Source organism: Diceros bicornis, chromosome 8, assembly GCF_020826845.1.
Source record: "Diceros bicornis minor isolate mBicDic1 chromosome 8, mDicBic1.mat.cur, whole genome shotgun sequence".
NCBI classification, from domain to species: Eukaryota; Metazoa; Chordata; class Mammalia; order Perissodactyla; family Rhinocerotidae; genus Diceros; species Diceros bicornis.
Genome location: NC_080747.1, coordinates 34,508,362 through 34,569,309, shown reverse-complemented (window position 1 = coordinate 34,569,309; position 60,948 = coordinate 34,508,362). Strand labels below are relative to the sequence as shown.

General features: G+C 37.6%; 1 protein-coding gene across 1 annotated transcript; it reads right to left on the bottom strand.

Annotated features, from left to right (window-relative positions):
• Positions 1–8,449: 8,449 nt before the first annotated feature.
• Positions 8,450–32,796, bottom strand: TMEM33 (transmembrane protein 33). The gene is made up of 8 exons (XM_058546973.1): positions 32,687–32,796; positions 32,423–32,494; positions 29,536–29,630; positions 28,865–29,052; positions 25,062–25,129; positions 23,838–23,971; positions 19,451–19,534; positions 8,450–14,429 (listed from the first exon to the last, which is right to left on the bottom strand). The coding sequence occupies exons 2-8, from the start codon at positions 32,465–32,467 to the stop codon at positions 14,300–14,302; spliced, it is 744 nt and encodes a 247-aa protein (XP_058402956.1). The 5' UTR covers positions 32,468–32,494; positions 32,687–32,796; the 3' UTR covers positions 8,450–14,299.
• Between the last annotated feature and the right edge of the window lie 28,152 nt (positions 32,797–60,948).

Here is a 60,948-nt window from a genome sequence, read left to right as displayed (position 1 = left end):
CATCTCAGAGTCCACCTCAGAAAGACAGTAGTCCCATTTCTTTCTTGGCTCCTTACCTCTCCACTGTCTCCTTCCCTCTATCCATCCCTTCTTCCAAATCTTTTCCTGCCCCCTGTCTCCCATTAGGTTCCCATCTCTACCTTGGACTGGCAATAAAGGATCATTCAGGTTCCATCTATCTTGGGAGGAGGCTTTGGGTTTTTCAGATTCTAGAATGAAACCCTCTAAACCAACGTTTCTCTTGTTAATGCTGACCAGTTCTCAAATCTCAAAGCCTAACTTTGGACTGATTCTTTTCTAGTAATATGGTTGACTAGACACCCCAAATAATCTTTCAGCTAAAATCAACCTAAAAAAATCATGTTAAATAGGAAAAAAAATACCCTCCCCACACACACCTTAAAAGCAACCCGAAGTTGGAAAAATGTAAAGAATTTTCAGAATGAGTGAATACACACGGGTAATCTATTCTAGCTCCTCATAAACTTGAGGTAAGGGGTGGGATCCAGTACTGGACACTGGAAGACAAGAGATGAAGAGGGACCACTCAGTGTGGGGAATCTAATAGATGTTTGCATAATAAACCACTGCATTTATTTTATTTATTTTTAATGATGTTTTTATTTATTTATTTATTTATTTAGTAAGGAAGATCAGCCCTGAGCTAACATCCATGCTAATCCTCCACTCTTTGCTGAGGAAGACTGGCTCTGAGCTAACATCTATTGCCAATCCTCCTCCTTTTTTCCCCAAAGCCCCAGTAGATAGTTGTTATGTCATAGTTGCACATCCTTCTAGTTGCTGTATGTGGGACGTGGCCTCAGCATGGCCGGAGAAGCGGTGTGTCGGTCTGCGCCTGGGATCCGAACCCGGGCCGCCAGCAGCAGAGTGCGCACACTTAACCGCTAAGCCACGGGGCCGGCCCTAAACCACTGCATTTAAAGTCTAAAGAGACAGCCAGGAAAGTTGCCTTTTTTTACCTTGGTGCCAGCCGAAGGGAAGAAGATTCTCCCTAAGAATTCATAACCACAAGCCACTATTCATAATGTTTGTGCCCAAATTTACACTTCCTATATTAAAAAAAAAAAATCCAGGGCCGGCCCGAGGCTTAGCGGTTGAGTGCTCCCGCTCTGCTGCTGGCGGCCTGGGTTCGGATCCCGGGTGCACACCGACGCACCGCTTCTCCGGCCTTGCTGGGGCTGCATCCCGCGTGCGGCAGCTGGAAGGATGTGCAACGGTGGCATGCAACTATCTACTGGGGCTTTGGGGAAGATAAGGAGGAGGACTGGCAATGGATGTGGGCTCAGGGTCGGTCTTCCTCAGCAAAAAGGGGAGGATTAGCATGGATGTTAGCTCAGGGCTGATCTTCCTCACAAAAAAAATAAATAAATAAAACATCATTTAAAAAAAAAATTCTAGAGCTAGAATTTAAGTGGTCTCAGTTTGGTAGTGTCCCAAGGCACCTTGCAGAAGCAAATTTAAATTCTTTTAACCCAAAACTTTGTTAAGTAAGCATGTTCAAATTGCTAAAGTTTAATAGAGAAAAAAAAAAAAGCAAGTGTGTATACATTCCAAAATGGTAGAGGGGGAAAAACGGGGTAGGAAAAAATAAAAAAAAAACCACCAAGCAAGAAAGGAAGTAAAAAGGAACAGAAAAGCCAGGACAAATAGCACAAAATAAGACACTAGAAATAAACCCAGATATATCAGTAATAACAGTAAGTATACGCGGATGAAACTATCCAGTTAAAAAACAAAGTTATTGAGCCAGCCCTGATGGCCAAGTAGTTAAAGTTTGGCACACTCCACTTGGGCAGCCCAGGTCTGGTTCCTGGGTGCAGAACCACACCACTCATCTGTCAGTAGCCATTGCTGTGGCGGCAGCTCACACAGAAGAACTAGAAGGACTTACAACTAGAATGTACAACTATGCACTGGGTCTTTGGGGAGGGGGAAAAAAAAAAGGAGGAAGCTTGGCAACAGATGTTCGCTCAGGGCGAATCTTTTCCTGCAAAAAAAAAAAAAGGTCATCAAACTATTAAAAAAAAATTAGCTATACATTATTGTCAGTCAGGGAAGCAGAGCATTGTGTTATGAGACAAGGGATTTATATTGAAAGTAGACTTTATACAATTGTGGGAGGAGATGAACATCTGGAATGGGGAGATGGATAATCAGACAAAGATACCAACTAGTGCTCCTAAGCACTGCTGTGAGTGTTGAAGATTGTAGGGAAAAACTGAGAAACCAAGCATATCTCATCCGGTTGCGAAGTGGGAACACAACAGGAATCTGTGGAGAGTTCTATGGGAAGCTATTGCCACTCTGCAGCTACCACCTCTGTGGGTCCACAGCCAGGCATCTGAGGGGCTCACTGGGCAGCGTCAGGAGGAAGAGCTGGGTGAAGCCCAAAGAGCAAGAACACGCTGGACCCTGCCGGGCACCTCTTGCAGTTTATTCATCACCTGGTCTTCAAACTTTCAAAGTAAAGGCCAGTCCTTCACTTCTGCCTGTCAATTCTCACACAAATTTGTCTTTGGGCCAACTCTAACCCAGAAAAGTGAATTCTGGGAAAATGTAGTTCCCAGCTTGACCAAACTGACAGTATAACAAACCAGAACAGCTGTTTGTAAGAGACACACCTAAAGCGTAAAGGACAAGAATGGGAAAAGACACATGACGCAAAAATGAAGCAAAAGAATAATACAGGTGCACCTATATTAAACAAGGGTACCTATATTAAAATCAAACAAAATAGACTTTCATGCAAAAATTATTTTCTAGAGTCAGAAGGTCATTATATAATGATAAAGTGTTCAACTGGAAGATAAAATTCTGAAGTTGCAAACACCTAATAATATAGCCTTAAAATACATAAGGCAAAAATTGAGAGGATTACAAGGAGAAACTGACAAATCTGTTATCACAGGGAGAGACTTTGACATACTTTCTGAGATTTAATAGTAAAAGCAGATGAGAAATAATAACGAATATACAAGATTTGAACAACAGTAAACAAGTGTAAAGGAAAAATAGTGCTGTGAGAGAGGATGGGGGACATATACTTTAGATTGAAGCCTGAGGCTTTGCCAGGTAAATGCAACAGGACAGCGGGGCAAGTGTTGAGGATACTGCCACAAGACAGGTTCAAGAGATGTCCTGAGGTACTTGGAGAAAAAAGGAAATAAAGACAGGACAAAGGTGAGGAAGAGGGAAAAAGTAGGAGTGTCTGTGGAATGATGGTTCCCCCACAGGCCTTCCAAGGATGCTGGGGGGTGCTTTTCACCTAAGCTGAGCTCTAGACCTTGGGGAGTTCTTTCACCTGGATTTGTCTTTCTCTACCTCAGAGAAGAGGGGAATGGTGCCTGGGAGCCATTCAACTAAGCCTCAGGCCACATGGCCCTGAGGATCTCCCCCTACTTGAGAGGAGCCCATTCTCCTTTCCCTTCCCTCCTCACTCTGGTCAAAATTGAGAATTGTTGGCAAGAGAGTATGAATAAGATTGAAGCACTGCAGGGCTCAAACTTAGGTATTTTCTCTCCCAAAAGGCATCTGGGTCAGGGACAAGATCTGTGACATGGATGGAGCATAGGGTAGAGAGATGGGGAAGAATCTTTAAGCCTGTTTTAGTCACCAAAGGAATGAGTTCTTGGGGTTAATGTAATCCAGCCCAATTTACCAGGATGGGAAGTCAAAGAGGGTCTGGGTCAGAGCCCTTCACTGTTAAACAGTGTGCAGTGGCCCAGGACAAGACCACAAGCTGGTGGCTTATAGCTAAATTGGGTCCACAGAGTGAGACTGGCAGTGTTTAAAACTGTTTGAATTTGAATTTGAATGCCTTTAGGGGAACCATGTATTTTCCTGTTCAGTTCAGTCTTCCTGATAGTCTTGTCACTAGCCAATTCATCTATTCTTGCCAGGGCCCCTAAATACTTTGGTGGGTGTGGCATTATCCTTTCAGTTTATTTTCTTTGGGTAATAGTAAATACCTAGTTGAAAACTTGGGATCCTGGCCATCAGTTTCTTTTTAAGAGCCTTCATCAACATTCAACAGCAACAATAAAAAATAAAAACAAACAAAAAATCTTCAAAAGATTCTACGTGACTTTGCACTGTGATTTATAACTAGATTTACTGAGTTGTTAATTACAACCCAAATTTGTTTTATATTTTTCAAATGGCTTTTTGTATATTCCACTTAATAGTGAGAATAAAACATGAAAATATAGTGAATGGGCTAAATAGTCTATAAAAAACAGATTATACAGAAATAACACTAAAATAATTAACCAGTGTTAAGTTTTACTGATGTCTGTGAATGATAATGCATAATTTTGAGGAAAAAAAATTGAATATTTGGTGTACACCGTTATGCAATACTTTTTTTCTTGGCATAGTAGTTAGGAGCTCCATTTATAAGAGAACCATTATTGATAACCAAAAAAATGTTCATTTACAGGAGAAGAGTATCTCCTCTTTTCCTTGCTCAAAACTTTGAAGACGTGTCTAAGATGACTTTCTGAGGCTGGGCAAACAGCAAATGTACGGAGGCATCTCCTAAGTAGTGAATCATTCATTTTACAAATTTTAAAAAAAGAAAGACCTAATCATATGAATACCCAAATTATGCTGTTATCTTAAAAAACATCCATGGGCTGCTATTTCCTATGACTGTCACTTAGACTATAAAAATGCACATTCAGTGAACATGGTCTATGTGAGGGTTGTACTCTATGATTTCCTTCACAAATGATCAGTCAGGAATTCCCAGCTTTCTCAGTCTTAAAACAGAGACAAAACAAAAAACAAAAAACAAAAAAACTCTCTACTTGTCTCATAAATATAATGAAAAAATTCATTATCTTACTTAGACATCTTGAAAACTATTAACCAATGATAATGGTCTAAAAACTCTTCATAACATTAAAAGGTTGAAATCACGAGTAAGAAGCCCTTTATAACCTTGATTGGTGTGTAACATAAAAACCAACTGGAAATAAAATCAAGAGTCAAGCTGTTTCTCCCCCTGGCCTCCCTCCCACAGTTTGTTACTATATGCAAAATGAGAGCCACTAGAATTATTTTTCAGAAAACTTGCCACCAGGGGGCAGTTTGCTTGTAATTAAAATAAGATTCTAATATTTTAAAATTTGAGAATCTAATAACTACCAGTATATAGAAAACAAATTTAGAATGAGTTTATAAACCTGCTTGTATTATTTGGTTATTGTATTTTAATGTCAAAGGGTTAAAAGATATTATTATTGAGCATATTAGTACTATATAATTATGTACAGTTAACTATAGCTGTCACAAAACCATTTCAGAGCAAGTAAAATGGACATAAAAACCCAAACAGAGTTGTAATAAGCCTTACAGGCCCTTTGACCTTACCACACTATTAAAAGTCAAAGAAAAAAAATCCTCTGGTAGGTTCTAATTATTAGGGTAAATGTTTAATTACTCACTTTGAAAAAATTCTTTATTCTCAGCAATATATCCATGTAACTAAAAATATAAAAGAGCTCAGATTAAAATATTTTTCTAAAAACTGTTCCAATATTTTTGTAAGAAATGTTCTGCTTTTATTTTGAAATAGAGGATTGTCCTCAGGAAAGGGAAATATAAAGTTCATATAAAAAAAACAAATTCAAGGGGCTGGCCTGGTGGCGTAGTGGTTAAGTTTTTGTGCTCTGCCTCGGCAGCCCGGGAATGGCGGGTTTGGATCCTGGGCATGGACCTAGCACTGCTTATCATGCCATGCTGTGGCAGGTGTCCCACATATAAAGTAGAGGAAGATGGGCACAGATGTTAGCTCAGGGCTAATCTTCCTCACCAAACAAAAAAACCCCACCAGATTAAAAATAAGCCCAGGGGCTGGCCCGGTGGCACAACCCTTAAGTGCGGGAGCTCCGCTTCCAAGGCCTGAGAGTTCGCGGGTTCCAATCCCGGGCGTGCACTGATGCACCACTTGGCAAGCCATGCTGTGGCGGCGTCCCATATAAAATAGAGGAAGGTGGGCACAGATGTTAGCCCAGGGCCAGTCTTCCTCGGCAAAAAGAGGAGGATTGGCATGGATGTTAGCTCAGGGCTGATCTTCCTCACAAGAAAAAAAACAAAAAAAAAAAAGCCCAATAGTACAATTAGCCCAAAAAGGAAGTGTAGCCTTTTAGATAAAGGGGTAAAAGGGTAATTTCTAAACACTTCAAAAGATGAACTATAATGCTTTAGATATTATATGAATCTGACAAATTCATAGTATTATGGACCATTATTTCAGATGGGAGAAATCTGTATACAACTGTATTTTTGTGAGTTAATGACAAAAAGACATATCCATTTCATTCTCAATCACTGCAAGCTTCATTTGTCTTGAAGGTTTTTGGTTTGTTACTTCAATGAAATGGCCTATTGCTCTAGGAACTCTAGGTAATAATGGTTATAGAGCTACAAATTTAAAGAATTTAATGAAAAAATACTACAGACTACTAGGTATTTTTTTTAAGGATATAAATTTAAAAATAAAATAGGGAAGGGCCAGCCCCGTGGCTTAGCGGTTAAGTGCGCGCGCTCCGCTCCTGGCGGCCCGGGTTCGGATCCCGGGTGCACACCAACGCACCGCTTCTCCGGCCATGCTGGGGCCGCGTCCCACATACAGCAACTGGAAGGATGTGCAGCTATGACATACAACTATCTACTGGGGCTTTGGGGGGGGAAATAAATAAAAATAAAATCTTTAAAAAAAAAATAAAATAGGGAATAAAGTGCCCTAAATCTCACAATTTAATTATTTGGAAATACATTTTTAAAGGCTATTTAATGAGAACAATGATTCTAATATTAAATCCCTCTTAATCTAGTGGCATAGCCCCAAATTACCTACCTCTTCTTTGGTTAACAGCACTCCCTTCCTTTGAAGAACTGACCTGCCTCCACTGTTTCTGGTAAGACCGCCAATCAAAGTCCCACACTCCCATGTTTTCAAGGAAAAATCATTGGATACACTATCTGCTTTAGGAGGAAGAGAGCAGAGTAGGAAGGCAAAATCTTCTATCACTTCACCAAGAGGTGGTGGTCTCTGTGTCTTTTTCTGAGGGCAGCAATATAGGGAAAGAAGTCTTCCTTTTACTGAAAAATACTAGAATTTCTCCCTCCCTTCACATTATGCCTGTTATAAATCATGTAAGCCTTTTTCATATCAGGGCATTATTCTTAGTCAATCACTTCTAGTCATCCAGTCTACAAGACCTGTTATTTATTGTTAAATTTTTTATATTGATCTTAAAGAGGGTCCTTACCTTTTAGATATATATAATGAAAAATTTTAAGTGATATAAAATTATTTAAACCAGGAAAAGAGAAAGTCAACAGAGGTGAGGATAAAGCAGGGTTGGCCATGATGGAGGATTATGAGGCCTGGGTGCTGATAATACAGAGGTTCATTTTACCATTCTGTTTTTATGTATGCTCAAAACTCACCATAATAAAATAAATTTTAAAAAGAATTTTGTTGACAGATCACCTGTTTAGACTGATAACTTTCAAGGATCTCAGTTGACCACTTCTTTGAGGAGTCTCTCTGTTCAATCAGCCTTGAGGAATGAGATGACCTTTCCCTTCCCAAAGCACAGAACTATTTTATAAACAGCTCCATATATTCCCAGCCGCTAAAGGAAAGAGCATTATGAATCAACAGTATGTATGTCCCTAAAACCTTACACCATTAAATCTTTAGGAAATCAATTTTTCTAATACTCTTTTTATTTATTGGGCTACCAAACACTTTTCCCCTTAGGTGGACAACTCATTTACTAATTCAATATTTATTCACCTCTCAGAATTGCTTTATACAACTGATTTCCATTATGCCCCTTTGATTATAATCTCTAAATGGACAAACATTTGTTTAACTTGCTTGTACAGTGTTTTGCTTAGTATTAGTTGTTAAAATTGCCACAGAAAATATCTGCCAGGTAACTCTAAACACCTAGACGGGAAATATATTCCTCTATGTTACCCTGTATGGATTTATCACTTCAGATACATTGTATACTGTGAATCATTTTAGGGTTATAAATAATTCATCCACTAGGCTGCAAATTTCACTAAACAAAAAAGTACAGAAGTAAGCAAACAGCTGAGAGATCCAGTATCATTGTTTTTTTTCTTCCGGTTTCACCGTAGGCCACATTTTGTTTCCCAGTTTCATATTAGACCACAAAATGACACCACTTCTATTATTTGTGAAGAGCTGAGGTCAACAGAAGTGTTCCAATTCATCTGATTCTAACACTAAGGCAATGAAGCGCAATGGGAAGCTGAATTCTAACTGTAAATGTCTTTTTGCAACATATTTTCAAATCTGCTTAAATCCAGAGATTTTTATTACACAATTTGATTTTTATTACAATTTCATTTTTACATCAATAAAGTCTTAGATACAACAATATAGATGAAAGAACAATTTAATTTGTACTGAAATAAATATTAGATATACAAAGCACGTACAGTGAAAAGGGTCACAATAAATTACAAGTGGAGACATTATTTTGCTCAATCACCAAAGAAAGCCCGTGACACTTTCAATTTCACACCATCAAATTTATCATTCTTGCTGATTTAAGCAGAACACAAAACAAATATGGATCCCAGGGCTTACTTTCACAGGTACCAGCATAGATAATTTACTACAGTGATCCAATTTGGCAATCAGTAGGGACCAGTAAATCGCTGCATAAAAGAACGAGCGAATGAGGTCCTTTTTCCTTAGTGTCAGCAGGCTATGATTATTATGTTTATTAGATTTTCTTGAAAAGACTTCACATTTTCTCAAATATTCAGGAGAAATATATTTTCCCTCTGAGCCCTACATTAGCATTTACGTACTTTGGTCTTGAAAACAGGGAATGATAAATTTTTCAACTTATTTTATAAATTTATACAGTCTGGATAGTATTGGCTGAAGAGTATAACTCCCCAACCTGTACAATATTGGATATTAAAAACGGATTCAAGAGAAATTACTAAGAAATGCTGACATTCTGTATATACAAATTTTTTAGTTCAATATATCCCATTATATAGAGCACCAGAAGAAATGCATTTATAAATCAAGCAGTTTTTTCTGACTCTTTCTAATCTTTGCAACCCTTTTCCATTTGTTCCAATACACACACTTCACTAACGTTACCTGCCCAAGACTTTGCCCATTTGGTCTTAATTTACAAATATATATGTAAGCAAAAATTCATGTCAAAAGCAATTGTTCTATTTTAAAGTTACGAAAGAAAATAGTCAAAGTTTGGAATTAAACTTTCATGAACCAAGAAAAAAAAGGTCTGTTTACAAGTACTGAGCATGGGGCTGGCCCGGTGGCGTGGTGATTGGGTTTGTGTACTCTGCTTCAGCGGCCCAGGGTTCGAGGGTTTGGATCCCAGGCGCGGACCTCGGCACCGCTTATCAAGCCATGCTGTGGCAGGCATCCCACATGTAAAATGAAAATGGGCATGGATGTTGGCTCAGGGCCAATCTTCCTCAGCAAAGGAGGAGGATTGGTGACAGATGTTGGCTCAGGGCTAGTAATCCTCACCAAAATTCAAAAATATATATATTAAAAAAACAAAAAGTACTGAGCATATCAAAAAAGTAGCTTCAGAGGGCTATGAAGGAAAAAGTAAAATGATTCTTGGGCATGCTTTTGTCCTGAAATATGAGCTAATTTTTAGATTCCAGCAAAGACATCCATCAATAATTTTTTTCCTATCTTTTTCTAAGAAAAAGAATCTGCTTTAGATTAAAAAAATACTGTACTTCATCTCTTATCAAATCAACTCAAACTCAATGCAGGTCAGTTTTCCTATCTGCACTGCACAAGAGAAAGACTACTCTAGGGTTAACCCCTTACACAAGAACGTGTTCCTTCTAAGAACCCACCTGAAGACCACATTAGAAGATACACATGTCCTAGAATAATCACTACCAGGAAACCTCCCCAAATTTTAGCAGCTCTTTTCTTATCCTTAACGCCAGATCCAGTAACAACTTTCCACCCAGAATACTTTAAGAGGACTGCTCATCAAAAACTCTGGGAATAACTCCTGGATTTATAAACGGGTGCCTTTGGTAAACCATCTGTTGAGCTATACTATCATATAGCTCTGTAAAATTGTCCTAATCCTAGAGAAATTCCAATGAGGTGTTATGAGAAACTAGTTGTCTCTGCAACTCAAATTGGATTTACAAACCTAGGTACCATTCCTGATATAATATCCAAAGATTTCAATATGCTTTTATTCTGTGAGAAGTATAAATTTTAAGAGAAACTGGCTATAACTTGTGTACCTACAAAATGACCATGAAAAAATTTTAAGTACCATTTTTCTACACACCTGAAAATGAAGGAGAAAGAACAATTTTATAATTGATGTGTTCAAGTGATTTAGGCACTTAATAACGAAAAAAAAAAAACAGACCATAATCTGAATGATGCTACTCCCAATTGTGGCCTATTTTACAGTTTACCTAGAAAGCAGATATTAACAGGGTACTTCTTCCAACTTTTGAACATTTCGGTATTTAAAAAATCTACTCATAGTAAATGCTTACTAAATATTTGTTGAATATTGAATAATTGCATATTAAAAAGGGTTATGGAATTCAGATCCTTAGTTTCATGGCTGACTCAGCACTTACAGTGGCATTTAACCTTCCAATATGGCATGTGAACCAACTGGGGGGCTACTTGAGGAAAGAGTGCCACCTACTGATCATAAACATAACTGTCCGTGGTTATTTTCTCCTTGAGGTTTTCACTTTACAGAATAAGTATCAAAAGTAGTCTAGGGCTCAGCCCCGGGGCATAGCGGTTAAGTCTGGCATGCTCCGCTTCGGTGGCCCCAGGGTTTGCAGGTTCGGATTCTGGGCTCGGACCTACACCACTCAGCAAGACATGCTGTGGCAGCAACCCACATACAAAATAGAGGAAGACTGGCCCAGATGTTAGCTCAGGGCTAATCTTCCTCAAGCAAAAAAAGAGGAAGATTGGCAACAGATGTTAGCTCAGAGTGAATCCTTCTCACCAAAAAAAATAAAAGGTAGTCTAAATTTGGGTGATAGCTTTGAGGGTAGCAGACCCTAAGGGGATTTGGGCAGGGGTGGTGGGGGAGAAGTTTCAGAATAACTATAGTAATCAAAATAAATTCCTTAGCATTAGATATGGAATCTCTCAAAATTAATTTCATTCATTCTGCTATCAAACCTTCAAAAAACCTAAGTCTCAGTTCCACTTGTCTTATTACATATACACTCATTTTCCTTTCCAGGATGAATAATATTCATGCCCTAAACTTACAAACCTAATCTGATTTTTTGATTCTGATTTTTAGGAAGAAAGGAAGTTTTTTGATAGCTTTACAATTCTTAGTTATACAACAGACCTTATAAATTTTTCATAACTTCTGGTTTAATATTAGCATGCTTTGATCTTCCCTGTAAGGAAGGTTCCTAAATATTAAATTTAAATTTTAAAAAAATTAGCTTTCTTTCTTGCTTATGTCCAGGAACATCTACCTTGGTGAAAATTTAAATATGAATTGTTATTTAAACAATTTCTCTTTGGATTGATGGTAAATGGAGTTTAAATTCATGATATAAAAGGTATATAAAAGGAATACAGAATTCTTGTTAGAATTAAGTAGGTTTTGTATGAGGCTTCCACCTGTCCAAGAAGGTTTACTATCTAAAAGTGCTAGAGTGCTAGAGAACAGCACTACACCACTTCCTAAAGAATTAAGACGTTCTGGATGTTAAGTCAACTTTTTTTAAACCTGTAAGTAAAAATAAGTTCAGCTCTGCAGCCGTAATTTCTCCTACTGCATTCATTCTTTATACTGCTAATGTATTTCCTTAATTGTAATTTGATAGGTGTACATGTTACACTATAATTTCAGATGCCAAATCAGCTGGTTGTACAAATTCATATCACGGAATTTCTAACTACAAGTTCATGCAAACAAAACATCTAGTAATGCTCAAATTGTAAAATTTACTTTTTCATGAGTTTAGGAGTATTTTATTTATAAATCAATCCTTCCTTTAAAGAACAGTCAAATGTGAGCATATCAGAATTATAGTCCTGCTATGTTATAAAAAGCTTTGACTTTTAAAACTCTGTTCTAAATTATAATAGTTTTAATGTTAAAATTCTTTTTGTTAAAACCAAATAATTATTTTCCTTAGGAAAATCTTTTTGACCAACAGAAATTTTCAAAAGAAAGAGGAAAAACTCAAAACTCATACTTACAAGGTCATTAAAAGTAAAAGAACATCATGGTAAAAACAGAAGACGCAAAAAGAAAATTAATAAATGGAAAAACTGGTGAAACCTGAATAAGTTCTGTACTTTAGAATAGTATTGTTTCAGGGTTAATTTCTTAGTTTTGAGGAATGTTGTATAGTTATGAAGGATATTAACCTAAGAGGAAGCTTAGTTAAAGAGTATACAGGAAGTCTCTGTACGATTTGTTATTCTTCTATAAATCTAAAATTATCTCAAGATTTAAAAAATTACAGAAAACAAAATAAACTAGTAACTTAAAAATAAATGCCTTCAGCTGCCAAAATTTATTGACATAATTCAAGACAATTTTTAAAAACATTAGAAATTAATAATATACTGTTTACTTAACATTATAGTCACTTTATTGCTCTAGAAAATTTAGTTCTTAAAACCATCAGATTACATATATAGTGATAATGAGGCTAGCCACAGACACACACACACAGACACACAGACACACACAAAATCAACTGCATATTATGAGGCTGCTTTTCTAACTTAGTAGATAAATATTACAAAAATACAAAAATAGCTGATTACAGTTGAACTATCAAGTAGTTATCACATTTCTATAGATCGGAAAGTTGAACAAAAAGAAAACTGACGTTACTGATAAATTACTAATGAATGTATTTGAGAAAATCCAAATTACATGCAGACAGAAGAAAATTGGTTACAAAAACCATTATTACATTATTTTGTACTAAAATTTTGGCAATGTTTTAAACATTTCCAATCATGCAACAGTAATAAAGATCAGAATGAATTTTATAAAGGAGTTGATGGAAGCTCAATGAACAGGATTTAACATATTATACAACTCAAGTCACAGTTGCATAATATATCCAATTCCCCCAAATTTATTTACGAAATGGAAATATACACTATTCCCCCACAACTCCTCCTCCAGCCCTATTCCCAATTACCTTACCTATAAACCTTTCCATTTAACCTTTTAAATCAGATTTAATGGGTAAGTATGTAATCTACAGGATAATCTTCATTATTATTTCAGAACAGATACCAAGTATAGTCATATGCTCAATCTTCAGTTACATTCCTTTCAAAAGGCATCTGAACTGCTGCAACTGTCTATAAAAATTCAAGCCTAAGAAACCAAGAAAATTGGCAGTCAATAATCTGGTCTAGGTAATTCTATAAACTATAATAATATTAATAAAACCCATGTGTCCACATTTGTAAAACACGGATTTCCTATTTGAGAAATGTTACTCACTGGCTCTCTGAAAAGAAAGCTGTATGACTATTGCTTTCTGATGTAAAACGGTTAGGTGACCCCAGACATTTACCCAAGTGGCTAACAAGCTTAAAGTTGAGCCTTTTTAAAAAATATTCAAAGCCACAGAAATAATTATGGAAATAAAATTTTGGAAGGTCATAGCCTAAGATACATGCAGAATTCCTCCTATAATGGTACATCCAAAATAAATCTGTCCTAACAAAGCAACAAAAGATCAAATAACAATAAAATACAGAGGAAAGTGCTTCTGTTAAAATTATCAACCAAAATTACTGAATGGCAAAAGAATACTGCCTCAAAATATACTGAATTCACATACGTTAATATTACCATAATGAACTCATGCCAGATATAAACTCAAGTTACCAATTAAGTTGAAACAAATTTTAGAGCTATTTTTGCAAGAGAAATAAATGTACTTCATGATAAAGGCACAGTAGCATCTAAAAACAATTTGATACATTTATCACTAGATACAAATTTCCTTAACCATTAACAACACAGCACAGTAAAATTTTCTTGGAAACTTTTTGAAAGGCTTGATTTAACATGCCAGGAAGATGATTATTTTTCCACTGAGATGCATTTATGTAGATTATGTAAATTGGACTGAGGTCAGTTTTACACCTAGAATTAACAAACCCTAGCAGAAGTACCAGCTGCTAATAATGCTTATATATATAACCTAGCTGGATGTTAAACTATGCAACTGTTGGTGCCAGTCTGCTTATAAAGGCAATGCTCTGGAGACAAAGTCTTCTTACAAACAGTGGGCAAGCAGGTTTCATTATTATATGTTCAACAACAATCCTCAGTTCATTAAACAAGGTCCTGCAAGATAAAATAGTTTTCTTTCAGAAACACAAGAAAAGAGCAACATAATGCAAAGCAAATGCTGATGAAGGAATTTCCCATAGCCATTAAAGAATTTTTTTTTAAAATAATTTTATTTATTTATTTATTTATTTCCCCCAAAGCCCCAGTAGAGAGTTGTATGTCATAGATGCACATCCTTCTAGTTGCTGTACGTGGGACGCGGCCTCAGCATGGCCGGAGAAGCGGTGCGTCGGTGCGCGCCCGGGATCTGAACCCGGGCTGCCAGCAGCGGAGCACGCGCACTTAACCGCTAAGCCATGGCGCCGGCCAGCCATTAAAGAATTTGAGGAAGTAAAAGAAATAACTAGAATGTACTGCAGGGAATACACAAAATAAAATTCTCAAAATCAACACCTGTACCTTTTGGGGGGAAAAGTTCATTTAACAAAATCTCTGAGGGCTGAGATTACGGATGATTTATATCTTCTTTACAGTAGAATTACATCATTTTCTCATTTAATTTAGGCAAATTCAACTAGTTCTAAAAAAGACAGCAATAAAGTGAAAATTATATAATATGGGTAATCCCACCTACTATTTCCTTAAATGAACATATTGCCTCTTAGGGCTTTCCTCATCTGTAAAATAGGAATATGTACTTCACAGAGTCGTAGTAAAGTTTAAATGAGACAACATGCAAGATACTCAATACTAATGCCCTCCAGAATCTGGTCTAAATCAAATTTTCTGCTTTAACTTCTGCCACTCTCTGCCATGACCCCTATGTTCCAGTGATGTTGCATGTTTGTGCCTAAAACAGGTTGTAGACTTTGACTTTGCCTTAACTGTGCTCATTTCCTACAGGGTACTCTACATTACATACATTGTACAGGCTAGCAGACCCAAAATCATGTACACTGTACTGTAATTTATAAGTGATTTGAAAGAACAGCAAGGGTAATTTTAACTATTCACAATTTTCACCTTATGTGCTGATTAATCCTGCATAAAGACAAAACTCCTGTTCTACATTTCTGTATTATTTTTATGGTTAGAAAAAAGTAATAATCTACTGTTTTAAAAAAGGATGTAATAAGCTCTCACACAAAGACAAGAAGGAAATTTAGAAAGATGCACATTTATCCAAAAACCTGTCCTTCTTGTAGCTCCTATCCCTGTGACAGCCCCGATACTCACAACTCTCTTAGGTTGCCAGGCCAGAAACCTAGAGGTCTTCTTTACCTCATTCTTCTTCCCCAAGTCCTAAGCTCCTACCCTAGTGGATGTCTTTCAAATTTATCTCCTTTTTCCTTTACTACTGAATTAGTTCAGGCTCTGGACTACTCTAACAGTCTCCAAATTGGTCTATCTTTTTCTCCTCTTGGTGAGCCTGCAATCTATCTTCTGGAATGATATTTCTAAACCAGATGTCATCACATTCTCAACCCTTCTATGTTAACAAACTTCAGATAAAATCCAGACCCTTTCATGATCTAGTGCCTGTCTACCTTTCTGGGCACAGATCTTTATTAATTCCCTATATACTTTCTCAACTCATGCAACATGTAACTACCGGTATGCAAGCACTTTCAGGCACCCATGTACCAGAACTCAAACTTGAAAAGGCCTGGCTTATATTACCACCTCCTCAGTGAATTCTCATCTGTCTCCCTCTGTTCTCTGTGCTTCCACAGCACCTTCATCGTCATATTGACTTATACAGCTGTCTAATTCACTCAGCTCTAGGTATTTCAACCCTACATCAACTTGTTCTCATCAACATACAATCACTGTCTTCTGAATAAAGCTAAAAGGCATCTTGAAAATACTCTATTCAGGGCCGGTCCCATGGCTTAGCGGTTAAGAGCATGCGCTCCGCAACTGGCAGCCCGGGTTCAGATCCCCGGCGCGCACCGACGCACCCCTTCTCTGGCCATGCTGAGGCCGCGTCCCACATACAGCAACTAGAAGGATGTGCAACTATGACATACAACTATCTACTGGGGCTTTGGGGGAAAAAAAGGAGCATTGGAAATGGATGTTAACTCAGAGCCGGTCTTCCTCAGCAAAAAGAGGAGGATTAGCATGGATGTTAGCTCAGGGCTGATATTCCTCACAAAAAAAAAAAAAAAAAAGAAAATACTCTATTCAAAGCCCCTCAGGTTACAGATGAGACCCAAAGTCACATGGCTAGTTCTCTTATTCCTGACTCTATCACTGGCATAATCTAGACCAAGTCACAGAGATCCTTTAGAGCAATACTGACAATAGAACTGGCGCTGATGATGAAGATGTCTATCTGTGCTGTCCACTACAGTGGCCATCAGCTACACAAGGCTTTTGAGCTTTTGTAATGTGGTTAGTGTGACTCATAACTGAGTATTAAATTTTATGAATTTTAATTAAATGGTCAAATGTGGCTAGTGGCTGCCATATTGGACAGCACAGGTCCGGACAATCTACACTAGACATCTACAAAGGACTGATACCACTGACTTGAGAATAAATATCATGATAGGCAAAAACGGTACAAACTGTTGATACTGACTGTCTTAAAACCCTTAAGAAAAAAAGTATAGTGTAGAAAATGTAGTTTTATAAACCTGTTTGTTGGTATTTTATTTATTTATTTATTATTTTTTGTGTGTCTGCGTGTGAGGAAGATCAGCCCTGAGCTAACATCCATGCTAATCCTCCTTTTTTTGCTGAGGAAGACCGGCTCTGAGCTAACATCTATTGCCAATCCTCCTTTTTTTTTTTTCCCCAAAGCCCCAGCAGATAGTTGTATGTCATAGTTGCACATCCCTCTAGTTGCTGTATGTGGGACGTGGCCTCAGCATGGCTGGAGACGCAGTGTGTTGGTGCGTGCCCGGGATCCAAACCCAGGCTGCCAGTAGCAGAGCACGCGCACTTAACCACTAAGCCACGGGGCTGGCCCTGTTTGTTGGTATTTTATAAGCTCAAATATTTTCCATTATCTTTCCACTGTTTTGATTAAAGTGTGTGGGAAATCTCTGAAGACGCTTACTAGCACATATTTGTGTTATCTTAATCCACTGCTATCCTTTCCTTTTTTATTCCAGTGGACACTTCTAAATTTCTCTATGTGATGATCTGATTTAAGGGTATGTGGAGAAAATGGGAGTGGAGAAGACAGTATAAAAAAACAGAGAAAAACAAATCTGCTGATGAAAAGTGGATGCTAGGGCAGGGGACCAGAAGATAATGTCTGAAATGAATACATGGACTAGAAACAAAAAGGGCAAAAAATTCACAGAATCAAGTAAAATCGAAGGTATATTTGCAACTAGAGATTCATTAAGAACCTATGTCTAAAGTAAGTAAGCTCTATTTTAGAAAGCACTGTAAAAAAGACATTGCCTATGAGAGCATAAAAACCCCTCAAAGAAGACAAATCAGAATCACAGAAAAAGGAAAATAAACTATTTATTAAGAACTTAATAGAATCTAAGCAGTTTTAAAACAGTACTTCATTTCACCCCCAGAAAGAGGTTTTCTCCTCTACCAATGAAGAAATTAAAATTTAAATAACTTGCCTAAAGTCACATGCCTGGCAAATGATGAGCCAGCATTCAAATTCAGTTGTTTTTACTTTGCTTGTGAAAATACAACAGAGATCATGCTAATACACTCACTGGCTTTCTGGCTAAATTCTACTACATGATAAATTTATTTTAAACTTGAAAACAAAACTATGTTAACATTAGTATCCAAGTAACATATTTATGAAGCTATTAAAAACAGTCACTCATTTTGGTTTTCCTCTAACTTTTGAGATCAGCATGCATAATTTACAGCACAATAATTTAAGCCTCCATACCTGAAAATTATAATAATTTACTAAAATATTTCTCTGCTTCCTCATTTTTCCACTTCTAACTATTCTGTCCAACGCTATCAGAACATTACGATTATGTCAAAATCATCATTCTCATAGGTCTAGAAGATAAATTCCAAACTTCTTACCCTGAAACACAAGAAGGTTTATGATATGGCTCCAATATACCTTTTTAACCTTAGCTCCAACCACTCACCATTCAGAATCTCCGTTATAGTCAAACAGGTCTACTCAATGCCCCTTAAACACAGCTTGAAGCTTCTTGCCTCTAAACTTGTGCTTCTGCTGTCTTCATACCTAAAATGCTTTTACCTATTCTCACCGTCTATTCAAAGGCTTTAATCCTTCCAGAACAAATTAAAATCTCTACGCTGGGAACTTCTCTGGGCTCTTCTGTCTTCCGGCTCAGAAGATAGAAGACGACAGATGATCTCTCCCTCCTGTGGACTACAGTACTAATATGATATAGCAAACATAGGACAATGCATCATATACTGACTTGTCAATACCGTATCCTGAACTAGTGTTTCCCTATTTTATTATTTGACAGTGTTTTTGTTTCTTCAACTAGGAAAGCTCCTTGAGAGTGGGACTTATGTCTTATACATCTTTAAATTCCTTAAGTTTTAGTACTATTTTAGAGGTGGTCAACACAACTCCAGTCTCAGTTTCTGAAAATACAATCACCTTCTCACCAACCCTAGACGGCCTGGAACTTAAATTTATAAAAACATTGCTTGCTTCTAAATTCTAACACAAAAGCTAATTAACTCTTAAAAGTTACAAATACTATATTTCACAATACCCTTAACAAATAAAACAGATTTATTTTTTATTTATTTATTTATTTTTTTATGAGGAAGATCAGCCCTGAGCTAACATCCATGCTAATCCTCTTCTTTTTTTTTTGCTGAGGAAGACCGGCTCTGAGCTAACATCTATTGCCAATCCTCCTCCTTTTTTTTTCCCCCAAAGCCCCAGCAGATAGTTGTATGTCATAGTTGCACATCCTTCTAGTTGCTGTATGTGGGACGCGGCCTCAGCATGGCCAGAGAAGCTGTGCGTCGGTGCGCGCCCGGGATCCGAACCCGGGCCGCCAGTAGTGGAGCGCACACACTTAACTGCTAAGCCACGGGGCCGGCCCAATAAAACAGATTTAAATTAATCACCAGCTTACCGACAATATGGATTTCTTCGAGAGGAATATCGAAGAGTAAGAAATCTATAGTATATAAAAGGCTGCAGCAAACTTCCTTGACCACTGAAATAAACAAACACAAGGGTCATAAATATACATTATCAATTCATATGTATACTCTCAAAACTTAAAGGCAATTTTATTGGAGAATATGTGCGTCTTCATTCATCAAATAGTCATAGTAATATCTATCATATCTAAATCAAAGTTATTCTTAAAAAGGAAATAAAAGAACGTAAATGATTGGTAAGGAATAAAATGTACTGGTTAAATTTTTATAAACATGTATTCATGTATTACTTTTTAAATTTTTAAAAGCTACTAAATAAATCAGAAAATGTTATTAAATGCTTCCATAATTACCACTAATAATTGATAATCAAGTTTTAAAACTTTATAACATATTAAAATGAAGTGGTTCATTTTATACAAATAAAAAAAACTAATAAAATCACACAGTCTCACTAGTAAATTTACATAGCCTATATAATTATTTTTCTTGGTTAAGAAGCACAATTACATTACCCCAAGAGTCATATATAAGTTTATGAAATCCTAAGTCTGGAATTCTTTTCTAGGAAAAACTATCCGGATTAAGATATTTACTGAAATAACTACAAATAAAATGTGGGAACAATCTAACGTGAATAGTTAGGTAGCAGAACTAAGTAAATTATGTTTATCTGATGGACTTAGTATGCAACTACTTAAAATCTTGATTATGAAAACTATACAGCAACTTTGATAAAAGCAGAATATAAAACTATACATAGTATTACAACTATATTTTAAAACTTTTTTAAAGGAAATACATTAAGATGCTAAATGTGGTTTGTTTTTTAAGTTAATTTTTTAGCCTTTTTTCCTAAATTGTGTGATTTTACTTTCATCATAAAAATAATTTACATGATTACAAGTATCACTAAACTAAATGTTACATCCATTTTTCCCAATAAATCATGTGACAAATCTTTAACTCTTTAAACTGAAAAATATACATACTATAGAAAATATAGATAGAAAAGAATATTCAATGAAAAACAAAATTTCCACCAAGTTAGCTCCTTCCTGAAAGTTACAACACAGTCTCCAGTAATACTCTTCCAGAAATTTATATACACAAGAGTATATAATGACTAACACTAATACAGTGCTCATTTTATAATTCACCGCATCTGTTGAACAACTCTAGGAGGAAAGTGGTATTATCATTCCCATTTTAAAGATGAAGAAACTGAGGCAGAAAGAAATACACGCCCTTAAACACATAAACACACATCTGAAAATATAAATGGGGAATACCCTACAGTTTTTTAAATAAACTTTTAAACTTATTGTATCTTGGAGATCATCCTCTATCACAACACATAAATTTACCTCATTCTTTTTACAACTTCAAGTATTCCATCTTATACATGTACTAGTATGTAACAAGCTCTCTACTAATAAATAAAACTACAAGGATCATCCTTTTACCTGGCTTTGCACACATGTGCATGTGTATGTAACATAAACTCACAGACTACGTTTTTTTAAATACAGACCTTTAAGCATCATTGCTACAAATATAACTTAATAAAGCTTTCTAATATTAGACTGTACTTCTACCATGAAGGGTAGCATTTAAGGAATAATGAATTAAAGTTGTTTTTAATCTTATAGTTTGTGTTATTTTCAAGTGACATACTTAAAGCCTTAACAGCTTTTCCTATTAGGGACTGAATAAAACTTCATAACCTTATTTTAATTTTTTAGAATAACAAAGTGATTTTTCTAAATATTTCTGGTGAATTCTCATCTCCTTTACAATAATCTTAAAAATTAAAATCAGTTTGTACATAAGTGTTTAAATAAAAGATTAAGTAGCACAATTGAGTTACAGTACCAATGCAGTCAAAACTTGGTGCTCCAACCAAAAATCCATGGCAGTTTCAAAAATGAGGCTTTTGTTTAAGTGTGCATGGCATCTCAGCATTACATTATAATTATCTTAGGCTGATTTAAGAGAAGAATAAATTATTTTGCTTATTAAACAGAATCTGGAGGTTTCAGATGTAGACATCAATGATCTCCACATAAAGAACTAGTTTCGGTATCTACATTTTAATTTTCACCCAGTTAATAATGAAACAATCACAGAACCTTGTGTGACCCAAGAAAACAGAAAAACAAATAAGAAAGAGGGCAAAAAGTTCCCTTTAGTAATTAAATGTTTAAATGTCTGATCAGGATCACAAAGAGAGAGAGAAACTAACTTCTAGGGCGAAAGTTTTAGAGTGGAATAATAGACAAATAAGGCTGTATCCAATCCTTTGTTCAATGTTCATGGAATGATGGGAGGATTTTAGGCAATTACTTATTTCAACTACTACTAGTTTTTTAAATGTGGAAAATCAAGGCTCAGAAGGCTAAATTAATGGTCAAATCAACTAGAATCCAGGTCTGTAACACCTAGCAGGAAGTCTTTCTGTTGTATCACTCCAGAACTTTTATATTATATTATCTAGTTTGCGACCCCACAACTTAAGCAACACGTGATGATCCTGGAGTTTTCAGAGGAAAACATTTCTTAAAAGAATGGAACAGATGTATTTATGAGGAAATCTATAAAACTCTGTTACTAGCTTGAAGAGAGACTGCTCAAGAAAGGAGTAACTGTCAGGTATATAAAAACCTTACTAGTTAATCAAGGTAATGAACATTAAAATGAAATAGTTCATAAATGAAAATAAGTTCGTAACAAACTAATGAGGTTATGGAAAAAAGGTAATAAAGACATTTCAGGGCCAGCCTGGTGGCGTGGTGTCCACGCTCTGCTTTGGTGGCCTGGGATTCACAGGTTTGGATCCCAGGCACAGACCTGTACACCGCTCATCAAGCCATGGTGTGGTGGCATCCCACATAGAAAATAGAGGGAGATTGGCACGGATGTAAGCTCAAGGCCAATCTTTCTCATCAATAAAAAATAATAATAACAATAATAAAAATAAAATAAAATAAAAAAAGACATTTTAGAGGACAATCTGGCATAGTCTATTAAATATAAGATGCCCCTAGCTTAGAATCAGCAAAATCAATTCTCATATCTATGTTAGAGAAAACACTGGCACAAAAGTATAAGCAGACAGGTAAAAAGATGTTTACTGCATCAATATCTGGACAAGTAAAAGTCTGGAAACACATGTCCATTAATAGAGGAACGGGTAATGAAATATAGCATACTAATATGATGGAACACTATACAGGCCATTAAGTGAAACAAATCAGAACTGTATATGTCAACAAAAATAGGTCACGAAAACATACTATGAGTGAAAAAAGCAAAATGTAGACAACTGATGCATTATGACACTTATGATGTAAAATAAAAACTAAACAAATAAAACTCCACACTCATAATATAAGTAGTAGTATTTTCTACATATCTGTATAAGTATTTGTAAAGAACTACACACAAGTACACATACCAAACTCCTTACCTTTGGGAAGTAGAGGACAGAACTGCAACTAGGATTCACAGTCAAATGATATTTTAGCTTTTATCTGTAATGTCCTATACTTGTAAAGCTAAAAATTAAAAAAGCAATAATCCAGGCAGAAGTATAGTTTTAAAATGTAAATGCAAGAATATTGAGGGAGAGGTCAATACTCTACTATTCTAATGTTCTAATTTTTAAAAGGAAGGCTTTCTTTCTTTTTTTTTTTTTGTGAGGAAGATCGGCCCTGAGCTAACATCTGCCAATCCTCCTCTTTTTTGCTGAGTGGAAGACTGGCCCTGGGCTAACATCCATGCCCATCTTCCTCTACTTTATATGGGACGCTGCCACAGCATGGCTTGACAAGCGGTGCGTTGGTGCGCGCCCGGGATCCGAACCAGCAAACCCTGGGCCTCCGGAGCAGAGCGCGCACACTTAACTGCTTGCGCCACCAGGCCGGCCCAAAGGAAGGCTTTTTTTATTCATACATTACTTCTATAATTAAGATGCAAACAAATATGGAGGTGACAGTAGACAGCTATAAATACCAGATCATAATTTTTCTCTAGTATAAGAAAAATCATCTCAATAATGGCAGAATGGAGTAAACTAGACCTCCTAAGATTCTTTCAAACGTAGTAATTCTGAAATTAATTTTCAAAATGTTAAATGATAAGTCACAAGGAATGACAAATAAGATAAGTTCCTAGGTTTACTATAATGTCTCAGGTTTTCTACTATAAAGTGAAAAGATGATGGCTAAGATCCATGTAGCTCTGTGTATCAGTATCTCCTTCAACTGATTTAAGCAGGATAAAATTCGAGTTAATATATTTACTATGTTCACTTAAGCCACCCACCTCCCAAAACAAATATATTTTAATTCTTACCTAAAAAGCATAAAAACTGTAGCAGGCATCAAGAATATTTCATTACAAGCAATGAATTTCAGAATATTCTGTTGATTGGAACTTAATTTATCCAAGATAGATCTCAGCAGAGGTAAACTATTTGAACCCTTTGCCTAAAACATAAGAGCACAAACATTAGAAATACCGAAGCATTTTTGATCACTCACCTATTTTCTTTCTTTAGATAAACAGCATATCCAACAGGCAATACAAAGAAAGACAATTATTTAGAAATGATGACATAAAAGCTTACAAACTATTTAAGAACAAAAGTTAGTGTATCTTCCTGCTTTATTGAAGTTTGTTATTTGAAGAGTTAAAAGTCATTTTCATGCTTTTTCTCAAGAAAGATTAGATTATTTCACAAAAAATGTTTATTTCTCTCCAACCATAATAAAATCTGACTACCTAGTAATACAGTTAAAGTACCTGTAACTCCCTAGCTAACTAAAGGTAGAAATTATGGACTCCAATTACTGCTGTGAAGAAAAAGGCCAACACAAGGCAAAAATACGACTATTTTAATTCAAATTTCAGTACATATGGAGCCAATCTGTCTGGCACACTGAAGTCAGGCTTAATGTTCCAACCCAGCAATAAGAAAACATTTTAGGAAAGTAGAAGTTTTGAACATCAGTGTAAAAGATATTCACTGTCAAAATATTGACAGAACAAGACATCTCTGAAAACCTATCAAACCTAAAAGATATGACTTTTTTTTCCCCCTCCCCAAAGCCCCAGTATATAGTTGTATATTGTAGTTGTAGGTGCTTCTAGTTCTTCTATGTGAGCCAATGCCACATCATGGCTACTGACAGATGAGTGGTGTGGTTCCAAGCCCAGGAACTGAATCCAGGCCAGTGAAGCAGAGTGTGCCGAACCTCAACCACTAGACCATCAGGGCTGGCTCAAGATATGACTTTTTAAAAAAATAAAAGGATCTATTTCAAACTTCAGAAATTCCTCTGGTGACTGAGGGGTAATCTTAAATACAATCCTTTATGTACAAAATGTACTATTTTATGAAACTTAAACAATAAAAAATTCTAAACTTAAAACTTTCAAATCACTGAATAATTTGGAACAGGTTTGGAAGGAAGAGGGGAACCTTTTATGACAAATTCCCAAATGTCCTAGAGCTCAAATTCATGTCAACTATCTGTAATCCAGGAGTTTAAAAAAAACAGCATAGTTTTAACTTACATCAAGGACTTTTTTTGTGTATGTGGCAGCATGAAGCAAAGAGAATAACAAGACTGGGAAAATACTCACTGAAGAAAACAATTAAGGAAAACATTTAAAATTCATCAAATACTTTGCAAAACCGGCTACGTATTATGTCCAAATATACAGATCTGAGACGGCATCTGCTAAAATGAATTCAGTGATGGCTTTTTTTATTGATACACTTGGTAACCAAAGTTTTTTTTAATCTGTAAAGAAGAAAGTTAACTACTTCATTTTTTAAAGCTCACAGTTCTTTATATGAAGAAAACAGTGAAAAAAGTTTATTTCTATTGGATAATAAAATATTGTAAATGTTTGCTAAATTAAATTGAAATACAGGCCACCTCAAACTGTTCAATAATATAGCTTTTAACCCCACAGTGGCCATCCTGACCAGAATAACTTAGCCTTCAAATACAAAGATAGTCCTTTGTACTGCTTTCATTATCTCAACTGCTTAGTAAAGAGTCTGGGGTAATGGTTTAAAGAGTAGTTCCCAAATTCTCCTCAACTAAAGATCCTTTTATTATTTATTTCCTACAACGACCCCATTATTTTGAGGTACTGTACCTATTAACCTTTTACAGTTAATGTGTTCTCAAGTTGTACAAATAAAAAGAGTATATACTTAGGTTTGTATATACTCAATTGAGAGTCTCACCAGCTTAATTACAGACATAAGCAAAGAATTCTTATATTAGAGGTCAACTGTCTGGCTCTAGGTCATGAATAAATATAACAATTTTCATTCAGCTTTTTGAAAAACAGAAATTGCTCAAAAGACCCTATTCACCCCAATTTCTGCCAGATGGATAACAACAACAAAAACTTGTCAAGTATGTCCATAAAATGATACGGACCGTTAGTCAATCATGAATGGCAACAATAGTTGTCCTAAAAATAGTAACAGTTTCTAAGAAATGAATTTTTATATATTTTTCTACATTAACTGAAAGCTTGTTGTGACAGGAAATGGTGACTGCTGTAACACAATCCGAGTATCAAATTCATTATAACCATCACTCATTTAGGACCCAAAGGTTCCTAATCTCCAAATGGCAAGCAAGATACTGACCCATACCCAAGTGTTATAAGAAGCCTAACTCTCTAACATAGCAGTTCTCCAAATTAATATCTTGGCTAATTCTTCCCTAACACTTACAAGAATTAAGTAAAATGCCAATTTCCTGAGTAGTAATCATATACATAAAGTTTTACATTTTCTAATGAATCATAGATCCCTTTGAAACTGATGAAAGCTACAACCCTCACCTAAGGCCACTGTAAAACTCTGTTGCTTTTTAAATAATTTCATTTAAACTTGACACAGATCCTAACTTGCAGCCTGATTCAACAAAGAGGCAACGTCAGGTAGTGAAAACAGAATCCTGAATTGAGAGTCAAGATATGTGGGTTCCAGTCATGGCTCTGACACTAACTTCATTTCCCTAGGCCAAGTTTCATATTCTGTCAAATGAATATGTAGTGATAAAGCTAGAGATTTCTAACATGTCTTTTACCTCTAACACTCTATAGCCCACAGATCCTTGATAAGAGATTCATAGTCTTAGCTTTCAATGTCACTTTTAAACTACTTAGAAAATCTAAGGGGTGAAAAGTCCACAATTTAAACCTAAGTACCTGTCATTGTTAGAGCCAGGACAATATATCACCTTTGTAAGAGCAAAGATCATAACATAACTTTGTAATACGACTTTGGTCTCACCTTTATTTATTAACACAATACCCAACTACGGTAGGAATCAGATGAGTGTTTCCTGCCTATTACTAGTTTGTGTTATTCCCACTGCTAACTACTCCTCCCACCACCGTAAGAGTTTAAGGAACGTGAAATCCTCAATCTTCAACATCCCCATAGAGAAGGGCTAGCAAATAACCAATTCCATAGAAAAGGCAGAGAGGTTGTCTTCACTGGTTACGAGTCTCATTTGGCACCATCTCAGAACTCACTCAACAAAACTCACTGACCACCTGCTCTGTGACATGCACTGTCCCAGAGGTCAGTATTGATGTATTCAATCTGCTCTATAAATTACCTGGAAAACACAGTTTTTATTTCTCTCTCCCAAGAAATTTTAAGCTACCAAAGGGCAGAACCAAGAACCTCTACACACGTTCCCATTTTATCTCAGAAAGGCAAGAATTTTAATATTGGTGATTGTAAAGGACCTCAATAAATGTGATTGACAAAAGCAGGTCAATCCAATGATGTGCCAAACAAATGTGACTGTCATTTACAGTTGTAGTACAACAATCATCTAGTAAGTTTTACCTAAAAATTAACAAATATAAATGATGATGGGACAATACAGACCCATACATGCACTGAAACATGAAAAGCTATCCTTGCATTCCAAACCACTTATATTTTCTTGGTAAAGCAAAGAATTTAAACAGAATCTCCATATACTGTAGTATATGTAAGTGGAGCAACCAGCTTTGTCCAGGTACAGACAGAAATTTTTTTTTTTTTTTAATAATTTTATTTTTTTCCCCCCAAAGCCCCAGTGGACAGTTGTATGTCATAGTTGCACATCCTTCTAGTTGCTGTACGTGGGACGCGGCCTCAGCATGGCTGGAGAAGCGGTGCGTCGGTGTGCACCCGGGATCCGAACCCAGGCCACCAGCGGCAGAGCGCGTGCACTTAACCGCTAAGCCACGGGGCCAGCCCCCAGACAGAAATATTTTAAAACTATACTTGAGTGTTACCCATTAACTGTAGATTAGGTAAACCTTTGAAATCAGACAGACCTTGTCAGCATTACTAACTTGCCAATGTGACATCAGGAAAGTTATTTTAAATTCTTTGAGCATCAGTACTCCTATCAATATGATGCTTACAATTTTTTTCAGATGGCCGCAAGGATTAAATATGTCAAGTTTGTACATACTGGCAAAATAGGGTGCTCAAAGAATTTCAGTTTCCTCCTATTCTCTTTTCCTTAAGACTTACAAAAACCTATTTAAAATTTGATACTCCACAAACATAGAAAATATTATCTAAATAGGTAATATTTAGTCTTAGAGACATTTTATTGTGCTTTCCATTATGTATAGTTATATCATAAATATTCAAGAACTCTTAAGAGTTCTTGAGTTCCCTTCCCTCATCCCTCTCCCTCCTTTTTAGAATACCTATTATCATCCCATAACACTCTTGAAATGTGTGAACATACAAATTCCAAATGAGTTATTTCTCAGTAGCTCCAGATATTATCAATGTGTCCTTATTTTCTACTCTAATCATAGCAAATATTAATTTCTTTTTATTTTATTTATTATCTCATTCTCTGCTTAAGTAAGTTATTTCTTGATGAATTTCCATTTGTTTCTGGCTCCCTAGGAGTTAAAAGAAAGAGCTAAGGATTACTCTTTTTATAAGGCAAGATATTTGGACATTTTCCCAAAGAAGATGTGAATTAAATGAAAGAAAAATTTAAATATTAAAATAAGTCCTCCATAGGCTTGTGCTATGAATCTGAATTTTAAAATACCCATTGCTAACAGAGAAGTTTACAAGAGGCAAGAACAAAGATCCAAAGTTTAAAATTCACACACCAGCTCTTCAAAATTTAGATTTCACATTTTAACAGTCAGAAATTCTTACACTAAATGTATCTTCATTCAAATGAAGTGCCAACAAACCAACCAAACCAGGCTTCATGGAACACCCTCATTTCTGAATCCTTCCTATAAAAATAAAAAATCAGAAGAATCTTCTATATGCTCAGTAGGCAATTTCACAGTATAAAGGATACTTGTAACGGGGTAGGAATTGACAAAGATGAGTGAATATAACAGGTAGTGGCAGCTGTCCTCTAACAAAGCCTGGGCCAGGAATGCTCTGCTTAACTGGAAGTGTGGTAATCTTTGGTGCAGCCTCAGAGCACTGGTAAGAGCATTTGCCAGCAAAGCACGTTGGTAAAAGCTTGCTGCTTCATGCAACCTGCAAATTACCAGAGGAGAGGTTATCATGAGACATAACTACCATGGCTCTTCCTCCTTTGTGAATTGCATCATAATTGCACAACACCTAAATCTATTACTTGTCAATAGAAAAAAATTACTTGAATCTATCGTACCTTCTTAGAAGCATCACTTCATATATATTCCCAACTGACTTTTATAAAGCAGTCATTCTTCTGGTTAAGTTGAAACATCAAAAATGCAAAAAACATGAACTTATCTCAACCCCACATATCCCTTTTCTCTCAGATTTTCAATGTGACACTTGTTTTCACAAAGCACACAATATAAAATATTCCTCCAGTTGGTAATATTACTAGGTTTTTAGTATCTTAAGGATGACACTTGCGTTTCATTTATCCCTGAACCCTTTACAGTTTAACAAGTCTTGCACCTAAAATGTATTCCATAAAAACTGACTCAACAAGTGAATGTCAAAGGCAGAAATACACAAAATACATACCCAAGAAGAGGCAGGACAAACAAAGCAGAGCAGTAAACTGTGAACAAGCGAGAAATCCACATGGCCGTGTCCAGTTTATTGGTCATCATGAATTGCTGAATTTAAAAAGACAAATATTGTAGTAAACTAAGCCTGTTTTTAAGGATGAAGATTATGTAGTTTTATTCCTATTCAAAATGTTTTAACAACCTTGTAGCAGTTGTTTTTTTAAAACCATTAAGTGAAAACTCTCAAGGCGATTGTTTCATGTATATGCCCGGTAACAAATCCAAAGCACAGGAAGTACTTAAACAGAAAAATACTAGTTGACATAAAAAAGATAAAAAGACTAATTAGGAAAGAAAAATTTGAGCAGAAATTTAACTACAATTGTCTGTGTTCCTTCAACACTTCTAATACTGGCTTCATCTATTTTAAAGAACGTTAAATAAGAACTAATTGCTCTCAAGAGAACCATCAAGCCTATTCTTAGAAAAGCTCAAATTCAAATAGGTAGGTCTCAGATCTGAGTGAAAAGGCACCACAAAAAGCCAGTTTGGATTAAATAAACCTTACAACGCAAAAATGTAAAATCACAGTAATAATAGTCACTCACTATTGAACTCATTATTGAACTCGTTAGTCTATGGACTATTTGACTACGTAGACACAAGGGCCCAGCACACTGTAGGTGCTCAAAATATTGCTGTCAGGTGTTAAATGGCACCTGCCTCTCTGATTTTAGGACTTTCTTCATCCCCTCGAAGCTCCCCCAGAAGTCTTACCCTGGTTTCGGTGGCCCTAGATTAAACTTCCATATACCACTTTCTTCTCTATTTTTTCTCATTCTTTTTTCCTTTGCTGCATTTTGCCAATAGATGTGCCCATTACCACTAATGCAATAACTTAAAATGTTTTCTCATTCGAAATGTATCTTATATGCAAATTCTAAAGTGGCTTTTACGTTTTAGATAGAATCTACATAAATAATTTTTACATCAAGACCCCTTACAAACGTAAGCGGATATATAAAGTAAATAAATGTTTCACTAAACAACACTTATCTTCACTATGTGTGAGATTTTAGAATTTTGTATTCTATTTAATGTTTTAGAAATATGTAGTGTTTCCACTAAATTGATTTCAAAATTCACTAATGGGTCTGGAGTCTAAAACACTACTCTAAACAATCTAACTTAATTACCTTTTGAAAGAAGATATAAAAAACTTTTGGAAAAAAGAAAATGCAAGTACATTTTAAAATTCAAGGATGTTTTATTGCATGTGTTTTTAACAGTATGCAGGTAATTACAGAAATATGCCTCTGGTTTATTCTATCCAAACCTACTATACTGTAACTCCTCTAAATAAAGTGGAAGGATGAATCTAGCTTACTGTGCTCAGTTTCTTTACCAATATTCAGACTCTACATCATAGTTTGAAATTTAATTTTAGAACATTTTCTTTAAAACCTACTTGTTTAGGGCGCTCATTTTGTACACTTTTATGGATGTGTATTTTATTACGCAATAAAAAAGGCTTAAAAAAGTGTATTGGTTTATATTTTAAGAGTGAACTGCCCAACCATGTTATAAATAGTTTGGGCAAAAAAAATCAATGAATCTTTGGGTGAAAAACTATCTTCACAGTCTCAAAGTTATCACACCATAGAATACTTTTTAATTACAAAGGGAAAAAAGGTATCTTTACAACGGAGAATCTGGTGGACACCACCTTAACCAAATAATCAAACTTAGAATCTCCAATGATGGGATAAATCAACATAAAATGTTCCTGATATATATAACGCACTGAGAAGGACAGAATATCACTTACGTAATATTCCTGCCAAAATGTTTACCCTGAATCTAGTCATGGGGGGGGGTCACACAACTCCAATTTGAGGAGCATTCTGCAAAACAACAGGTCTGGACTCTTGAAAGACAAAAATGGGAGAAAGAGGGCAAGGAAACTGTTCTAAACTAAGAGATTAAAGGCCAGAAAATGCAATGCATGCTTTTTGATTGATTCTGGATAAGGAGGAAGGCGCTTTAAAGGGCAACTGAGGAAATCTGAATATGGATTGTATATTAGGTAATAACATATATCAATGTTAAACTTCCCAAATTTAACTATAAAAATTCCTGCGATAACTGCACTGTGGTCATGTAGAATAATAATGAAGTATTTATGGGTTAACCATCATGATGTATGCAACTAACTCTCAAACCGTTCAGCAAAATAAAGAACAAGTGTGTATATAATAATCAGAGATGTTGCAAAATGTTTAAAAAGAAAAAAGTGACTCATTCAATTCACCTACTCATAGTGTTTAAAATTAAAGGCAATAATGCCTCGGGTACAAATAACGAGTAAGCAGCAGATCTGCATCTTAAAAACAAAAAATTTACGAAAGCGTAATGACATTTCTCTTTGTTAAAAAGTAAGGCCAAAATGAAGAAAGGAAAAAAAAAAAGACCGCTCTCCTCCCTGTGCGTAATTTCTATATAATGGCATAAAATGGGCAGAAACGTTTTTTGCCAGCATGCGTGAGCGAAATGAGGCGTGTGTCACGGCACAACCTCAAGTGGCACCTTCAACCTTGAGACCTAGAACAATCAGAGACCGAGGGGTGGAAAAACGCAAGGGGACCCAATTTCCATGGCATACAAGTGACGGCCACGAGCTCCGGGCCCGCCTGTTGTCGCCTCCGAAACAAACTTGTACTTCCCTCTAAATCTTCGGTCACCATCTCCCCTCTCCACTCCACCCCCAACCCCCACCCCAGTCACTAATCCCAGTCCCGAAACCTAGGAGCTTCTGGAACGCCTCGAACCCGACTCGCAACACTTCCTGCTCCTTCCTAACTCTTGCTAATCAAGCCAGACGACCCTGCCTGCTCACTTACCACTGCGCCCGCCCCTTGGGGGCCGTTCGGGGCCGTATCAGCCATGGGGAACTCACACACGCGTCTCCGACGCTGCAATTAGAAAAGAAAAAGAAAAAAGGGACGTCATCACCGGGGGCCACGACTCCGGCAACCGGCTTCCCTGCCCCGTGCCACAGGCCCGCCGCGCCCTGCGGCGACTCCGAGCCTCCACAGGGCGCAAAGCTCTCGCCCTCTCCCGTGCAGCCGACTGCCACGAGAGGACCCGCTGTGACCAAAAAATACCTGTCCGGCACGGTCAACAGCAAAGCTGGGTTTCCAGAAAGACCGGAGCGAAGGCGGAGCTTCGGAGCAAGCCCCAAGAACACCGACCAAAGGCCGCCGGCTCCAGGTTATTGCTGACCCTGGAACTGCTCTTTTCACTTCCGTGGGGACAAGGCGGGGACAAATAGGAGGAGCCGGAAGCTGTGCCCTGAGGCATGACGGGAAGTGTAGTTTTTCTTGTTTCGGCTTCGCGTGTTCTGCACGCCAGTCGGCGAGGCTGGCGAACAAACTTTTTTCGTCTCTAGCGCGCAGATGAGCCTCGTTGCCCACGCGCAAACCACGAAATCTCTGCACTCCGTAATACAGAAGCTTCAGAAACGTGTTCTTTGCTGTTTTCCTATAGGAACTCACTAAGCCCTTGGTTCTAATTCTAAAATTAATTCTTTCAACAAGCACTTAATGAGGCCTATGTGACAGGCCCCATGCTTGACATGGAGGATAAAAAGATGACTATAACACAGGTTGCAGAAGAGACAAGTAAACGGAAATCACAGCACAGTGCTTGTGTAATATGGGCAGAGGCCGAGTTAATCACGGGAAGGGGACCTGAATCAGAAGGGATCTGGGAAAGTTTCCTGGAACAGGTAATTCTGGCCCTCAGTTTTGAAGGACAAGAAGAATTAAGGGGGTGGAGGGGTGGGAGGGCATGCGGGGTGGATCAGGGGGGTTGTGAAAGATTTGAGCTAGAGAGTCAGGCAGGTGTGCTAAGGAGAGGATCTGAGCTTGACCCTGAAATCCGGGGAACCGTGGTACAATTTTAAACAAGTGTGACATCGTGAGATTTAGAAAGATCACTCTGGCAACAGGATAGAGGATGATCTGAGGGGCAAACTAAAAGCCAGGAGATCAATTGGCAGGCCATTACGCATATATAGGAGAGAAGCGATGAGATGCTGAAGAAAGGCAATGTTGTAGGGGAAGAGAAGAGGAAAGATGACTTGGTGAGGCCATCCAAGGTTTGGTGAGTGTAGTATGGATATAGGTGTGCTGGAGAGGGAAGGTCATCTTCTGAGATCTAGAGAAGAGCTGTAGAGAAGGAAGAGTTAGAGAAGCAGCGGATTCAGAATAAAATTTGAAGAGGTTAAAGAGAGGAAGATGACTAGAGATACACAGGACAGCTGGTACCCACTTGAAAACTATGAACCTGTAATACTCTGACTTTCTCAGATGTGTAGTTTTCCTCCAACATCCATGAACAGTCCAGGTGCTAGTCAGCTGTAGCTGACAAGTCAAATGGTGCCCTCTTGAAGAATGTAAACTTCTGTTTTTCTAAGGCCACTGCCCAAGATCAGGTCCTTAGGATCTCCAGCCTAGATTACCTATCCCACTAGCTGTGATAAAATGCCACGTCCTCTGCACTCCTCACATATCATTTACTCCATATTTTTATAGCAGTTATCATTTCTTATCATTATTTGTGTACCTACCAGGAGTGCATGTGTATATGTGTGTGTGTGTGTATGTGTGTGTCTAAGCTTTGGCTGCCATAACAAAATACCTTAGGCTGGGTGGCTTAAACAACAGAAATTTATTTTTCGCAGTTCCGGAGGCTGGGAAGTCCAAGATCAAGGTGCTGGCAGGTGGGTTTCATTCTGAGGCCTCTTCTCTTGATTAGTAGGTGGTTGCCATTTCCCCTGTGGGTGCATATGTGGGGAGAGGTAGGAAAAGAGAGATCTTTCTTCCTTTTTTAATAGGGCCACCCAGTCGTATCAGACTAAGGCTCCATTCTTATAACCTCATTTACCCTTAGTTACCTCCTAAAGACGGTATCTCCAAATATAGTCACAACACATCGGGGGTTAGGTCCTCAACATATGAATTTTGGAGGGACACAATTCAGTCCATAGCACTATGTGTGTATATATATATATATATATGTTTTATTGATTTAAAAGATCTTCTTGTTAAAAAATATTAAAATATAGGGGCCGGCCCGGTGGCACAAGCGGTTAAGTGCGCGCTCCGCTGCGGCGGCCCGGGGTTCGCTGGTTCGGATCCCGGGCGCGCACCGACGCACTGCTTGGTAAGCCATGCTGTGGCGGCGTCCCATATAAAGTGGAGGAGGATGGGCACGGATGTTAGCCCAGGGCCGTCTTCCTCAGCAAAAAAAGAGGAGGATTGGCGGATGTTAGCTCAGGGCTGATCTCCTCACAAAAAAAAAAAAAAAAAAAAAAAATTAAAATATAAAATGTTCTCTATTGTAAATTCCATATGGCCAATTGATTCTCACAGAATACTTTTGTTGATTTTTGCTGAACTTTTGCATCCATAGTAACATGTTTGCAATTGATGAACCAGTGTAATTCCATGACTGTTGCTTGATATTTTTGTTAAAGAATGAGATGAAAGTGAAACAACTAAGGCATATATTGAAATTTCACTCTTTCAATGATGATGTGATCAACTTCTTTGCTGAATTGAATAATAGTTTTTGAATACTGAAAGAATATTTACTCAATTTTTCATGCTATTCACAATGTAACAACTACAGACATAACACATCTCTAAGTTTAATCTGTGTTACTAACATTCTCTCCATCACTTTTAAGTCTAGAGAATCAAGAAAACAATAAATCAAGCCTGAATTTGTGGTGTTTGCTAATATTTCCATGGTTTAAATGCTCCCACCATGATCTATTTCGAACTACGAATATAATGTCACTGAACATGGAGTTGGAAGTGATGTGCATAGCGCACCGTTATATAATATTTTCATCATGCAGATACAATAGACATAAATAACCTCAAGAGCATAGACAATGGTAAGATGTAAAAATAATCAAGAAGTAATCAGTTTTGAATATTTATTATCTGTTTTTAATATAACTTACTATAAATTTATATAATTTAATTATTAATAATGACAGTGCATAACAACCAGCTCACAAAATTCTTAAAAATTTAACAATCAATCAGCTCTTGCAAGCCAATAGGAGCTGGCTTCAGCATCCCACTATGTGCCCTTGTCCATGATGTTCTCTCAGCCCTTCCCCCAGACTTCCTTTAGGTATTGGAATTGTCTTTAAACTTTAATGCCCACTCAATCCCATTTCCCAGTGACACTATCACCAATCTCTCTTTTTTCCCATGAGAAAAATCCCTCATTTAAACCCCTGAATATATTGCTATTGTATTAGGGAATTTATTTTAATTCTCTTTTGTATTATAACTTGAGGATTTTATATTCTTATCAAAGATTTTAAGCTTCAGAAAGGAAACATGATAAACTGTTAACAATGGAAAGTAGAAGGTAAAGGACTTTTTGTTTGGTAGTCTTACATACTGCATTTATGATTTTTAAAAATTTAACTATTCAATTAAAAAATAAATATGTTAAAAACTAGTCAGAAAATAATACTGATAGTAAAAAGACTCAGCAGTGATTGGTAAAACCACTGGGTGAAACGTTGATGGGGCACAATATTGAAACAGTTCCAAAGTGTCACTCTAGAGGGTTTTTTTTAATAATTATAAAAGAAAAGATTAATCTTTTCCGTGGAGCAACATGGCAGTTAAAACCTTAACCAAGATGCTAAATTTAGCATCACGAATATAGTAGGTTATCCCGACACTATCTCCTGATGTGATGTAATACAATATTCACAACATGCCCTGTGAGAAGTTCTTGGCAGGATATTTACTGTGAATCTAATCAAGCCCTTCTAGACCTAACATCCAGTTTACAGAAAATGTGAAGAGATAGAGTAACAAGTTAAACAACTCCATGAGACAAAAATCAAAAGTCAGGACCTTGTACAAAATAACTGGCCTGGACTCTTCAAAAAATAAGTCTCATTATAAAAGGTGGGAGAGCTATTTCAAATTAAAAGCCTGTACAAAGTCATAACAGCCAAGTACATGGTTCGATTGTCTAGATTCTAGGTTGGGAAACAGCAATAAAAGAAATTTGGGGGACAATTATAAACGTTTGATTATGGGATGGATATTAGATGATATTATGTGGTTATTGTTAATTTTTTTGAAGGGTATGTGATTTAGAGGTAAAGTTTCAGGATATCTGCAATTTATATTCAAAAGTTTCAGCAAAAAACAAATGTCTCTAGGTAGATGGATATGAAACTGGCAAACAGTTAGCCATTGATGATTAAGCAGCTGGTAACTAAGAGGGATCAGAATCAGCCACCTCAAAATATGTCTCTGCCTGAAAGACACTTGGCCCCAACCCCAACAACTGACCAAAGGAATTTGGGTTGGGAGACCTGATCCCAGAACAGGCCATCACCATAGACATCTCCAGGTATCTGGGAGGGTCCTTGCTAAGCCCATTCTTAGTTCTGGTTACCCTTTGTAAGAGACATTTACACTTGTAGAGGAAATCTCTGTTTGCAAGGATGTCTTCTTCCCTGTGCCAGGAGGAAGGGGAGGGATGGCCTTACCTGAAAACTTATCAGAATGGAAGGTGAGGACTTAAATCTGCATGATGCACTTACCCATATATTAACTGTGCTGTTTAGGCAGTATGCTCTCTGACTCCCACTAGGTTCCTGTGGATGACATCTCCCTGGAGCCTGGCTCACCATGGTAATGGCGTTTGAGCTATTTGTTTTCAGGCATTGGAACCCCTTGTCCACCTCAGGCCGGTTGAGACCACTGTTACCACCCAAAAAGGGGTTTCGTCTGCCCGCCACAAGACGTGCCAATAGTCAAGAGGCAAGGTGGTAGGAGAAAAAGGACTTTTTATTACAGCTTGCTAGCAAGAGGGAAGATGGCCGACTAACATCCAAAAGAACCGTCTTACGGCGGCACAAAGTCTTACAGCAGTTATATAGGCCGGTGGGTTAGTGGGTTATTGAGGGGGAGTTAGGAGTGTTGACCTTCTAGTCTTACAGACTGGGAGTCACCACACCAGATCTTTCAGTTTTCATTGATGATGGCTATTAGCATAGATTCTCTGTTCGGGGGTCATCACATTCCTAAGGAACTCAGAAAACCAAAGTTATCATCTTATCACCGCTGGGAGGTATGTGCACAAGCAGGGGTCACAAAATCAACATAGCAGTTAGATCTCCTGGAGGGTGCATATCCAGCTGGGTTAGTTTGTCAGAGGTCATTCAAAGTTACAACAGGGCTTCTTTTCTACAACATGGCTTCCCTCATGTCAACCTTGTCTTGAGCCAGTATCACCACCAACCCCTCAACTGGACCGCCGCAGACGTGTCTGATAAGCGACCTTTCGACATCAAGAGGTTAGAACTCTGCCCTCAGGGCATGCTAATGCCACCATTCTGTGAACATGCATCCTATCAAAGAGGCATGAAGCCTGACTATGCTTGTGGAGATCATCAATTACCTCATTTCTCCTCACCTCCAATCATTTCAGACCACCTTGCCCCGTACCTCATAAATATTCCTGATTCCCCTTTTTCGGGGAAGTGGATTTGAGATTCATTCTCCCATTTCCACACTTGGCTGCTTTCTCTCTCTCTGCAATTTTGTCGTCTCGGTGATTGGCTTTCTGGGCGGTGGGCAAAAACGGGCCTGGTACAGTAACAGATAGAGAACAAAAGCAAATGTAGCAAAACATCAATAACTGTTTAATCAAAATAAAGATATGAGTATTCATTCTATTATTCTCTGATCTCATCTCTGTGTTTAAATTTTCCATATTAAAAAGTTTAGAACAGAATAGAAGGAATTTTGTTATAGCAATGTAATGTTCTGAGTTTTAATATGCCAAAAATCATATAGTAATTTATTATCAAGTATTATATCTAATGATCAATCAATTGACAACTCAATTTGTTCTTCCAATGTTTTCAAAAACAAATAATTGATAATGAACAGTAGCAAAATACACCATCCCAAAATATGCCACTTTGGCATAAGGATTATTTTGAGCTGAAAGCAATTGAGAAGAAGCAGATACAAGAAAAGCTCTCTGCTCTCTCTCTATTTGCCTAAAAACAGGACATAAATTTGTAAAGTTGCTCCCCCTCCTCTCTCTACTAAGAAGGACAAAAGTTACCCTTATCAGCCCAGAGATGCACCAAAGCAATCTACATAACAAAATTTACTAAGTAGTCCATATTTTCCACTAGTTTCTGTATATATATGCTACCCTAGAGACTCAGAGTCCTTTTCCTTTGTCTTGTCACTTCTCTAAAAATGTATTGTCATTTTGTTAAGATGCTACTGTAGGGGAATAGGGAGAATCCCCCTCTGCTCTTTCCTATAAGGTTCTTTTTTTTTTTTTAAAGATTTTATTTATTTATTTTTTCCCCCCAAAGCCCCAGTAGATAGTTGTATGTCATAGCTGCATATCCCTCTAGTTCCTGTATGTGGGATGCGGCCCCAGCATGGCCGGAGAAGTGGTGCGTCAGTGCGCGCCCGGTATCCAAACCCGGGTCGCCAGCAGCGAAGCGTGCGCACTTAACCGCTAAGCCACGGGGCTGGCCCTTTCCTATAAGGTTCTTATGGCTGGCCAAATAATTAACAAGACAGGTTAGCAGAAGAAAAAAATACCAAGTTTAATAACATGTATACATGGGAGAAACTCAGAAATGAGCAGCTCGTCCTTCTTTCTGAGCTGCTTGCTTAAGTATTGTAGCTAAAAGCAAGGAAGGTGTTGGGGGTGGGTAGTGGTTTGGGATTTCAGAGGGGAAGAAGACAATTCACATGGAGATAGAAATGCCAGTGTTTGTCTGACAACTCTTTTCAAGGCCACCTATAGAGAATGTGGCCAGGGAGAGACAGAATTTTTGATAAAAGGGCCTCGGTGCCTTTCCTATTGTAACATCTATTTTACATTATATTATAGCCATCAGGATAGTGACTTCTTCCTGAAACAGGTCTTTTATGTTAAATTCTTTAGGCGGTTTGGGAGGGGAAACTCAAATGTTCTTCCTGAGTCTTCTGAGTCTTTATTGTCTTCAGCTCGAAATAATCCACGTACCAGAGTGGTGCATCTTGTGGTGGCCTGCCCTGAGCACCATCACTACATAAGCCCAAATTCTAATCACCTCTTTGAACACGTGTTGTTTTTCTCTTGTTACTCTCTTTTGTCAGTCTAATTTACAGGACCCCAGGCAATTAACCTAAGATGGTTAGAGGGAAAAGAGTTTTTTCCTACCCTCCAAGAGTCACCTGAGTTGCAAAAGGATTTGTAACAGTTATTAGAGTCATTTTTTCTTAACATCTAACCTGATATTTCAAATTGTCCCTTTGTTTGGTGCCCTGGAAAATTTGACCGCTACTAAGATTTAGAAGATTGAGTGGGATGCCTTTCAAAATGTGAAAAAGGAGGTGGGCAAGAACCGGTGTGACAAATTCTCAGAAAGCTAACTTTTAGGAAAGCAAATACATGGAAGTTATGGTTTGGTTCATTCCATTAAAAATATCAGTGCCAGTACGTCTTTTAGAAAATCTTCTTATACTCCCAGCGATACATGTATCACAGAAGTTAATCTTTTGCCATATTTACTTTATGTTTTTTCTTTTTCTGTAAAAGAATACATATACAGTTGAAACCCATCCCCATTCCATTATCTTAGCTATCCAGAGCTACCTCTTCACTGAAGTTACTGTATTCCTTCTGTTCATGTTTTTATACTTTTATTTCTTGTGTATTTATTACCTATATACCTGCACAATAAGCAATATACAGTATAGTTTTGTATCCTTTTACTTTTTTTTTTTTTTTTTTTACTGAGGAAGACTTGCCCTGAGCTAACATCTGTGCCAATCTTCTTCTATTTTGTATGTGAGTCACCACCACAGCATGGCTGAAGAGTGGTGTAGGTCCATGCCTGGGAACCTGACCCTGGGCCACTGAAGCAGAGTGTGCCAAACTTAACCACTAGGCCACTGGGCTGGCCCCTCCTTTTACATTTTTAGTAGATGGTACCATACATCACGTATCCTCTTGGAACCTACTTTTTTCAGTCAACATTGTGTTTAAGATGTATCCCTGTTAGTACGCCTAGGTTTAGTTCATTTATTCTAGTAATAAATACTATATTCTATAGTATTCCACTCATGAATTATCAAAATTAATTTGTTATCTTAGTGGTGGACATTTAGTTTTTCACCTTTAAAATCAATTCTATAATGAACAGCTTTGCATGGAAGTTTATCTAGAGTAAATATTTAGAAGTGGAATGGGAAGCCATAGCATATCTTCAACGTTATGTATTAAAATAATTGCAAATGTACTCCCTTAAGTGGTTGTGCTTAGCTTATGAAAATATCCCTAATCCCTGGTGACATTTGTTATTCTTAGTTCTTACCAATCTTATGTACATGAAATGGTATATTGTTGTTTTAATTTGCATTTTCCTGAGTAGCAATGAGGTTGAGCATCTTTTTACGACTTTGTTGACCATTCAGATTTTCTCTTCTGTTGCCTTTTTCTGTTGTGTTGTTTTTCTTTTATTATTATCTATTATTGTTGGTCTGTTGGAGTTTTAAAAATTTATGTTTAAATGTTAAAGTTATGTTTTGATACTAGTCCTTAGTTATGAGCTGAAAAATTTCCTTTCCCTTTCAAATCTGAATAAAAATACCAAGTGAATATATAGGGGGAGGATGGAGGAACAATCTGTCGCACAACCTTAGACCCCAAGCTGAACTAGGAACTGCCAGACCGTGGATCCGTGAACCTGCTAAATTAAGATAAATGCAAAGGGGGCACAAACTAGGTTTCTTTCCAGATGGTTCATGGATTGCTTTCCTGATTTCTGAAAGATAGTACTTCCCATTAAAACTCTTTTTTAATAGTCTGACTTCATTTTGCTGACCAAATCAACTTAATCATGTTTTCTAGTAATTGAGTTATTTTGATTTCATTTTCTTTGCTTCTTCTGTATTCTCGGATATGCTGAATATAGACTAAAAAGGACCACAGATGTAGGCCTACGATGGAGGTTCTAGAAAGATTTCAAAGAAAAAATAATTTGTTTTGAATAGATAAAAATAAAGGGATGACAACTTATCAGATTTGTATTATACTTATTCTTACAAATGACACTCACTTTTAATGACAGCTAGATTTTCTTCTTCTGTTGTCCATTCCTAGAGCATAGGCATCTCAAAGGCAGACTATGTTTTCTCTGCTTCTCTGTCATTCCCCCAGGCTTCAAACAAAACTATAGATGATGATGTGGATTCCAGGACAGTGTTTCAGGCAATTTAGGGACAGTATAAAATAGACTGAGGTCATAGTGGAAGCCTGAAAGTTGAAACCACTCTGCCAAGATACTTGATTTTGTAAGAGCTTCCAGTGGTTAGGGCTAACTGTTGAATGCTGTGACAGCCATCATTTGTCTTCTGCAAGAAGTATCATTTTATGTTTTGTGTTATGTTTAGTCTATGGATGATATTTAACCCCCACTTCATTTTTTTGTTTTTGTTTAACAATTGGATTTTTCTCCCTAGTGTATTTCTTTACTTTCTTCCTTGATCAGTCTGTTTGGTAGTGTTAAATTAACTAAACAAGGAGGCCATTAGACTGAGGCAGCTCTAATACCTTATTGCCTATGTAAGCAAACAAAACCTAAGCCTGTAAATGCCTCAAGGTTAAAGAAAGCAAAACCTAAGAACGAGGGCCGGCCCAGTGGTGTAGCAGTTAAGTTCTCACGTTCTGCTTCGGAGGCCCAGGGTTCGCTGGTTCAGATCCTGGGCACGGACCTACTCACTGCTCATCAAGCCATGCTGAGTGGCGTCCCACATAGAAGAACTAGAAGGACCTACAACTAGGATATACAACTTTGTACTGGGGCTTTGGGGAGAAAAAGAAAAAGAGGAAGATAGGCAACAGATGTTAGCTCAGGGCCAATCTTCCTCAAAAAAAAAAATTAAAAAAAAACGGTTTTGAAAAAAAAACCTAAGGACAATTACAAACAGCCAAGTAGACCTTTCCAAATATGGCAAACATTTAAGCCACAGCCAATCAAGTAATTTCCTTGCTTTGCTTGTGCCTTTTGTCTACAAAAGCCTGTCTCCTAGCTCCTGTCAGTGGAGCACTTCTAACTGCTTCCGGTTTGGTGCTGTCTGATTCAAACTGATTTTTGCTCAGATAAACTCTTTTAAAATTTTTAACATGTCTTAGTTCATCTTTTAACAGTAGTGAGATAACTTATCAAATATACGTGGTTGTCTTCATCAAGACTCTCTTAACTGCAAGTAAGAGCAATTAAGCCCAAACAGACTTATGGGGGGAAAAGAGAAAAACAATTGATCACTTTGAAAAGACCAGAGGTGGAAGATCTTTTAACAGGCATGACTGGACTTAAGAGTACAAATGATATCAAAGGCATCTGCATTCTTGTTTCTGCTTCCCTCTGAGTTGACTTCATTGTCAAGCTGATTCTTCCTCTACTCCAATTCATATTCCACCAGCTTAGCAAGACCAGCCCATAGAAAGTGCTTCTTGCCTGATACTTTCAAATAATGATCCAAGCTTGATTCTGTAGGGGAGGAAGAACTATTCCTCTACCCGCTAGGTCCTTCTGGTTGGTCTAAAAATTAAATTTTTTTTTTTTTTTGTGAGGAAGATCAGCCATGAGCTAACATCCATGCCAATCCTCCTCTTTTTGCTGAGGAAGACCGGCCCTGAGCTAACATCTATTGCCAATCTTCCTCCTTTTTTTCCCCCTTTTTCTCCCCAAAGCCCCAGTAGATAGTTGTACGTCATAGTTGCATATCCTTCTAGTTGCTGCATGAAGGACACCGCCTCAGCATGGCCGGACAAGCGGTGAGTCAGTGTGCACCCAGGATCCAAACCTGGGCTGCCAGTAGCGGAGTGCACGCACTTAACCACTACGCCACAGGGCCGCCCCTAAAAATTAAATTGACACGAGACAGAATAACAGGAGAAAATCAAATAAAGTTTAATAACATGTGTACACAGGAGAAACCCAGAAAAACTGAGTAACTTGCCAAAATGGCTGAAGCCACCACCTTAAATACCATCTTCCGCTAAAGACAAAGGAGTATGTTGGAGTAGTGATTTGGGACTTCAAAGGGGAAGAAGGCAATTTACATGGAGATGGAAAAGCAAATGTTTGATAAACAAATGTTTGCTGGGCCATCTATAGACAATGTGACCCGAGAGAGAGAAATTTGATAAAAATGGGCTTAGCAAGGATCCTCCCAGTCTAATATACCCAGAGTTATTTATGGTCAAAGCTCCTTTCTGAGACAGGCCTTCTATTTTAAATTCTTTTAGGCCGTTAGGGGGAAGGTCCAAGTTTCCTTCAGAGTCTTTTGTCCTTGAAAATAATCAAGCCAAAGAGACACATTTTAGGGTGGCAAATTCTAATCTCCCACAATTCTCAGTGGGGTTTATCTGGTCCCATCAGTTCTTAAACCAATCATTGAGATAGATGGGCCAGGCGTGGGTCATTCACCTACTATTCACTAACTACTGAATGGAGTAGTGAGAGGAATATGTGTGGGATCAGCCTCATCTGAAACTCTAAGTGTGTTGCTATGAAAAGAATGAGGTATGGATGCCCAGAAAGCAAAAACAATATAATTCCACTCCAATCATCATTTATTATCTGATGCATTTTATATTTTTGCTTTTTTTTTTTCAGTGCCTATCAATCAATTTCTACTTGATAAGAGTTTCCATAGGATGAAGGTCAAGTCCTAAGTGTTACCTAGCTTATTTTAATTGAGGAAAGAAAATTCTATTGTAACACAAATCTGAAAGCTGAAGCAGTTGGCTACCAAGAGGCCATTACTCATTTTGGCTAGAAATTGGCTGATGGAGCAAGAATTGACTCCAGAATTATTGATGATTTGGCTTTCCCAAGTTTTCAAGAGGGATTCTACTGAACCATCAAGTCATCAATTTGCTCATTTCTGCTTCCATCAGTGATTAATGATCCTGTGGTTGGACAGGGCATCTTTGCAATTGCTAAGTGCTGAGTCATTTATCTCATTATGAATACATTCCTACTTTTATTCACTGCCTGAAAAGTAAGCTCCATAAGCTCTGTGGATATAGCATGAGTATGAGATCTTAATTGTGTGCGTGCGTGTGTGTGTGTGTGTGTGTGTATGCACATTTGTCTTTGACTAGGCTATTTTTTTTTCTTTTTTCCTTTTTTTTTTGGTGAGGAAGATTGTCCCTGAGCTAACATCTGTGCCAATCTTTTTCCATTTTGTATGTGACATGCCACCACAGCATGGCTTGATGAGTGTGCTTAGCAAATCAAGAGGATTTGGATTGGTAATAAGGAAGCATCAAGTTCATTGTCTCCTATTTCCTTGTTTCTTCTAGATGACTAGAAATGTTGATCTATTGGGTTGTTGTGTTTCAGAGGGTAGGGCCAAGTTTATAGTAAGCAATTTTGTCAAGGTGAGTTGAGGCGCTTAAAGTGAAAGAAAACAGGGCTAGGGTAATTGCTACGTGTCAGAACAAGGAACTCTCCAATTTCCTTGTGGAGAGTAACTGGATACTTTACACTTTTAAGCAGAAATGCTTAAAAATTTCATTTAATCTTGCAAAAACTCTATTTATTGGTCAACGACTCGAGGTAGAATAGTAGCTAATTGTCAGCTTTCTTTTTAAGAAGTAGATTGTAAGACTTCTGGGATCCAGCTAGGGTAATGAGCAGGTGATTTTAAACAATTCCCTTGAATTGATTGTGGTACAAACTTGAGTTCCAAATTTCAGGGGGAAGTAACCTGATCTCTGACTTTCAACCAGTAGGCATTACAGTCCCAGCCAGGTTCATTTCCCCTGCCCTTGTTGAAATTTATAAGAAGATGGAAGAGAGTGAGGGATAGTTTCATTTTCTGAAGCCCTAAAACATATCTCTAGTGTACACAGTATATATATTTTTCTATCCCTAGTAGCTAAGTCTCTGATAAATTTTCAAAACAGGGTAAAATTATGACGTACATAACAAATATGTAATTTTTATAAAATAATAAATTATGTTATATTATGTTTAAAATAAACACGTCAAAGATTGCATGTAGCTAATTAAATAATATGAGAAATGAGAAATTTGTTAAAATTGGTTCAAAGGAGAAGTCAAAGAACAACAAATTTATATGGAGTAAAGGAATGTTGAAATGAGTTTACAAATTAAAGCAAAACTGGAATTTTCTATAGGAGCGGGTGAGTAGAGAAGTCCATTCAATCTCCACCAGGCAGAATTTATTTGCATGTCTACAGATGTGGAAGGCAGAATAATGCCTCCCTCCCTCACCTCCAAGATGTCCACATCCCAATCCTCTGAAAGTGTAAATATGTTAAGTTACTGGCAAGGGGAATTAAGGTTGCAGATGGAATTAAGGTTGCTGACCTTATTACAGAGAGATTATCCTGGATTATCTAGGTGGACCCAATAGTAATCACAAGGGTCCTTAAAAGTGGAAGAGGGTGAGCAGAAGAGAGTCAGAGGGAGCTGTGACCACCGAAGGATGATCAGAAAGATACAACATTGCTGGATTTGAAGATGGAAGAAGGGGTCCAAGAACCCAGGAATGCGGTGGCCTCTAAAAAGTTGGAAAAGGCAAGGAAATGAATTTTCCCCTACAGCCTCCAGAAAGGAGTTGGAGCCCTGCAGATACCTTGATTTTAGCCCAACGAGACCTGCGTGGGACTTCTGGCCTCCAGAACTGTAAGATCACATAGTTGTGTTGTTGTTGTTTTAATTTTATTTATTTTATTTTCTTGACCCCCACAGCCCCAGTAGATAGTTATATGTCATAGCTGCACATCCTTCCAGTTGCTGTATGTGGGACGTGGCCCCAGCATGGCGGGAGAAGCAGTGCGTTGGTGCGCGCCCGGGATCCGAACCCGGGCCGCCAGCAGCGGAGCGCGCACACTTAACCGCTAAGCCACGGGCCGGGCCAGTTGTGTTGTTTTAAGGCACCAAATTTGCAGTAATTTTTAAAGCAGCAGTAGAAAACTAACATAATAGACAAGAATTAGTTGCATTGCTAGTAGTTATCTACAATTTACAGAGTTTAAAAATAGCCTAGTTGGGGCCGGCCCAGTGGTGTAGTGGTCAAGTTTTCGCTCTCCACTTTGGCAGCCTGGCAGCCCGGGGTTTGCAAGGATCCTCTCAATCTATCATACCCGGAGTTATCTATGGTGATGGCCTGTCCTGGGGACAGGGCTTTTATCTTAAATTCTTTTAGGCAATTTGCGGGCGAGGTCAAAGTCTCTTTCAGAGTCTTTTTTTCTGTCAAGACAAAGAGGCACATTTTGGGGTGGCCAATTCTGATCCCCCACACCACTTTATTACAGACAAGTTGGCCAGTAGTTCTACAGGTCAGATTGTGCTATCCAGCTGTGCTTTAATTATAACAAAATTTCAGTAAAATAAAAATGTGAATAATAAATAATAATAAAAATAATAATGAAATGAATATCAGATCATGGGATCTGTAGGCTTGTTAGGAACCTGAAAAAGTCAGTTTTGGGTGCTAAATGGTACTTAAGTGTATTTATCCTTCTGATCAAAGTCCAAAGGAATAATTTTTATCCTTATTTCTCTACAATATACATATTTTCTCTCCATTAGTGAAGAAAATTATTTGTATATTACATGATAGATTTACTAAGCTTTAATATTTCTTCATTATGAAAATAATATATGCTTATATTAGAAAATGTGGAAAAAGTTTTTTAAATAAGAGAAGTTATTCACAGTACAAGTATCCAAACAACCATTGGCTTTTATTAATGCCTAAGTTTCTATTGGACTTTTTTCTTACATTGTAATAATCATCCATATATAAAAATTTTTCATCTTGCTCTTTTCACTTAATATAATAGGCAATTCTTATGTCATTATTTCATAATTTTTTATTGGTTTTGTAATATTTCACTTGCTAGGTATTCCACAGTTTAAGTAATATTTGCCTATTTGCTATCTTTATGGCCATAATAGGGATTTGACTATTGTGGTGGCTTCAAAAAAATTTATTTAATGTTTTATTTCTGCTTATTGATAATTAAACAATTCATATAAGTTTATGAAGAAGAAAATTCAGTAGTTATGTTAACATTTTCAAAATATAAAATTCTGATTTTGTTATTTTAAAAATTCTCCAATAGAGGCTTTAAAAAAACTCATTTAAAAAAAAACCCATAAAAGTCAATATAAATCCCTAGAAGATTTGTCCATGAATTCACCAACAGTTTTATTTATTTATTTATAATTTTATTTATTTATTTTTCCCCCCAAACCCCAGTAGGTAGTTGTATGTCATAGCTGCACATCCTTCTAGTTGCTGTATGTGGGATGCGGCCTCAGCATGGCCGGAGAAGCGGTGTGTCAGTGCGCGCCCGGGATCCGAACCCAGGCCGCCAGCAGCGGAGCGCGTGTACTTAACCGCTAAGCCACGGGGCTGGCCCTCACCAACAGTTTTAAAGACAATTAGAAATTCTCCTTCTCATCCAAATCATTGTTATCCATATTGTATAAAAATCAACATATATTGATCACTGACAAGTTTAGTAAGAACAGCTTGTAAAAGTAGGCAGTGAGCACATACTACAAAAATAAAATAAAAGTCTGTTTTAAGCACTACTCCTTTCCATTTTATTCAGAGCTGGTTTTTCAATATTTATTCATTTATTCATTAAATATTGAAGGAACACTAACTAAGTACCAGACATTGGAGAAAGGACAGTTAATAAGAGAGACAATGACCCTGTCCTCCTATAGCTTCCATTCTAGGGCTGGCTGGATCATCTTCAAACTCTTTAGCGTGGTATATACAATGTCCCCTGGGATCTGGCTGCTAATGATGAAGAATCAGAACCCTGTGCTGAGTTACCCAAAAGGCACTGCCCCTCTCTCGGCACTCGTGTCCTCAGTGGAAGCTAGTTAATATGAACGTGACCACTCCTGGGCTTGATGTAAAGGGGGGGAATGTTTACGGGAGCTTAGGAAAAGAAAGTCATGTGGAGAGGGCTGCCTTGGCAGCAGCTGTAACCTTTGGTCTGGGAGGCAGCCATTCTGCAGCAACCCCACAGGGAAGAAGCTAGGAATTAGAAAAAACCCCACAAAAACCCCAACTCTCTTTTCCTACCTCCCTCTGATCTCCTACCAGAGATCCCCATTGGCCAAATCCAAACTGAAGCTAGAGAGCAAGGAAGTCTATTGGTGCAGCCCACACATGTCAGATTCCCAGGGCCAAGAACAGGGCAGAGAAAGGTAGAGAGTGGATCTGCAGAGACAAACAGAAGATATTTAGCACAAACCTTATGATATGGGTAGTATTTTGCCCATTTTACAGGTGTGGAAACTGAGGTACTTGAGGTTAAATAATTTGCCCATAGATAATAGGGGGGCAAAACTGGCATTTACCTTCAGAATCTGTGTGTTAACTAGCTATACTGCCATTTTTTTTCTCCGTGATATCTCCCAAATAGTGCCGTATACAGTAGAAATCCTCAGTAAATACTTTTTGAGAGGCCAGCCGGGTGTCGTAGCAGTTAAGTTCAAGCACTCCACTTCAGCGGCCAGGGGTTCACCAGTTCAGATCCTGGGCACAGACCTACATGCCATTCATCAAGCCGTGCTGAGGTGGCCACCCACATAGAGCAACTAGAAAGGTGTACAACTATGACATACAAGTATCTACTGGGGTTTTGGGGAGGAAAAAAAAGGAAAAAAGGAGGAAGATTGGCAACAGATGTTAGCTCAGGGCCAATCTTCCTCAAAAAAAAAAAAAGAGTTGGTTTAAAAAAAAACTTTTTGAAAGGAAGGAAAAGGAAAGAGGAAATAAAGGAAAATATTTGTGAAGAACTTAAGTTAGCTTTCTGGAAGAATGTCCTGGGTTAACAAAGGCAACAGATGCTCATCTGGAAAATTTTCATGAACTTGATAAATCCTTGTTGTTAAGTATTGCTCAAGTATACTCTGCCTGAAGGTGAGGGGTGTGAATCAGAGAGGCTCTATCCAAGGCCCTGTGTCTCCATGATTCTATCTAATCAAAATTTTTTTTTTTTTGCTGAGGAAAATTCACCCTGAGCTAACATCTGTGCCAATATTCCTGTATTTTGTATGTGGGTTGCTGTCACAGCATGGCCACCATCGAGCGGTATAGGTCCGCACCCAGGAACCAAACCCCAGGCTGCCAAAGCAGAGCACGCTGAACTTAACCACTAGGCCATGGGGCCGGCCCCCCAAACTTTGTTTTATTGTGGTAAAATACACATAACATAAAATTTATTGTTTTAACCACTTTCAAGTGTACATTTCAGTGGCATTAAGTACATTCATTTTGTTGTGTAACTGCTACCACCATCCATCTTCAGAAATTCTTTACCTTCCCAAACTGAAACTGTGTACTGTTAAACAATAAATCCCCATTCCTCCTTCTCCTCAGCCCTTGGCAACTATCATTCTCCTTTCTGTCTGTATGAATTTGGCTTCTAGTTACCTTATGTAAAAGGAATCATACACTATTTGTCCTTTTGTATCTGGCTTATTTCATCTGGCATAATGCTTCAAGGTTCATTCCATGTTGTAGCATGTATCAGAATTTCATTCCTTTTTCAGGCTATATATTGCATTGTATGTATATACCACATTTTGTTTATCTATTCACCCATTGATGGACATTTGGGCTCTTTCCACCTTTTGGCTATGGTGGATGATGCTGCTGTGAACAATAGTGTACAAATATCTGTTTGAGTCTTTGCTTTCAATTCTTTTGGATATATACCCAGAAGTGGAATTGCTGGATTATATGATAATTCTATATTTAATTTTTTGAGGAACCATCATACTATTTTCCACAGAGGCTGCACCATTTTACATTCCCACCAGCAATGCACATGGGCTCCAATTTTTGCCTATCTTTGCCAGCACTTGTTATTTTCCATTTTTTTAATAATAGCCATCCTAATGAGTGCGAAGTAGAGGCATCTCATTGTGGCTTTGATTCACGTTTTCCCAACGATTAGTGATGTCAAGCATCTTTTCCTGTGTTTATTGACAATTTATATATCTCCTTTGGGAAAATGTATATTCAAGTCTGTTACAGCCTGAACAAAGTTCATACGTTGAAACTGTAACCCTCGGTTCCTCAGAATGTGACTGTATTTGGAGATAAGGCCTTTAAAGAGGTAATTAAGTTAAAATGAGGCCATTAGGTTGGGCCCTATTCCAATCTGACTGGTGTCCTTGTAAGAAGAGGAGATTTGGACACACAGATAGACACCAGGGATGTTTGTGCACAGAGAAAGGACACAGTGAGAAAGCAGCCATCTCCAAGGCAAGAAGAAAGGCCTTAGGAGAAACTAAACCTACTTACACCTTCATCTTGAACTTCCAGTCTCTAGAACTGTGAGAAAATAAATTTTTGTTATTTAAGCTATCTAGTCTGTGGTATTTGTTATGACAGCACTGGCAAATAAATACAAAGTTCTTTGCCCATTTTTTAATCAGTTTGTTCCCTTTTTTGTTGTTGAGTTGTAGGAGTTCTTTATATATTCTGGATATTAATCTCTTATCAGATATATTATTTGCAAGTATTTTCTCCCATTCTGTGGGTTGCCTTTGCACTCCGTTAATAGTATCCTTTGATGTGCAAAAGTTTTTAATTTTAATGAAGTCCAATTTATCTATACTTTCTTTTGTTGCCTGTGTTTTCGGTATCATAGCTAAGAAATCATTGCCAAATCCAACGTCATGAAGCTTTCTCCCTATGTTTTCTTCTAAGAGTTTTATAGTTTTAGCTCTTACACTCAGGTCTTTGATCCTCAAAATGTATTTATTGGGCACCTAATCTATTTACAAAACTAGGTATTGAAGGGGCAACAAAAAATGCTAAACTTTCTTTTCAATAGGCAAAGTGTGACATAGACACTAATGCAAATAAGAAAGGAACATGTACTATAAAAAATTACAAATCGGGGCTGATCCAGTGGTGTAGTGGTTAAGTTTGCATGCTTTGCTTCGGCGTCCCGGGATCTGCAGGTTTGGATTCTGGGTGTGGACCTACACACTCCTCATCAAGCCATGTTGTGGTAGCGTCCCACATACAAAATAGAGGAAGATTGGCATGGATGTTAGCTCAGGGACAATCTTCCTTACACACACACAAAATAGGTAAATTACAAATCAAGTGCTTTTGGAAGGTTCAAAGGAATGACAGATCACAGAGGATTTCGTGGATGACATCTGAGCAAGCACTGGAGGGATACTTAGAATTGGACTTATGGAGATGGGGTGTGAGGGCATTCCAGGCAGAGGGCATGTTGTGAGCATCCATGGGAACTAGTGGTATTTCCTTGGCTAAAGTGTCAGGTCCTTGTAATGGAAGAGCGGGAGTTAAAGCCAAAAAGACAGGCCTGATGCATGCACGGGAGAGAGGACAAACCAGATAATACTTAAATCCAAGACATTCCTAGTACAAGGGTTCCACGTTACCTTTCTGATGTTAACATTTTGGTTAACAGCCAGAAACCTGGGAAATCCATCCTTCTGGACAGCTTATAGACTAATGAGAACATCCCTTCCTGAAAAATAAAATTTTATTAAAGGAAAAGGAAACCTACAGCTATGAGGTATTATGTCATGGATAAACTTCTGGGGTCCATAGTCTCACCTTATTCCACAGTAGGCTTGGGAAGGGTCAATCATACAGGCATACCCTGGTCCAGAGCTAGTTTAGCAGAATCTGTTTAATCTAATGTCTCTGTGTTCTGGCTGAGCTGCCCCAGGAAGCTGAAACCTGGCAGTATTGCTGTAACGAGGCCTAGATTGCTTTCCACAGCAAGTGAGGTGCAGATTCTAGGTCTTTGGTCTGGATCTTCCCACACACTGCAGTAAGGATCAGCCTTGCTATTTCTGGATACATCTCCCAGTTCAACTTTCCACAGGACTCCACAGCTTTCCCCAGGCCCTGCCTAATATTTTGGGAGGAACCCTTGCATTTCTTCTTGGATGTACAACAATTAGCATGTTTTTGAAAGTAACTTATAAAAATATACAAAATAGGGTACATGTTGTTTGTAAAAAATTACAGCGTATATAAATAAACAATAACAATTTTTATTAAAGCTACCAGAATCTATTTGGAGATAATCCTTGTTTATAGTTTAGTATTTATTTTTCCAGAATTTTATTCTATGCATATGTTTCACATGTGTCTGAAACCTCTTCCTTTTAGTAAGTCCACCAATTCTGCCTAAAAGTCCTCCAAAGAGTGCCTCACTTCTACTTAAAACCTTTTTAGGACTGGGTTTCCTCGTCTGCCAAGAGTGGGAAAATAAAGTAAACACTCAAATAATATCTGTTATCGTTAGTATTATGCTTAAACCAGTCTATCAGCTTCAGTCATCACATGGCTGAATTCCTGCCTGGCAGCATCTGCCCCTAATCCAAATCTTGTGCCTGAAAGCCCTTTGGTAAAGCCTCATCTTGGACACTGTCCCTAACGTAAATGTCAACATTCATGCCAGAGGACATTGTCCATCCAAGCCTCTGGTTCTTCTCAAACCTTCTAGTGCTCACATGCCAGTGCTCTCTGAACAGAGATGGGGAAAAGGGCCCACTTTGGACCACATGTGGTCATTGAGCTTTGCAAAGCAGCTCTGCCTTCATCAGAGGTGAATTTACTGTGAAGTTAAAGAAGCTTAAGCTTCAGTTTCCTTTACTTGCATGGGCTCTTTCCAAGACCCTGGGAAGGGCCCTAGCACTGTGTTTACAATTAAGACTGCTATCTCAGCCAAAACAATCCTGAGAAAAAAGAACAAAGTTGGAGGTATCACACTCCCTGAATTCAAAATATACTACAAAGCTATATGGTACTGGCAAAAAAACAGACACGCCGATCAATGGAACAAAATTGAGAGCCCGGAAATAAAACCACACATCTATGGACAGCTAATCTTTGATAAATGGCCAAGAACATACAACAGAGAAAGGCAGATCTCTTCAATAAATAGCGTTGGGAAAACTGGACAGTCACATGCAAAAGAATGAAAGTAGACCATTATCTTACACCATACACAAAAATTAACTCAAAATGGATTAAAGACTTGAATGTAAGACCTGAAACCATAAAACTTCTAGAAGATAATATAGGCAGTACACTCTTTGACATTGGGCTTAGCAGTATCTTTTTGAATACCATGTCTACTCAGGCAAGGGAAACAAAAGAAAAAATAAACATGTGGGACAACATCAGACTAAAAATCGTCTGCACAGCAAAGGAAATCATCAACAAAACGAAAAGGCAACCCACCAATATTCTCCCACCAATATGGAGAAGATATTTGCAAATCATATATCTGACAAGGGGTTAACTTCCAAAATATATAAAGAACTCGTACAACTCAACAACAAAAAAATGAACAACCTGATCAAAAAATGGACAGAGGGGCCTGTCCGGTGGCGCAGGGGTTAAGTTTGCACATTCCGCTTTGGCAGCCCGGGGTTTGCTGGTTTGGACCCTGGGCATGGACCTACTCACCGCTCATCAAGCCATGCTGAGGTGGCGTCTGACATAGAAGAACTAGAAGGACCTACAACTAGGATATACGACTGTACTGGGGGCTTTGGGGAGAAAAAAGAAAAAAAGGGGAAGATTGGCAACAGATGTTTGCTCAGGGCCAATCTTCAAAAAAAAAAAAAAAAGGCAGAGGATATGAATAGACATTTTTCCAAAGAAGATATACAGATGGCTAACAGGCACATGAAAAGATGTTCAACATCACTAATTATTAGGGAAATATAAATCAAAACTACAATAAGATATCACCTCACACCCGTCAGAATGGCTACAATTAACAAGACAAGAAATAACAAGTGTTGGAGAGGATGTGGAGAAAAAGAAACCCTCATACACTACTGGTGGGAATGCAAACTGGTGCAGCACTATGGAAACAGTATGGAGATTTCTCAAAAAATTAAAAATAGAAGTAATATATAATCCAGCTATTCCACTACTGGGTATGTATCCAAAGAACATGAAATCAACAATTCAAAAAGATATATGCACCCCTATGTTCATTGCAGCACTTCACAATAGCCAAGACCTGGAAGCAACGCTAGTGCCCATCAACGGATGAACGGATAAAGATATCTACATATATATACACACACACAATGGAATACTACTCAGCCACAAAAAAGACAAAATCATGCCATTTTCAACAACATGGATGGACGTTGAGGGTATTACGCTAAGCAAAATAAGTCAGACAGAGAAAGACAAATACAGTATGATTTCACTCATATGTGGAAGATAAACAAACATGTAGAGATAGATTAGTGGTTACCAGAGGAGAAGGGCGTGGAAGGAGGGCAAAAGGGGTAAAGGGGCACATATGTATGGTGATAGATAAAAACTGGACTGTTGGTGGTGAACACAATGCAGTCTATACAGAAACTGAAATATAATAATGTACACCTGAAATTGCAGTGTTATAAGCCAATATAACCTCAATAAAAAAAAAAAAAGACTGCTATCTCTTTCTACTCCAACTTCGCCGCTGCCGCGCTTCCTCTCATGTCAAGAGGACTTAGTGGCTGTAGGAGTTTTGGGAATCCAGCAAAAGGGAAGTCGATTTGCAAATGCACCTAGTTAAGGTTTAGTGGGATGTGGTTAGGTGGTTCCTAGTCACTTTTATGTATAGTTAAGTTATTTAGAGAAAGACCAAATATGAGATGGATTGACTCCATAAAGGAAGCATGAGTCTACAGAAGCTGAGTGGGGCTGTTGAGGACAGGACATTGTGGATATCACTCACTCACATGGTCGCCAGGAGTCGGAGCTGACTTGATGGCACATAACAACAAAGTTATTTAGTTATATTAAGACATCCAGGTGTAGGAATGGTTTCCAGGAAGATTCCTATCATCCTCTGTGTGGAATTACCAGTGTTGTGACATGAAGATGCAAGACCAGAGATGATTTGAATATGACCTACAGCACCCGGCAGTAAAAGGTCTAAAATGCATGGAACTAGAAGCTGCTCTATTGAAAGTTCTTTCAATCATCTGACATGTGAAATGGAGAATTGGGTTTTCATTAAGACCTAGTCAAAGTGGAATTTCTATCCTGTCAGAAATACACCCAATAATGCAGCTTTTGTAATTAAAAATGTGCCACATAGAATTGCTTGATAAACTAATGAAAAGGAGTAAATCATATGAATACTTTGGAAAAATATTTAAATTTAAATTTCTTGCTGCTTAGATGTGCAATACTGCCGTCAATGAAGATAACAAAACCCATAATGTCCCACTACCATGAGTCTCACTAATTCAAAGATTATGTATTCACCACATAAGAACAATTAGTTAAAAGGCCCTTATATATTCTTATAGTTCACACACGAAAGAAACTTGATTGATGTTTTCTCAAATTTGATAATAATTCTAAAAATTTAATTACCAATAATGTCATGTGAAGATGAAAGGAACTGTTCTAAATTATTGGTAATAATTTTTTTCAATCAATCATGCTAAAGGAAAGGCTGAATGATCTGTCTGATTTCTCTACAGAAAATAAGATTGCAAAACTGTTGTGTTGTGAAGAGGAGATCAAAGAGTTTGTAGCCAAAACATGTACGGAAAAAAGTATTATAGAGGTGAGTCAGGCCATTAATTAGTAAATATACTACGTTATTTTCCTAGATGTGGTATTTTTGAATCCTAAAATCTTGTAATATTTTGAATTTTTTCTTATTCTAAATAAATTTTCATTTTTGTAATCTAACTTTGTATTAGTAATGTGGGAGTTTTTTCCTTAAAGAATGTCCCCAAATATGTATGAGCTTCCAGCCCCTTAAAACCTGGTTTTCATTTACCTAGTCAACAAATACCTATAGAAGACCTACTATGTGTCAGGCACTGTTTGGTGCTGAGAACACAAGCAGTGAGCAAATCTGACACATACTGCCTCACGGAATTTCTACCTGGAGTTTCTCAGCATCTCTCCTAAAGAGTTGCATCAACTTCTGGCCCTCACTTGCCGAATTGGAGGAGCTTAAACTCGGTTCTGGGGCAGAAGGGAAAACAGACACCATACTATCCTTAGTTTTTGGCCACCTTCTAGGGGAAGATTTTCTTCTCACTCAGTTTACAGTCCCTAAAGGGTGAGCTGTGGCTCTGCTCTGTGTTGTCTTTATTCTGGTACCCAGGCTGCAGGAGCTGCTCCTCTACGGGACATGTGGTCTTGTGACATTGGGAAAAGAGAGTTGGTAGATCATGTGATAGCTTTTAAGGCATCTACTCAGAGTGGTATATGTCATTGCCACTCACATTTCATTCACCAAGTCACGTGACCAAGCTTGAAGCCAATGGGGTGGGAAGTATAGTTCTCCAATAGCAAGGGACTTCAAATATGACTGTACATATTTGGAACGGTAATACAGTCTACCTCATAAGTCCACTGAGGTTGATAAAGATATTTTAAATGTTTATAAGATACATCTCGAGAATGTTGGCTTTCAATTATCCATTTGTAGGATGTAATTAAAACTAACAAACAAACGTGATCACACTGTCTTTACAGAAGTACTTTAAAGTAGGTTATAGATCAGAGCTGTCCAACAAAAATATAATGCAAGCCATGTATGTAATTTAAACTATTCTACAAAGTAAAAAGTAACACATGAAGTTAATTTTAATATATTTTATTTAACCGGTATATCCAAAATACTATCATTTTGCCATGTAAGCAGTATAACAAAATATTAGTGAGACATTTTACATTCTCTTTTTCATATGTCTTCAAAATCTGGTGTATATTAGAGTACACTCAGAGCACATCTCAGTTTGGAGTAGCCACATTTCAAGTGCTCAGAAGCCACATGTAACTAGCGATTCCCGTGTGAGACAGTGCAGGTCTAGACAACCCAACCTCTGTATATTCTTGTAGAAAGAGATTCGTTAGTTGCTAGATAGACCCTCAAAACTAGAGGTCAACATTCTTCTTTGTAAAGTGCAGCCTCAATACTTCTCAGGAGAAGCAAGTAGAATTCAGGTATAATTATTTTATTATTGAATACTTAGTTATATCCTCTTTCTCCTCATAAAGAAATATATCAAAGCAAATTAAAACTTTTTTCCAACTTTTATTGATCTTTCATCAGCTTTTGATTTGGCGAGCCGGAGCCAGCTGGGCCAAGAATGTATGAACTTGACATAGATTCCTAGTTATTAATATTTCTGCCAAATCTACCTTCTGATACCATCTACAGAACTAGGGTGGCCAGGAATGGCGTCTTGATGGACCACGTTATTTTAAGTGTGGTTATAAACAATGTGTCTTCAGCACCGCTTCCTTTAATGTATATGTTAGTAATTTGGTATCACTTTTGGATGAAAGGAAAGAAACATTTACCTTCTCTTTTGAAAGAGTAATCAAGAGTGTCCTTATAGACATTGATGAAATTATTCTATTGTCATGAATCAGCATTAGCATTACAAGACAAAGTTTCCAGCATCAGCAAGATTAAGTGATCATCAATTGTGAAAAAAAAGAAAACGAAAAAAACCAACAAATAAACACTAAGCTAGTGGTTCTCTAATTTTTTTTTCACCCCTTGTGCCCATCCCCCACCCCTGGTAACCACCAAACAGTTCTATCTGTCCGTGTGTTGGTTTATCTTCTACAAATGAGTGAAATCATGCAGTGTTTGTCTTTCTCTTTCTGGCTTATTTCGCTTAACATAATACCCTCCAGGTCCATCCATGGTTCTCTAATTTTTGTGTGTGTGTGTGAGGAACATCAGCCCTGTGCCAACATCTGCCAATCCTCCTCCCTTTTTGTTGAGGAAGACTGGCCCTGGGCTAACATCCGTACCCGTCCTCCTCCACTTTACATGAGACCCTGCCACAGCATGGCTTGCCAAGCGGTGAGTCAGTGTGCGCCCGGGGTCCAAACTGGCGAACCCCGGGCCTCCGCAGTGGAGTGCTCGCACTCAATCGCTTGCGCCACCAGGCCAGCCCCCATGGTTCTCTAATTTTTAAGTGTTCAATGTTAAATGAAGCTACACAGTAGGTCAATTTGCTCACTTAACCCAGAGGAGTTCTTTATGGTTAATTTGTGCTGGTACGTCCCTATTTTAGATATGCTTATATCCCTAACACCTATCACAGAGCTGGGCACATAGTGTGCAGTCCATAAATACTTGCTGAATTGAATGAAGTTAGCCATCTGGAAGCCTGTGGCGTGCGTGTCAGACGGAGAGTAGTACTGGAGAAGGCAGGGGAATAGGGACTAGGCAGAGAAACTCTTAATAGAATGGTGAGAATCCTGGAGATATTCACATCGAATGCTGAGATGACTTTAAAGGTCTCTCAGGAATCCTAACCTTCAAGATAGATACTAAGCCGTCTTAAGAAAACCATTCATAGCCAATATAGTGAGTTAAAATATCTTAAATATTAGAAAACTGTGTACTTTTATTTTGCAGATTCTAAAAAAGTTTCTCTCAGTCTAATCTTTACCCAGCAGTAATTTTAGTACCGTCCCTTTCAGACGCCTAATGTCTTCAGAAGCAGCCCGACGATGTGAAATCGTTTATTTAAGTCCCCAAAAGGACACAAATTACTCTACCAGCTGCATTCCCTCATGTCAGGAAAAAGAGAGTCCAATATATTTCTTGCCTAATATAAAATCTCAGAAGGCTGAAACACACTAACACAGAAAAGAGAATGCAATTAGGATTCAACTCCTTGCTCTCATGAAAAGTATCAACAGTTAATAATGTTTAAAATTCACAGGATGTTAGAGATAAAAGAGTCCTTGAATATCTAGCACAATCCCTCTCCTCTTACAAATGGGACAACTATGGACAAGAGAAGTCAGGTGAGTCAAGCCTTCAGTCTCGTGATATGATCTGACAGTGATCTTATAGCTCATTGTCAAGAAAGTCCTTCCAACCGACAGTGCTCCCTGACTCCATGGGGGGACCCATTCTTAAAACATAACTAGAGCATCAAGATATTATCAAATGCCCCTTTTCCACTTTTATTTTTCACTCACCAGTTACTTAGGACTCTATTAATTATACTGTAGTCCAATGGGCTCAGGAACTTGTGTGTACAACCCAGGCTCTTCAAAGAGGGACACAAATGGTCATGAACAAGTGTGTATACACACATACATACGTATATACATGTATATGTTTATAAATCTATACATCTTTACACATATCACATATGTAAATATATCAGCTAATACACAATATATCAGGTAATACACAATATATCAGCTAATACATCAATGGTCAAACAGCATTAATAGCATATCTATATATTACAATATAACCGCTGTTAAAGTACTGGAAAAAGAAATCAAGGCAAATATTCTACTTATCAATATTTCAAAGTGTTTGTGAAAAATTCATCACTCTGTGCTCCTGTTGGGTTTAGTTGTCAATTCTTAGACTTTATGCCATCAAGTAATAAGCCTTACGTCAATTACACTAAGGAAAAATGATCCAAACAGAGATGTGTTTTATGTGAATAACCCAAAGATATTTGTGACAGAACATCAACTTTTACAGCAGTCATCCTTCATCAAGTGTTAGTGACATAGCTCTAAATCATTCTTCTCTTTTTTTTTAAAAAAAGGAAGTGAGTGTATTCATTACCCTGTGCCACACGTCAAAGTCCAGACAATAACTTAAGGAAGCTATCAGGAAATTAATTCCACATGAATTGAATCTGCTTCAAAGTATTTGTTTGAGTTATGATGATTTCTAGTGATATGTGGGGTGTTTTGCTCTTTAGAGGCAATAATGCTTTTCTTAAGTAACATGGTTCTTTTTGGTAATAATACAAATACACACAATGTTTTAGCTAATATACACCAGAATATTTATGTAATTAGCAAAAAAGAACCATGTTACTCACAAAAAGCATTATTTCTTAGAAATTAGTGGTTTGATTCTTGAATATGGAACTTTACTATATGGTAGCATAGTGGAGTGATTAAGAGGTCTCATGATCTCATCTAAACCTATCTCCCAAAGGCCCCCTCTCCAAATACTAGCACCTGGGGGTGAGAGCTTCAACTTATGAATCTTGGGGAGATAAATTCAGTCCATAACAATAGGAAACCCACATGTACCAGATTTCTCTTTCTTCGAAGTATTTGTAGATGATGACATGGTCCTGAACAGAAAAAAGAGAAATGTATCTACCTGCTCCCTAGACCTCAGCTCTTCTTCATATGTCTTGACAAACATGATACTGCCTCTTCTTGGGGTTTTGCAGAACCATATTCAAGCTTTCCTCTCAAATTGCTAGACCGAAATT

Excerpts from the sequence above, each read along its gene's own strand:
- TMEM33 (XM_058546973.1), bottom strand. The coding sequence starts at position 32,467 with ATGGCTGATACGGCCCCGAACGGCCCCCAAGGGGCGGGCGCAGTG. Across the intron at positions 29,631-32,422 it reads CCCAAGGGGCGGGCGCAGTG|CAATTCATGATGACCAATAA; the intron begins GTAAGTGAGCAG and ends TTTTAAATTCAG. Across the intron at positions 19,535-23,837 it reads ACAGTTTTTATGCTTTTTAG|TGGTCAAGGAAGTTTGCTGC; the intron begins GTAAGAATTAAA and ends TGTTTATTTCAG.